The sequence below is a fragment of the Pelecanus crispus genome, chromosome 1, assembly GCF_030463565.1.
Source record: "Pelecanus crispus isolate bPelCri1 chromosome 1, bPelCri1.pri, whole genome shotgun sequence".
NCBI classification, from domain to species: Eukaryota; Metazoa; Chordata; class Aves; order Pelecaniformes; family Pelecanidae; genus Pelecanus; species Pelecanus crispus.
Window position 1 is genome coordinate 50,788,272 of NC_134643.1, and position 72,089 is coordinate 50,860,360.

A 72,089-nucleotide genomic window follows, 5' to 3' on the forward strand; every position below is an offset into this window, starting at 1 on the left:
GAAAGTGGAATAAGGATGGATGCATCCCAGAGCTTCTCTTTAATAGTCTCTCTTAATAGTCCTGTTCCTTTTTCTTTAGCAGTTTTCTCAAGGGATGCCCTTCCTCACACCCAACACAGTCATTCACTTGTCACAGTGGAGTATTCAAGAGATCAGGCCAATAGCAGCAATGAGACTTCCAGTGTCATTGTGACATCAGAGCTGTAGGATAAACTATCTATGAAGGAGACATGGTGCTTAGCTGTATTACCCCTTGTGATGTAGTAGCCTTACTCAAAAGTTAGCTAACTATTGCTCTGAAGCTGTCAATAACCTGTGTGGTCATAGCTATTTCATATCAATACATCTGTTACCAGCACTGTCCTAGAGACAGTGTGTGCTCAATTTCTAATACAGTTACACTGCAAAGATTCAAAGAAGAGATTCTCAAAGTTGCTGATGGTGGAGATGGTAATGTTCCCTCACCATTTAATAGCTCAGTGATTTCAATACTTAGGATTCAGGAGATCCATGTGTCCATTCTTCAGTGTGACCTTAATTTGTTCTCTTGACTCTGGACAGCTTTGTACTACCATAAATTGCACACTGGAGCACAGATAGAAATCCAGATATCTTATCTCTCGAGGTACTATGATAAACTAGTAGCTGCAAGGTTGTTCTCAGCTTATTTTTGGTCACTGTTTGCATGTAATACCTAAAATGAAACATTGATCAGTCTGATCTCTTGTCTCTGGCACACGAGACCATGGAAAGCAAGAGAGGCCAACTTGCTGTGCTGGTTGTACGATACAGTTCTAGGGAGAAGGAGCAGAAGGCCATAACTATTTCTGTCAATGTCACATTCAGTAAATGAAGAATAGGACTTTGTTTTCCAGCACCACTATCAGGAAATAAGAAGTAGTAAAAATAGCCTTGCTGCTTCATTAATGCACAATAAAGACATATTGGCAGGTCTGTGGAGTGCCATTAATGGCATTCATAGCAGTACCCTGATGGCCTCATTTACCAAATTGAGTCTATCTTTAATTATGCACAGTAAAAATACTAGTGATTTAGATTTTGATGTAATGAGCTTTTTAATGTAAATGTCAATGCCAAGCTGGTCTTTATGTACCTTCAGATGTCATTAGAAACACTTATGCAGACACAGTTCACAATAAATTCATGTTTTAGGAAGTGTGTGTTTTTGGGAGGCATTAAGAAATGTTATTTGGGAGGCTTAAGAAATGTTATCCTTATACATAAACAATTCATATTCTCATTGTATTGATGTGACACGTATTTGAAAGTATTTACACATCAGCTTGAAATTATTAGACATTGGTCGTCTGGAGAGCTTATCTTAAATATAAAATGTAGTTTGATAAACAAGATCAATTCAAAAGGTTGCCATAACGTTAGTATTGCTTCAGCCTTTTACCTGCGAGAGCACTTTAGAGCAAACTATTTTGCTGTATTAGCTGACATTAAAAAAAAAAAAAAAGGAAAAAAGAAGTAGCTGATATTTTCTCTCAGCTACTGTTTTTCACTGTGAGTTCCCTATGTCTGGCTCTTGGGACACTATTATAGACAATCCCTTTAGCAGAATTTGCCTAGACTTGTTTCTATTGTAAGAACATCTTCCACTTTCTAACCTTTTTTCCTTTCTCCTGTCCACACAGAGAATTAGAAACCGAAATTTTCCTTGTGCTCTTGAGGTAAAATAGTATTCATGGACAACATTCATATAACAACTGTAATTTCTTTTGTCAGAAGACAAAACTGTTAAAAATGCAATAAACTTTTTTTCCCTAGAAACATTTTAGACAGAAACTCAGTATTTAAACCATGCTCTGCTCTATCATTGAACAGTACCACAGAGTTGTTTTTCCCAATTATGTTGCAAAAGCAGATGAAATAGATGAAACAATCAGATATTCAAAACTTAGGCTTTAAAAAGTTTTATTGCCAGATTACAAGCATGTCTGAAAGACTAATTTTATATATATAAATAATGACAGAAGTAATTCTGAAGAAAGGCATTTCAACTTTATAACGGAGCTCACTGTTCTATGGTAACATTATGAACTCTTTGCTAAACTGTGATCATGTAATACTACTGGTCTGTGTAAGCAGAAAAACAATTAAAAAACCCCCAAACAAACATACAAAAAAACCCAGTATGAAACATGGAAGTCTGAACTTCCTGTTAATTTTCAAAATTAAGTCAGTGAAGTTATAAGAAGTAATAAAATCAACGTTGTGCTACATCACTACTCATTTGAGCAGAAATCTGTGGCTAATATGCTTACTCCAAACTTCATATCAGCTATGAAACCTTCTTATGCATCAAAATCTATCGATTTCTTTTTTTATTGTCAGAATGAACAGTTTTCTTCTGTCATTTTTTATAAACCAAATAATTTTCAGCACATTAGAACTGAAACTTGCATCAAAATAAATGCCCCAAGAATACTGTACAGATTAGGTTAGTAGAATACTCAGTTTGACCAAAATGTCAATTTTTGAGTGATTGCTAACATTGTGTCATTTGTAATTTTGTCAAAGTATTTCTCCAGACGGATTCACTCTTAAATACAACTATAAGGTAATTAAGAGGGTGAAAGAAGAAAAACATATTCCTCTTCTAATTTCAGGCAGTCTTACAAATGATCTTGATAGGAAAAGTCACTTAAAAAAAAAAAAAAATCAGACAAATATCTCCTTATCCATAAAGGAAAAGAAAGATTTTTGTCTTAAACTTATAATTAAAAAACAATTAAGCAGATTTGAATAGAAACATTCTGAATGAGAATGTGAAATATTTGAAAACTAAATTTGAAATGCTTTTGGGGAAACCCTTTTTTCTGCTCTTGTGTCTTGTGACACTCCAGTTCTTGTTAACCTTCCAACCTTGAATAAAATAGAATAGACAATATCATTTGGAAGGGACCTGCAACAATCATCCATCCCAACTGTCTGACCACTTCAGAGCTGACCAAAAGTTAAGCATGTTATTAAGAGCATTGTCCAAATGCCTCTTAAACACTGACAGGATTGGGGCATCCACCACCTCTCTAGCAAGCCTGTTCCAGTGTTTGACCACCCTTTCAGTAAAGAAATGCTTCCTAATATCAAGTCTGAATCTCCGCTGGTACAGCCTTGAGCCATTCTCGTGCGTCCTATCACTGGATACCAAGGAGAAGAGATCAGCACCTCCTCTCCACTTCTTCTTCTCAGGAAGCTGTAAAGAGCAATGAGGTTGCCCCTCAGCCTCCTTGTCTACAAATCAGACAAGCCTAAAGTCCTTAGCCACTCCTCACAGGACATTCCTTCCAGCCCTGCCACCAGCTTTGTTGCCCTCCTCTGGACACATGCAAGGACCTTCACATCCTTCTTAAGTTGTGGGGCCCAGAACTGCAGGCAGTACTCCAGGTGAGGCTGCACCAACGCTGAATACAGCGGGATGATCCCCTCTCTTGACCGGCTGGTTGTGCTGTGCGTGATGCACCCCAGGATGCGGTTTGCCCTCTCAGCTGCCAGGGCACACGGCTGACCCATACAGAACCTGCTGTCAGCCAGCACCCCCAGATCCCTTTCTGCAGCGCTGCTTTCCAGCCATTCCTCTCCTGATTTACACTTGTGCCTGGCGTTACTCTGTCCTAGGTGAAGAATCTGGCATTTGGATTTGTTAGATTTCATCCCATTAATTGCAGCCTAATGCTCCTGTCTGTGTAGATCCCTTTCAATAAGCTTAAAGGGTTTATCAAGCTTTTATTGCCTTTCAAAGGCAGAAATATACCAAAAGGTGATATTATAATGAGGCTATAAACCTTACACTTATTCAAATTGTTTTCTTCATGATTAGCAAAGTTTCAAATAATTCTTACAGGCACTAAAAAGATTGAAAATTACACTGATTTAGGACAAAATTAGCAACATGATTTTCAATTAAGTAAGGGTTTGAGAAGTCTAATATGAAGTAGCAGTTTCTGGTAGTTAGTTGATGACATATCAAACCTTTTCTTCTTGCTATACTTCCTCTCTCTCTGCATGACCCTATCCCATTACAGTCCATGATACCGTCTCATGGGTTATGACAAGATATGGGAGTTAAAAGTGAGGATTTCCACCAAATAAGAGATTTCCATACTGCTAAATGTTCAAGTTCTAACATTTTGAGAGGGTTTCTATTAACTAGCAGTGAAGCAGAATGTAAAGGAGGAAGGGCAAAAAATATGAAAGCAGTATGAGATTTAAAGGTGAACTTCAGTAAGAGCATTTGGGATTTTTAAACAATTAGTTGGAGAAAAGAACCCAAAGGGAAAAAATAGATCCACAGATCTCTATTGCCACTTAATTCTACATAAGAAATTCAAGAAATTTTAAAAAATTATATTTATATATATGTCCTGGTTTCGGCTGGGATAATTTTCTTCCTAGTAGCAGGCATAGTGCTGTGGTTTGGATTTAGTAGGAGAAGAATGTTGATAACATACTGATGTTTTTAGTTGTTGCTAAGTACTGCTTATGCTAGTCAAGGACTTTTCAGCTTCCCATGCTCTGCCAGGTGCACAAGAAGCTGGGAGGGGGCACAGCCAGAATAGTTGATCCAAAGTGACCAAAGGGCTATTCCATACCATATGATGTCATGCTCAATATAGAAACTGGGGTGGTTGGCCGGGGAGCAGCGATTGCTGCTCGGGAGCTGTCTGGGTATCGGTCGGTGGGTGGTGCGCAATTGCATTGGGCATCACTTGCTTTGTATATTATTATTATTATCATCATTATTATATTGTTATTATTATCATTACTATTTTACTTTATTTCAATTATTAAACTGTTCTTATCTCAACCCAGGAGTGTTTCTCACTCTTACTCCTCCAATTCGCTCCCCCATCCCATCGGGGTAGGGGGAGTGAGCGAGCGGCTGCGTGGTGCTTAGTTGCTGGCTGGGGCTAAACCACGACATAAACAAAAAAAAAGGTACAAGTCATTAAAAACGATAACTATGCTGATACTAGTGGACAGTCCACCAAGTCTTTAAGCATCTAACAAGATACTAGGTTGCACTGAGGAATATAGGGAAATAAATTCGGTGAAGTTTTGCATGATACATATTGTGCAGCTAAACCACGACAATATACAACTATATACTTATACATAGTTGTTTTACACAGAAAGAATATTGACATCTATAGAAAAATTATATTTAGTATTGATTTTATTTCTCTTTTTGGCTTTTAGTGGGTTGTTTCACTAGAAATGTGAAAAATTGAATACTTCTATAGCTAGCTGAATTTTAGACCTTGTCTCAACTTAGACCAAAGTTAGAAAAGGCTTGTGTCTCCTTATTCTGTCTTTGTCTGTCCACAAATATAAAGGTCAGAGACACAGCCTTTTCCACTGTCCCCATTTTTGCTTCTCCCCTTTCTAAATCCCTAGCCCACATCGACATCATTCTCTCTTAAGCAGCCTCTAAAGCCAAGTTTTTGACTACTGCTTTTCTCTTATGATGGCTAGTAGACATATATGATTTTTTCACCTTGAGATGGAAATACTAGTAAGTTTGTGATGGTTCCCATGACTATAGCTTCAGTCACCTTAAAAAGTGAAGCTAAGGCATATCACCAAGCCTCTTTCTCTTCTTGACCTTTGGTAAAAAGAAAAAGATATGCACATTTGTGACAGGTCAAGGTGCATGGTCTGTGACTGGGCTGCTGTGCTCCAAATGTGATTTTTTTTTGTTCTTTTTCTCCTATTTTGGAGCTGCATTTATTTTGCCTATATTATAGAATATATACACATATATATGCAAACACACACTTTAGCCATGGATAAGCAGGTTTTAGTGTCTGTTTATATCAAAAAGTATATTAATTTAACAAATACCGGGTTTTTTTTCTAATGTCCAAACAAAGCCTTCATTCTAATGTGTGCTTAAATATATTTTGGGGTGTTTTGGTTTTAATCATCTAGTAAGGCCTTGTGTTTTCAGTAGAACATAGTAATGTACTTAAAACCTCCCTGAATGAGACATATGTACCTCAGGGGAACACAGGGTCTCTAAAAGATAAATCTCTGGGGTAGCAGTTTTGACCACTTTGGCATATACAATGATAACCTTTTTGGTTTTCTGCTTCTTGTTCTGCCAGCCCTATCTCAGTGTATGTGAATCATTAGGCAGTAGGCAGTAGGGTTAGAAGTGCAGATATATATTTAATGAGCTGAATGTCAAGAGCTTGCCTGCTCTTAATAGCTGATGATTTTACAAGTCAGATGTTTTCCTTGTGCTGTCACTCTGCTTTAGGTTTCACAGTAGATATCGTCTTGGCACTTCTAGTCTTAGCAGGCAGCCTGTGTGCTCTCCTCCTCTTCCTCTTGTGGAGATGTGCCTTCATCCTCCTGGGCTCTGGAAGGGAGAAAGGCCATGAGAGGGAGGTCCTCAATTGCAGTGCTATAGTTACTGCTTCCTCCAGACATGGCCGCTGCTGCTTCCTCTTCATTTCTCCACGTGTACTCATGCTGGTCCATGATGTACTGGCTGGTGTTGTGGGGCGCACACATACCTGGCAGGCAGTACCCCGCCATGTTCATGGGGCGGAGGCACATGCTTGCCTCTCGCAGTGTCATCGCTGGCATGTGCAAGGTCATGACCCAGCAGTGGTCCTTCACATTCCAGAACAGCACTTCCTCTTGGTCACTGCCGCTCTGCCCACCTGCCTGGTCTTGGTGGAGGGGCTCAGTGTGTTGCTGTTGCTGTTGATTTCTCCTCTGGTCTTGACCCTGCCAGCATGGCTCCCCAGGCTGCTGATGCTGTGGTCCATACACAGGAGACCTGCGCTGGCCACCCTGCCTCCCACAGCCGTTGGAGGAAGTTGCACAGGGGTCCTGCTCGATGAGGCCTTTCTCTCTCTCCTGCTGCTTTTTGTCTCTGTTAAAATACCGTTTCCCCCTGTGCTGCCGTCGTCGCTGCCGCCGTCTTCTGCCCCTGCCAGTCCTGTTGCGCCGATGGAGCAAGTGGGGCATGTCATCTGCCTGCACCTGCTGCTGCCACCCTGGCCTATTGCCATTGCCCTCAGCTTGCCATGCCTCCTCATGCTGCCCAGGATCGACCACGGCCAGCGGTGTGGCATGGCTGGGTGGGCTGTGCCAGGGGTGGTCTCCTCTCCTACTGGGGTCTGGCTCTGCAGTGAGGGCAGCGTCCCTGTCCCCATGGGGGATGTTTAGCTGGGAGGGCTGGGAGGGAGCCTTGTAACTTGCCCGCCCCATGCTGACACCCTGCCGTCCCGCGGAGGGTCTTTGCCTGGGGTGGCCTGGGGGCAAAGTGACGGACTGCCCTGCCACCCTGCCCGGTGGAACCAGTGGGGCATGATTGTGACATAGGGGTGATGGCTGTGACAAGGGCACCAGCCTTTGTGACCTCAGCCGTGGTCAGCAGTGGGGACAGGGCACATCTGCGCCTCCCTCCCATGTAAGCCCAGGCCCCAGACCAGGTCTAGCTTTAATGTTAGTCAGTCCTAATTTTTGCTTGCCTCAAAGCACCTTGTAAAAGTGAATGTTATTCTGGCTGTGTGGTGGAGAAAGATGCAGAGGGACTAAGTAACTTTCACAAGCTCACACAGGAAGTCAGCACCACCTAAAAGCCTTTCTTGCTCTCCTGACTCAAAATCCTGCATCCAGTCCTTTACATCACGTGTTGAAATTAATTCCTGTCTTTTTATTGTGAAAGGTAGCAAGATGGATAACAGGTCTATCTTAAGATACATTTTCTATACATACTATATTTACATCATACCAGGTGCTATTTGTAGATTCTCTGTTGTTCTTTTCCTGGGGTACAGAATAAATAAATAAGTAAATTAATTAATATGCTATGGTGAGACAAAAAGCTTTATAAAAGACAGCTAGGTTGATGACAGGTGTTATACAATACATGTATTTATTGAAAAACAGCTAGTGTGTCCTCATTCTCACCAGGAAAAGGTAAGGGTGGGGTTTGTTGTGGCTGTGTTTGTCCTTGTGGGATTTCACAAGGCTTGTATAGCTATGAAGAAGTGGGGATTTATTGTTTTAGCCTTGCTCTCCATCCAATGATTTTGTCAGATCAGGCTTATGGTTTTGTACTAAGTGATGCAAAGCCACATATAGGCCAGAATCTTTGTCAATCTTCTGCTGAGACATGTCATCAAGGACTCTGAATTTTTGTACTTAATGATTAGAGCATCTGTGTCATATTTTGCCCTGTGACATAAAGTGTTCTGATGGAATTTCTAGTCTGTTTATTTAAATACAAAATGAGAAAAATAGTAAAATATTTTTAAAAATATAAAATACTTGTTTGCAATATTCCATACAAAAAGGATTTTTTTTTTCCCTAGGCTGATTTAAAAAAAAAAAAAACCCAACAAACAACAAAACAACAAACTAAATCCACACAATGTTCCTTTGTTTTCCTCGTGCAAGAGTTTCCCATTCCTTCAGCTTTCACTAAAGATGAAAGGAAAAAAATGTGCACAGGATTAATTTTACCAAACATAAACAAAGTCACATCTACCATTAATGTTAGGCTTTGGTAGAATATCAAGTGTTACTATTTATCAACACACGATGGCAGTAGTAGTCCATGAAATGATTAACTGATGATGAACATTAGTAAAACGAAATGTCTCTTACACCTTTTTTTCTACAGATAGATACAGGTTTTGCTTCTGAATCTTGATAGTTACAGAGCTCAGCTCCACGGAGGAATGAAGAAAAGAAAAGAAAAAAAAAAAGGAGGAAGGTTCATAGTCTTTGCTTAATCAAGGTGGCCCTAACTGTTATTCCAGATACAGTTTGTGATCTCAAACTCAATGTATAAAGTGGCAGCCTGGCAATGTCATTAACCATAGTGACTTTCTGGAAAGCTTCCTCTGGCTTATCATTCTGATTCTGTAGTGATTCTTTACCTCCTGGTCAGATTGTAGCACTTCAGGGATCATCCCCAATCAAAAGAAAGATTTCTTTAGCAGCACATTCAGCTAATAATGCTCTCATATCTGTGATCAATTTTGAGTGAGGTATCATAGGAGCTTGCTGGAGAGACATATTGACTAAGCAAATACAACTTTTTGCAAACTGCATTGTCACTTCATCTTCAATATGTCGAGAAAAAGTCTTTTAGACATGTAAAAGTAGTTTAATACTCACAATGATCAGTTTGGTTGGATTTGATGTCATTACTTATCTTCTTGTTGAACTCTGACAGCTTCAGTCCTTCTCCAGAATGTATCTGCATGGATTTCCTTTCAGATGAGCTCTTTGATAGAAACTAGACATTTAACATCAGCTCCCTGTAACTTAAAGTAATTGCACAGTGTTGAACAGCTGATATTCTCATGAGTCTCCCAAGCTGAGTCAGATTGGTCCTGTGGCTGAAGGCACATTTGCACTGATTAATGGATTGTGCTACTGAGAGAACCCTGTATCCTCCCAGCTCCAGAAGCCAGCAGCAGAAATAGCTACACCTCTGCAAAAAAGCCTAGGTTAACAGGATTTACTGAGCAGAGCGCAAGGGTAACATAGCTACACTGTTTCAGACACCTGATGTCCTCCCAGCACAGTTCAGTCCCCCAGGCAAAGAAACGATTTACAAGTTATTCATTCCTCCTGCAGCAGTCCCAGCAATTATCAAAAGATGTCAAACGCACGGCTGCTGCACTGAACTGTATAAAATGTAACAGTAATCTTTTTCTTTTAAAACCAGCACTGGTTTTACTTTTGTGATTCACTAACAGACCTTTTCTGAGAGCATGGACTTGCTAGCAGAGAAAGACTTGCAGAAATTACTCCAGAAGAGCCAGGGCTCTATCCACTTCCAGGACTTGCTACATGTCCAGACAGGAGTGGTGGAAAACAGCAGCAGATTGGCCCATACATGACTCAAACACGTAACCTTGGCATTATTTGTGCTAACCTCTGAACTATTTTCTGAAGTGGGAAGAGCATCAACTGAATTATCTCTGATAACACTCTCATGCTATAAGGGTAGTGTAAGGCCTGGTCAATTAAGGAATTCAGAGCAGAACATACGTTTTCAGGCTGTGGATTTAGAATAAGTGGAAATACCATCCTACAACCTGGAAAACAGGATGAGGCGAGTTTGAAGACCTGATGCCACACTCACTGTGTCGTAGTAACTGGCTGCTAGGAGCTGCAGCTGTTTTGGTTATGTTTAATGGCACTAAGGTCCTGCAGAGTGGAAGACATGAGACACCTCACTTAGTGTCCCACTCTGGAGCCATCAAGTCAAACATTGCAGGTGTTTTCTGCAGGCACCCAAATTCTGTGTTATAAGCATAAAATAGTGCACAAAGGATCAAGGGAGAGAGATAAAGAAATGAATTCAGTGAAGCACAGCCAATTTCCTCAAATAGAGCTTGGCTACAGAAAAGCTGGGAATTACCATTTGTTTGGTTTTGGGTTTTAATTTAATTTTTATTCAGTTCTTTATTTTTAATAGACTTCCCAGGTTCTTGCCCCGATACTGAGTATTTGGCAAAGAGAATTATCTGCAAATCTAACACCTTTCATTTGTTACTCAGTACTTAAGAATCTGCATACAAAGGGTATATATGTTTTTCAGTCTGCGGGGCAGACTTTAATTTAAATTAAAGTGGTACACCTGTCTTCTTGTGTTGAAAATATACCCCTCTGTATCCCATGAATTGATTTTGAAGCAATTATTTCATGTTAGGGTGGTCTAGGTCTGGGTTTGCTCCTAAAAATTCTGCCTGTTTCAGTTCCTGAGAGAAGTGTTTTCATTTCCAACTTCAGAGCAATAAGATTCCATCCCTTTATTGTGTCTTTCTGGCTTCCTTACTTTTACAAACCCACCACCTGAGCACACAGCCTTTCACCTACTATGAGTTTTCTATTTTATTGCCTGAAATTTGGGTTAGCCTCCCTTCTTTTTAATAAATGAGAACCCCAGATCTCATATACATTGCTCTTGAAATAATTACAGAAACTCATGCAAACATAATTTTTAAATGCAACCAAGTAAGAGTGAGGATACTGTTCTTGCAGATGTCAATAATATGAATTATGAAAGGTAGTAGGCTCAGTGGCAGAGAAAAGAGATTACTATTTTTGCATTAATATCCACTCACAATAGAAAGGGTATCACAGCAGATATTCTGTATGTATAACGAATAAAATTGAGAATATAGTGAGTGTGCTTGGCTTTGTGAGCTAGCACCAGAATATTGTCCTCATTAATGGTTTTGTTTCATAAAAACATAGAATCATAGAATGCTTTGAGCTGGAAGGGACCTTTAGCGATCATCTAACCCAACCCCCTGCAGTGAGCAGGGACAGCTTTAACTCCATCAGGTTGCTCAGAGCCCCGTCCAACCTCACCTTGAATGTTGCCAGGGATGGGGCCTCCACTGCCTCTCTGGGCAACCTGTTCCAGTGCTTCACCACCCTCATTGTAAAAAATGTCTTCCTTATGTCCAGTCTAAATCTACCCTCCTTTAGTTTAAATCCATTATTCCTTGTCCTGTCACAACAGGCCTTGCTAAAAAGGTTGTCCCCATCCTTCCTATAGGCCCCCTTTCAGTACTGAAAGGCCGCAATAAGGTCTCCCCGCAGCCTCCTCTTCTCCAGGCTGAACAACCCCAACTCTCTCAGCCTGTCCTTGTAGAAGAGGTGCTCCAGCCCTCGGATCATTTTTGTGGCCCTCCTCTGGACCCACTCCAGCAGGTCCATGCCCTTCTTGTGCTGAGGGCCCCAGAGCTGGACGCAGCGCTCCAGGTGAGGTCTCACCAGAGCAGAGCAGAGGGGCAGAATCCCCTCCCTTGACCTGCTGGCCACGCTGCTTTTGATGCAGCCCAGGATTCGGTTGGCTTTCTGGGCTGCAAGCGCACATTGCCGCCTCATGTCCGGCTTTTCACCCACCAGTACCCCCAAGTCCTTCTCCACAGGGCAAGAGAGTTGGTTTGTTTGAGAGAAGGACAAGTTTGTTTGTTTTCCCTAGGAAGCAGAGACTTATACTATGGGCACAGGACTGGGCACAATCTCTAAAGCTTAGTCTTCTCCATTACACAGGTTTTTTTCAAGGTTCTTAGTTCTGGTTTTATCTATCTTTTGCTAAAATCAGTCAGGTTCATACACATTCACTTTGTGAAGTAGTGTGAAGATAACTCAAGTAGAAAATTTCTAAAGGCTTTTCTTACAAAAGTCAGTGGAAAATGACAGCTACACTACTGCTTACAGCATTGATAATATTCCCTAGCAATCTCACAGTCATTGGAAACAGAATTCAGCAAGAATAGAGTTGTCTAGTTTCCGCATCTCCAGCGCTCTTTTTATTTCTGGTGTATGCCAGGCATGGCATTTCTGACCACAGGACACATTGTAGGAGTTTTTGTCTGTTCTCCTTTGGTGCAGTTTTGGTACAACTTCTTCTTTTGGAGAAATTTCACATTGACTTTTTGCCTGTATCATACATTCACAGTTGCAAAAGTCAGAACATTTATTTTCCCTAACACAGGCATACACTTGGCATTTTCTTGAATGGGGAAGTTGCAAGACTGCTTGAAAGACAAGCACAGGCTTAGACCTTGTTTGACAGTGCTGTTGCAGGATACTGAACTGCAGAGGAAGAGCAGCTAAGGCTCAGGCAGAGAAAAGTAGCAGAGCAGGTAGCACATGCACTCTGCATACTGAGCACCTCTCCCAAACCTCTGAAGAATGGAATTTGGTAGCAAGCTTCAGGAGTTCTGTTCACATGAAGCAGGTCTGCACTTGAACATCACAACCGAGTTCCATAAGACTCAGCCTGATCTGTACTGTGGAATGACTGAAGTTCAGAGAAACCACACAAAAAAGAAAAATATATACACAGAAACTGTGAACTCCCTGGCTAGATTTCCACAACTGGATAAGGCCTGCGTTAGATTAGTACAGCTGACCACTATACAAGGGATGGAGCTCTGGTCTGTGGTTTTGGAGGTTTCTTCCAAGGCAGAGTTTAGAGAGATTATATTCCATTCAGTATTTCTTGACTTCTGGAGTACAATAGTGGATTTTTATCTACCATACAAATTCCTGCTTTTTTTTTTGCAACATACCCTTTCCTCGCTGTCCTTGATCTGAGAGTAGCTTGCAAAACAGTCTTCAAATTGCAGGTACACACCACAGAATATGTTTGGGGGCCAGATATCTGAACACCCATATTCCTCTGTGTAATTGGGGTGCACCATACTCATCACGATTAGCAAGAGTTGCCGTCTCTGACTGATATGCATCTTCCTGGAAACAGATGTGGTATAAGGAGCAAATCCATCGCCATGGCATGGTGCTTGACCCCCGCACAAGAGCTCAGGGGCTGATTCAACCTACTGCAGCAACTATGAAAGGGGCTTTAGTGCTGTCCCTCACTTCCCCCTCAACTCTTGAATTTTCATCTTTCCCAGAGCACATGTGCTCCACTGGGAACATGAACAGCTGGTGATAGCATGAGGGATGACGTGTGAATGGAAAGGAAAGGCTAGAATCTCTTGAGCGTAAAAATAATTGCATCTAGGATCTAAGACTTCTGGGATTTTTCTGCTCTCCCTCTGCCTTTCAGCACAACAGGAAAGAACCAGAATAATCTCTCTCTGCTCTCAACCCTACTTTCTTCCTCTCTTGTTTCATCATGTCACTCCATAACCTGTCCCCACCTCACATCACCTCCTTCCTCCCAGCTCCATCCCCTACTCAGTTCCCAGAAGTTCTTTGGCAGTACAGTTCCATCCATTGCATTATATTCTGTGACCCTTTGAAAGCTATTTATCCATTTTCTTGCCCTGGGTAGGTAAGTCACTTATTCAAACCTAGGAATTCTTTTGCTTATACCTCCATTTGCTGGAGGGGAAAGAGCTTCACAATCAGGATGTAAAGTAACCGGTGGAGGTTAACATTCATACATACATTTTATAGGTAATGAAACACATCTGGATATGCAAGTGTCTCTGTTCTGTAAGAATCTAATATTCAAGTTAATTAGATTACCATAAAATACAGCAATAGAGTGGTTTTTGTTTTGGTTTGGTTTTTTTTAATGTTTTGTCAGGATCAGTTGTTTTCTGACCTTTTCCTCAATTTATGTGATACTGTTGGGTTAACTGCACAGTTATAGCCAGTTCTGAGAACTTCTGCTTACCTGCTAGGCACTGAGAAAACACTTCAGTTGAACTGGAGTGTAAGGCAGTGTCCACACCTATGTTAACCATGTGAATTTGACTAGTTAGATCTCTCTGGAAGTCTTTGGAGATAAGTTTACACTGCAATATTAGGACTTTTTTAGGAATAAGCTTGTCTGCATGGTACTGGCCATGTTTGTGAGGGCTCCAAAAGATGTATTAATAGTGCAGGCTAAATAGCTGTAGATTAGGCAATGTTCAACCTGTCTGTATACCAGGGACATGAGTGCATAGACATTTAAACCCAATACAGAATCATGGTTGTTTTTCAAAGTATGCCCCAAAGCCTGCCTAAAGCTTGTGTCTGAACACAGGCATATGCCCAAGCAATGCAGATGCACAGAAAGTGATGGGGGGGTGCAAGCTCTGGCTGATATTTAGAAAGCAATGCATATGTGTCCTAAGAGATCATAACCTTCTAGAGGCAGTATCCACTATCAGCACAACACACTGACAGAGACAGAGATTTCACAGAAAACGACAGCCCAATAGAACAAATAATGTTTTTCCGCCCCAATGTTCCTTTTCATTTGATTGACAAAACAATATGAAGCTGGTTATTTACATATAGATTGACAGAACAGGGAAACTGAGTCCCAAAGGTGAGACAAAATGGCTACAGAATAAAATACTGTAGATTCTGTGTATTTAAGGATGTATTGCATATCACCCTTTTGACCACTAAACACAGTCCCATAGGTTCAGAATTTAGGCCTGAAATGAAGTCTGTAGCTCGGAAGGGTGTTTTTTAAAACCATTGACCTTTCAGTTACTATTAGAAGAGAAGAGAATTGGAGGGTGGAAAAAAAAATTGTCTCAGCTCTAAGAGCATGTATCTAAGAGCAACTCATGTCTGTGGAAAGAAATGTTAAAATGAAGATAACTGTTGTCATACAGTTTGTTCTGTACAAGTGTCTGAAAACAAAGAAAAAATATTTTAAATGGAAGCGAAGGGCCCAGCTCTTATGTTTGGTTTGGGTTTGGTTTTATTTTTTTGCCTATCTAGCTTTCAAGTAAGACTGCCAAATTGGTAAAGGTACGATCATAAAGGCACATCCACTGTAGCCTGTTGTATTTCTTCAACTCTGATTTTAGCCTGTCTGAGGTTGTTGCGTAAAAACCTGCTGTTCCTGTTCCCTGTATGTTCTCTTCTAGAAAGTGGCAGTGAGGGTGAAGAATGTGGTCTCTGTGAACAGAGCTTCCATTGCCCGGCCTGACAAATTTAGCAAGTCAGCTGCACTTATGTTTTAAATGAACATGTATGTTCAGTTAGATGAAAGGGAACTTTGATATTAAACAAATATCAACTTGTGTAAGTGGAAGGATTTGCTATGTTTTATGGGGATTTTTTTGGCTGCAGTCTTTCATCAAACCTTTATCACTGAAGATGTGTAGGTGTTGTTTGCTGCTTGTCACTGTAGAACAGAATGAGCAAATACCTATGTTGTATCTAATGCATCTTTTCTGGGGGCTTTCTCCCTAGAAAAATGTATTAAAGCTCCCTACAAAAGGAGAAGAGTTGTTCAAACTATCCAAATGAAGGGAATTTCCTAATCTTTAGCTGCTAAGGCTCTTAATCTGTAAAGCAGAAAAGCTGAGTGAAGTTGTTTCAAATAATTGGAAACTGAGACATGGCTCCACAAGGATATTTGTGACCTGGGTCTCTGAATTCTGGTCTTTAGTATACTGAACTGCAATGTTTTGTGTGACTGTAAATATGTCAAGGGGAGTTTTTTCCACTTCCTATGCAGAATAAAGTTGAGTATTCCTCAAATAGATCATTTTACATGAGATTTTTATTAGCCAGATAATCTGGCAGGCAAGTTTATCAAAGATACAGAAAACAGCTTTGCATCCCATCAGCATTACACAGACCAATTATTACTACAAAGGTATAAATAAATAGTTTATGTACTTTTGGGGGGTAATCTGATACAAGTTTAAACCCTATATTTCATTATTGATTCAATGAAAGATTCTGTTTGTTAAAGAAAACATGTTTTGTGGAATATTGCTAGTACTTTTCCAAAATGAAGGAAACTTTAAGGAAAGAAGTAGAAAAATTGGGCTGTCTCTGAGAAAAATATTTAATTAAATGAAAAGGGGATATATATTCAATTGTGTACACACATTTTTATTTCTTTATTTACTCTGTTATAGTTAGATTTTAACATATAAAACTATTTAACTTCAAAAATTCATACATTAGATCTGAATAATTCAGCATAAAATTTTGCATTTACATTGATCTTTTATTGCATTCAGTACAGTTTTTGTAGTAAAATATGTTTCTTGATATTGTTATACAACTTACAGTTGGGTGGGTAATGGAGTTGTCTTTTAGCATTGCATATTGTTCTTTGTATCTCAGTAATCGATTTCATTATCAATAGAAATATTTCCCAAATTAATGAGATTTGAAAAAATACATCTTGCTTACTGTAGCAGTGAGTTAATAATTTGTCTTTAAAGATTCTTATAGCGTATGACAGTATTTGCTTCTGTCAAAGTTTAAATGAGGTTACCAACAGGCAAACGGGGCAGACACATGTATGCATAAGGTGTTTTGCTCAGGTTGATGGGATTACCATCCAGTCTGATGTCTTCAAGAGCCCTACGTACATAAGTAAAATCTTTCATTTTGCAGAATGTGTCTTCGTGCATCTCTTGAATGTTGTTGTTCTAAAAAAAACAAAAAAAAGCTATCAGAATAGTCGCCTGAAAGTATTTTTTTATTCCTTGAAGAACAATTTATGGGTGTGTTTTCAATGCCTAGAGAGATACTTGTTTGAACCCAAGAGACCAGATTGTGGCTGCAAGTCATCAACAGAGAAATCTTCCAAGGAGGGGGAAAATTTCTTGGCCAGTGCATAGCTTCAAAACTAAGTAACTCAAACCATGTAGCAGAGATAGGCTTTGCAGGAGGGGCCTGGTAGAAGTATAGAGCATTTTCATTTCCAGGATCATATTGAAGAGCCTTATTAATGCAAATTGGAACCAGCATAGACCAGTCCAAAAATCATAGAACCATAATTATGATCCTTACAGCTTGATACGCCTCACCCTGCAAAGCCACACATCTGCAATTTGTTCTGTGACAAATTTCTTTCCCCCAGGCCCTCTCACACTAGCTTAACCTGCATCTGTATATATACAGGGAAATTTGAATGCTTTAGGTTTTATTCCTTTGATTTAAATTCCTCTTATATATCTTATCTTCATTGGGCTTTTATTCTCGAAGTGAGCCTTTTTCAACAATGAATTGCTAGAGTACAATATTGTCTGGAAATTGAGACTAAAAAGGTCATCTCCTAAAATGAGGGCTGTCTGAATATTTTTCCCTTCTCCATTCCTTTGCTAGTCAGGAATTGGTATGGGAAAAGGCCAGCTCACTAGCTTTGGTCCGTGGCACATAGCACTGTATATTTAATTTACAGGCATGGGCAGGTGAAAAAAAAAAAGTCAGCTAGCAAGCAGAGTATTTCTATAGATTTATTTATTGAAAGATAGAGGTCAAATTATATATGATACATCCGGTTAATTATTCAAAGGTTTTTTGCTCTATTATGCAATAGACAAAAACTTCTGATAATCAAAACTGGGCATTGGTACAAGAGGAGATAAAGGGAAAGAAGCAGAGATGGAAAAGGTTACAAGGAAGAATCCAGAAACAAAGGTTTAAGTAAAAGCAAATACCAAAAAAGGGATTACAGAAAGATGATGGATGGGATGTTCCAACTTAGTCAAATAGAAAAATCTGGCTGAAAAAATGTTAGCAACTGGGAATGGCCTTTATTAAGAGAATGAAATGTACTGGGTATAGATACAACCAATATGTAAAGCAACTTTCTTTGGGTATCTAAAAGAATTCCTATTGGAAGATTTGTATGAGCAGTTTGAGGGATTTCTGTCGTTGAAGTCTCTTAGACTAATGTTGCTCTTAGCAGCTGTGAACATAACTTTAATCTGTACTATAATAAATCTAGAATTTTAAGTTTGAAAAATATTATATTACAATTTCTAATAATTAATGCTTAGCTGAGATAAATTTTACTTTTTGCAAATACTGCACTCACTAGTTAATTGTATGTTTCCAATAGTTTGCTTAGTCAAGTAAGTACACTTTTTGGATAAACAGAAGAAACAAAACAAGGCAATAGTTTCACTTTCCAGTTTTACTTACTATTTGAACATGATATATAGAGCCATTACTTTTGTAGCCTACCTGAAGATGAAGAGCTTGGAGGCTTTCAGGGAGCGGCAATGGAATGCGATCCAAGTTATTGTCAGTGATGTAAAGATGCTGCAGGTCATGCAGATCCTAGAGGATAAAGGAAAAAGGCAGGGAAAAATGATAGACATTTTTGAAAATCTCTAGCAAGTAAGTTTGAAATCTATCACTGCAATGAGCACCACTGGATACTAACACATTTTTTTTCAGCATGATATAGTTGAAACCACAGAAATTCAAAGGCAGTCATGAACTTCCATTTGCATAGGCTGAGAACTGTTGCTGCTAAAGATTAGGTGTTTGGATTAAAATTCTTTTAAATGTCTAGAGACTTTATAATTAGAGATGTAATTTCAATGATGTTCTAATGTGAAAATACTGGCTCTTCTCGTCATTATGCAGAAAGGCTTCCTATTCTGCCTGTTTTCTTGCTTTTGTGACAAGCTTACTTGATTTTCCAGAAGTGTATTGGTGTTGAAGTAAATTGTAACTGTGTAAGAAATGCCTGAGCTAAAAATAAATTTCTCATTCCTTTTGAAAAGTTAAATCATTTTCTCCCTTGACTTAATAGAAGAAGTAGCTTCATTTGGTAATTATAACAATAGTAAGATATAAACTTGGCTAGGTGAATAAGGCTCAGTAGAATACTCTCATATTGCCTCCTTACATGCACAAGTTATCATGGTACTTAACTACTTCTTTGAGTGCAGTGTCGTAGTTTAATTCCTACTGACAGAACTCTGATATATCAGGGTGAAGGTTCTTGGCAAATATGGAAGATACAGGCTGACACTCCTTCATGGCTAAAATCAGGACAGTGCTGAAGAAAAGGGTGCTAGGCCAGAGTCTTGGTGTGCATGACTGATTTTTGTCCATCATTCCTATTCCCAACACCTCCCTTATGTTGGGCTAGGAGAAAGCATCTGATTCCGTAACTGCTGTTGGTTGCTTCATTAAGAACCTGTCTTCAAAGGAGGAAATTCAGAGATGGCTGGTTACAACTACCTTCTTAGGTGCAATTGAATAGTGCATATGAGCCAGGTCTAACATATGAAGCTAGCCTATATTCTATAATGACTTCAGATTTCACATGCAACTAGGAGCAGTACATGGTTCCTTCTCCCCACCAAAATTCTCAAGGAAGGAGGATCACTCAGAGGTTCCAATTTCCCTGCTTTTCCAGGTGGAAAGAAAGTATATACACTTAATGAATAGTCTAGCAAGTTCCCATGTAGATACATGGCAGAGTAAGTTTGAAGCACTGACATCCATAGCTTTGCCCTTCTCTCTTGCCTACTTGTAAAGGAACATCAAGCAGCTTTCTGGAGTCTTGCTAGTCATGTGGGTAGTGGATTCATAGATACAAACATAGTGTGCCATTGCATGTCTTGTGTGGATCTTTGTAAAGAAGAATAAAAAGGGTTATCATGTCCAGCTGATAGTGCTCATACATCTTGCTCCACCTTTATAGATTACCCAGCAGCCAGCAGAGCTACGACGCCTATAATCTTAGCGTGTTTAGTACTGTACGGGGACACTTAGGCTGCTCTTCTGATCACATCCTTTGGAGAGAGGAAGAAAACGTTTTCCCATCAAACCCAGACTTACTTTAAATGCCTCATTACGTATTCCTTTGCGACCAAGCCTGTTCTTACTAACATCGATGAATGTTAAGGTAGATGGTAACTCAGGGAGTTGCCTTATCCTATTGTCACGAAGCACCAGCTCTTCAAGTTGGGGCAATCTCCGGAAGGCATCTTCATGGATCTCTGATATAAAGTTTGCAGTCAAATCAATCCTCTTTAAATTATCTGGCAGAGAAATAAGATACAACAAGCATGTAAGAATGTATTTCCTGAAAGTTTTAAAAAAGGAGAAGAAAAATGGGTTATTTAAATTAAAGGTGAAGTCTCTTGAATCAGATCCATTCCTGACCCACTATGTGGAAGTTCGCTCTCTGTATGTAATGCAATAATCTGTATTTGAACAGTTCTCCTAAGGAAGGGGACCAACATCTCCTTCTCATCCTGTTTAGAATTGCCTTTGTCATCCTTCATACAGCTTTCAGTGAAAGATTTTCAAGTTAATATTTTTAAAATTTCTCTGTGTTCTGGAAATCTTTTAAATGCTTATCTTTTGGAAAAATAACATTTAAAGGGAAATAAACATACTCTCTACAACCTTGTCCCACATCGGTTTTTATTTTCAACATTTTCCTATATGTAAGAAATTGAATATATTGACTTTTTTCTAAAATACACTCAAACACTTTTTCCTATCAGAAAAGGAAAATGAAACTTACCTGTGGCAAAAGAGAACAATATCTAAATATCAGTGCACTGATACACATTAATTTTGAATGCATTATTCTGTAGCTTACTTCTGTTTTCCACCCAGAATGTTTTTCATAATTATTTTATGTTATTTTATTATTTTATTTTTATGCTAGCAGTATATTTTGGCCTAAATAAATTTTCTTTTCTTAGTATTTATTCCCCTTGGGTTTTTTATACAGCAATTGTGTTCCTTCCCAACCTTCATCTTGGTTTGAGGAAGCCAAATCCTTATAGTTTTCTTTCATAAAAGGATCTTTGCATTCCCCTGAATTATTGTAGTAGCCTTTTTTTGGCACCAATTCCACACTTCTCATCATGAAATCAATAAGCATTAGTTACACAAAGTTAGCTCTAAAACAAAAAACAAAGAATGTGTCTTGATATTCAGTCTAGTGAGTGTATAGCAGTCACTAGGCCTAAACAGGATAGACTCAATACTTCCTGAAAAATCAGGTATCTTTAAGAATCTCAAGTAGGAAACGTGAAAATATAAGGTCCCTAAATCACCAAGTCTGGCCAGTTTTAGGCCACAAGGGGTTGTGGATTAGCAGTTTTCATTTACTGAACATTTTCCTAGATAATTCTGGAGTAAACCAATGGACATATACTTTAAAGGTAGAATTTAAAGAGAAAATTTAAAGGTAAAATTCCTTCCATATGGATACTTTGCAAGTATTTGAAAGTATGTCTACCTGAGAACTTGTCTTGTTTAGGAAAACAGTACTTTCTAACAAACTACAAATGCTCCATGAGGTTTGGGTTTTTTTCTACCTTTCTAAAGCTGATTACAAGTAACAGCAAAAAGGCAGATGAATGTTGTTTTTTCTAATAGTTCAAAAAAATTGACAGACAATCTGCATTTGAAGTATTGACCTTTACATTCAAAAGTATCAAACAACTTTTCCATATGTGCATTTCTGTATATAATCCTACCATCATCAAACGTTTCATCAAACATTACATAAAATGAATCACTATGTCTTAGATTAATATGAGCCAGAAATAATAGAAATTAAAGCTAATTGCAACAATACTACTATCCATACTTAAGTTAGCAAAGTCATTTCTGTTGATCTTCCTGATTCTGTTGTAGCGTGAGTAGAAATATGTGGTTTTCTTAGGCAACGGTGGAACAGCATCAAGCTCATGATCATCACAGTAGACTGTAGTCCCTAGGCATGTACACAAAAGGCAAGTGGGAAGACCTATCAAAGAATTTAAAAGAAAACAGTTTGTTACAAAAAAAAAAAAGTGCAAAAATTATATGTAAATTACTATAATGAAATGCTCACCTAAGAACATAATGATAAGATTTTGTCGAAGATAAAGTTCACTCCCATTCTGTTTCGATCACCACATCATATAATAGTACCAAGAAAGTGATTAAATTCACTTAAAACTATTTTTTTTCTGCCTACGCCTATTAGAAAGTCATTTAATTCATTCTGATACAATGTTTCTCAGACTACAACACTAGAATATTAGGTGAGGGCAGCCAACCTAGGATCAATTTCCCCCTAAGCTGACAAGTGTGCACTTCTATCTAGATGGAGAAATAATAGCTGATGACTGAAACTTGTTATGATTTCCCATGTTTCATTCTGTAAGTAGTATTTCTGAATAATTTGTAAGGAAATTAATATTTTCCTACAGAGCTATGGAGAAGAATCTCAATTTCCCTTGCATGTTATTTAATTATGTTTTCTGATTAATAAATTCAGCACCATGAAAAATTTCTCTATCACTCTGAGTTAAGGTAACTTGGAGACCATGTTAACAAAACATTTAGTTACCACCAGAAGTTCACGAAAATTAAAAATGAAGCCATTTCATCTCAGTAATAAAACTGCATGAATACCATGAATTCAGACACTTCTTTTGATGATACTGTTAAAATCTGGTGAGAATTGTGATACTGAGTGGTTTGTCTGAATGTGATTTTTAGTAGGAAAAGTTGTTAGTTGCTACGTGTGTTGAATTTTTTGATACATCTTTTCTTTGATTATGGGTATAAATCAGCATGTCTGTTTCTCAGCTTTTAATCCCATAGAAATACTTTTCTGTTTCATGTTTTTCTCCTCCTTGTGGAAGATGTCTGGTTGTTTGTTACACAATTAATGAGTATGAAAATGTTTTTCTTGCAGATGGGTATTTTCTCCAGATCAGTTGTGGCTACATGGAAGATTTGCCTTCTTAATCTGTGTCAATTACCAACAAGCAGCTGTAACTAACAGAAGGGTAAACTATATATGTGGTGTCGTTTCAGGCAAGATTAAAGAATCAGTGACCAGAGTACTCTTTTATTTGAGAATTTCTACTTGAGCATCCAGGAATAACATTTCCGGAGAGATAAGACTCTTTTTATACTCTCCTTAACTTCCTCCACCGGACATTTTAAATTAGCTACAGGGAACAAGCCTGTCACAATGAAAAAATAAGTTGTCACACATTGAACCATTCCAGCAAATCTAGGCCTAAATGAATGTAGAGTTTAGGATGGCTGACACTTTTTCAAAATATTGCAACATAGTACAGGAAGAGAGTTTTCCATTCTGTCTTATTTTTGATCTAGGAGGCATGGTATTTGTCACCTATGGCTGGTGTAGACTGAAAAAGGACAGAGGTATAGGAAGGATTCAAAAATATATCAACAAGAAAAGATGAAATTGGCTTGATGTTCCTGGGCCTTGTAGTCTTCTATCCAGCACCAAGCCAAGAACAGCAACAACATCTGACAGAAAAATACATTGCTGAAATAAATAAAGAGACAAAAATAGTCTGATTTGGTATGTTACCACCTTGAGCCTCCCATGCCTAGCTTTAGTTGATGCACTAGTTGATTTGCATTCAGTGCTCAGTACGTGAAATGTTTTGTAACATCCTGAAGCTTTCAAACTTGAAGAAAATTGTGTGGTTTTTTGAGAACTCTCCTGGGAAAATCTCATTTCCATTTTTGTTTGTTTTGACAAGAGTGTATTTTTTTTTCCTGGTCAAGGCTCACTAGTAATATGTGTAAAAACAAGACTAGGAATGATTAATTTCTCTTTACTGAACACACAATATTGGAAGCATGAACTTTTTTTTTTTTTCCCATTTGTCTTCTGTGACACTCAGTGATAGTGTTAGGCATGGTAAAAAGCAGGATTTTCCTTTTGTTGTATGTTGATTACCATACAACACAAAGACCTACCACAGCAGTGGATAACTCTAGTGAGCTTCAACTACAGGAGTTTAGAGTAGCTGCTAACAAATGCCAATTATTGACATCACAATGTTTGTGTGGGAGAGGGACAGATTGTGTTTCACAATTTTAATTCCCCTGTGAGATACAGAAAGTTCTTATTTCACTATAGCTAGTCAGAACAGAAAATCGGCTTGACCCAAAATTTCTAAATAGCTCCCTTTCCTTAAGTTTCACAGTTTGTAGTTTTCATCGTCAAAAATTCTTCAACATTTTAATTATATTTTGTATGAACACATTTATAAAAACCAAGTAACAAATCATTATAAAATAAAGATAGTTGGTTATGATATTGAAATCTAAGTCAGTAAAAAAAGCATTAGTAGCATTTGCCAACCATTAGCAAAGTTTTAAGTTATAAATGTTTAAGTGTTAAGTAAAATTTTATTTGAAAAAAATCTTCATTGGCACACAGTTATTTTCATAGTGAAATAGTATGGAAACATTTTGACTAGGCACCTATCTGACTTCAGAGCATTCGAGACAGGCTTGTTGTACCTCTCTTCAGTAAGAGAGGTACAGAAATTATACACCTCTTCTTCATTAAGAGATGCAGACATTCATAAGCAAGCAAAGTGGGCTCACTCAAAAGCAAAGTTACACAAGCAAAACTCATTTCTCTTTCCTACTAACCATCTTGAGTTTGGGGTCCAAGAACCCCAGACCCCTGTGCTGAAGACCCATCAATTAACTTTGGCGTTGATGCTTCCTCTTCAAGTTCTTCTGTCAATGGTGCAGAAGAATAACTCTCTTGAATTATAGAAGGTAGTGCTGTCCCAATCTCTGTCTAGGGAAAATTAAGAGGGAACAGGAAATGTTACTGTTTACTTCCACTGGCAGTTGTTTCTCTTCCAGTTATTCACATTCTCCCACTAGAGGTCATAAATGTTCTGAGGTTTTGTGCTTGAGCTGCATTTTATCTGCCAGCTATAATGAATTCTGATGATGTGTCAACGATTCATGAAACTCCAACATACTTATTCACTTTTTATCTCAGTGTTTTAAATGTTTTATTGTATGCACACATGCATATACTTCATTAGCAAGAACACGTACTAACAAAATGCTTTTCCCACATTTATTTAAAGTTAAATTAGATTTCTGATAAAAATGGATATATTTTGTGTGACAAATGAAGTTTGCTGTGAAGCATCAAAAAGATGAAAGTCATTTGACCATAAAATTGTAAATTGTACAAATTTGTAAGTCCAAATACAACATAGATGTGCAGGGTCTGTTTTAAGAAGGCTAACATGTTTTAAAAATCTTATTATCTAAGAATTCTGGAGTCTAACTTCACATACTACTTGCTAATATGTTGACAGTGGTTTTGTCATTTTTTTTTTTTTTTTTTCTGAGTCTGACTACCAGAAGGCTCTGGTTAGCTTAATTCATCACTGGCTGCATTATGTAGTACAAAAAATTAAGTATATAAATAAAAAATGTTAGATAAAATCTTGGTTTAGAAAAATCCTATAAAATTTGGCAGACCCTTTCATGGAACTAGAAACCTTATTTTTAATTCTCCACTCAACATAACTCAACATTAGTCAAACCAGTAAATTTTATTGTATTAACTTTAATTCTAAAGATGCATTCTGTTGTTTTTTCTATATGACAACTTCAGGATAAAAATGAAGATGTAGCAATTTTCTTGCATCATATCACCTCTCATAAAAAGAGTATTGCAGATTTGCCAGGTTTGTTGCAGAGGGGCTTATGTTTGCAAAGAGATAGAGTGGTTTACTGTAATCACCCAGACACTGAGAATCCACTCTAGTTGTGTGACCTTTGCAAGTTATTTAGCACTGTATCTTCATTTCCCCATGTGTAATAATATTCTTTGACCACGCCAGGACCTCCTTTGAAAATACACTTTCTATTTTTTAAATCCCAGACTATAAATTAATGTCCTTATAGGGCTTTGCACATCTGAGGTACTGTTTAAAAGTCAGGTAATACATCCACCCCTGTGGGTGCTGCACCCCTGCGTTGCAGTTAATACTCCTTAGTCTGTATCTAAGGCATGACCAAAAATAGGAATTTTGTCACAGTATCTTTATCCCAAGTGCAAAGGCACTGAAGCCTAAAATTATGCTTTAATAAAGATTTTCCTCCATTGCAACCTTCTAGCACACCACCACCATAAAACTATTGAATCCTGAGTTTTTCACCTGACCAAACATCTCCTTTTTTGAGACCATCCCCTAGCTACTGCTGGTTTTGCTGTCTCCATGGAGAACCAGTTGTTGAAATCACTTACACTAGTGCTCATAAATTCTAGTTGTAAAAGACAGGTAAAAGTAGATTGCATCCAGACTGGACAAGTGGTTAGGATTTTTTAAATTAGGCTTTCTATGTAGACTATGCAAGTTAAAGGAACTAACACCCCTGAGATCTGGGTCCCAAGCATGAGCAAAGATTTTTCTATATTCTGATCCCTGTTTGAATCTCTTAGCTTAACTATATAATATTCATCAAGTAGAGTTATTTTTGTCTTATTATTCTTGGATAGGATAGATTTTAAGTATGTTTATATTTATTTATGTGAAATACCTATATACATTCCTATGTGTATATATATTTACCACAATTTTAGAAGAAAACACTTTACACTTCATAATAGAGTCTCTGGATCTTGCAGTGTAGCTATATGTCATTACTAGCAGTATTAAACATCATGATCCTGGACTGCCTGAGAACATCTAAATAATCATCTAAAATCTACTTTTTGCACAGAATTATTTTGGTTTATGTTATATAGTGTCCATAGGTTCAAATAATTTACCTCAATTAGTTTTACTGAAGACAGAGAATATGGAAGCAATTAAAAACCAGGAAGCACTCTGCACCTCACAGACTCAGATTTTGACTGAACACACTTCAGGTTCTCTGTATATTCTTTAGTTGTATTCCAATAAGCTATAGGTACTATTACTGAGTAGGGTTTATGGATAAAAATGCCCTGACACAGTTACTAGGGTCATAATTTTGCAAAAAGCAGGGTGACCAAGTGAGCAAAATGAACTTCAGCCGAACTATGACCGAGTAACCTGTTGGTGTAAGTAAGAGTAAAGGTGTACCTTGTTGCTTTGTGCAGATAAATACACAATGTTCCCATCTGCAACACTGAGAGTAAGACAGCTTAACCAGGAATGGACTTGGGGACAAATCAAAAGAAGACTTTGGGAACAAAGGAAATGGGACAGATGTTCTCCGAATGGAGGAAGCCTAGAGGGAGAGATGCATTCCAGACTTTTATTGACCCAGAGTAGTACTGCACTAAAGTGCTTGCACATGCTGTCTACTTCTTCACCAGTTTTGTAGAAATCGGATAAGAGTCCCTGTTCTGAACTTTGGAACAAAATCTGGAGGTTTTGAGACCTATTAATGGCTTTGTATGCATCTTTTGTGGCAGTTCAACTGAAAATAATATTCTGGGGAAGAGCATTTTCCAGATATAGTTTGTAAATTGGTTTCAGACCTAAGATAATGTTCCTTTCACTTGTCATGGGATTTGAGTCATCTACACTGACTGCAACTTCTCTGAATATTTGAGGGTATACTTCATGGAATTTACTAGCTTGGGATTTGTGATTTGCTTTATGCTTTCTCAGGTGTTCTTAGTTGATTAATTACTGTAGCTGTTGGGTACCAAAGCAGAGGTATTAACTTCTAGTATTTCTGTTTCTACACTGTTCTCTCTCTCTTATTACACGATGTTATTTAGTTTTGGAGAAAGTTGAAAGTCTCCTCATGGTTTTCTTGCTAGTGTGCTAAATCTGGGTTCTAGAGAAACTGTTCCAAGCAGTTAGCATTATCTATTCAGTCTCCTGCACCAGTTGTGACTGTCTTAAAAAATACCAATTATTACAGTAAATTTAATGATGTTGCCATTTTTGCTCTGGTAAAGGAGTAGGAGTTCACTGATACGTGTGTATTGCATACCAGACCCAGAGCACAAGCAGTATTTGCTTGCTGTACATAGGTTGGACTTGAACCAGTAACCTAAAGGTAAAAGTCTGTTTCCCATTATCTGTCATCTGATCCATGCAGCTTTCTATCTTTTACATATTTGATAAATCGTGCAAGATTGTAATAAGACAAAGATATTTCTTGAGCTATATACTGTACAGAATGATCCTTCATCTTCCAGATGTTTGTTTATTTTTGGCAACATGCACTTTACTAAAAAAATGAAACAGGAATGATTCTATATCACTTAATGGTATTATTCTCCATAGGGATTTGGGGAAGTTTTGGGGATGGGGGTGGGGTTGTATTTCCTTTGCTGCTCTGAGTAATATTCTTTATGAAAAATCACAAAGCAGGAAAAATATTATAGAGAAATACAATAAAATATGTTTCTCTTTGCCAATATTTGGAAGTCTTCAAATCATAATCAGCCTTCGAAGCCAAATTTAATACATGGCATAAGAAAACACTGAAAGGGAATCACACCACTTACCTTTAGCTGTCTAACTAACTGATTAGTTACCCTACTCTGTCTTCGAAATCAATCAAGAGGTTTAGAGAATACCAGTGCAGAATATTAGCCACAGAGCATGCTGAAGGAGAGTGAGATTGAGTGTAGTATCTATTTCTCCCCCTCCTATATTTATCCAGCGTGCCTACATTTACGAATGAAACTGCTTAATGTGGATGGACAATTTAGAGGCACTTTCAGACCAGGAAGTTACAAATGTCAAGAGCACAGAAATCTGAACATATCAATGAGCAATAAAATACATTTGGTAACAGTCAACTTATAACTTCAGTCATCCATAGGCTAGGCATTTAGTCTATGCTAGCATTCTTTCACAGTCAGCAAAGAACAAGACGAAACTTCAGAAAAGCAGCTGCAGCCACTGGCCACAGATTCTTCTTTTAGGATGGGATCTTTAGATGTCTATCTCTCACCACTGGCTGAAAAGGAGGCGAGACAAATGAAAAGGTTTTTAACACTAGAAACAGCTCAGGAGTCTGAGCTGTGAAAAAAATAAGTAAGACGAAAGAGTATCTGTGAGCTAGGAGACAGTGGGGGTGGAACAGAACAGACATGTAGATAAGAGTAACCTATATGAGGGTTATGGACCCACATAATTTATGCAAAGCAATAAAATACAGAAAATAAACATATTTAAAGAGGTAAACAGCAAGGCTGGAAGACATCAGTTGCCACATTTTTCTTCTGAGGTGGTGTAATTCCAGTGGCAGATGTTTTGTCTATTGTTTTATGTCTACATCTTTTAGGATCAAAGTCGATGTATTACATGTAATAAGTTTAAATCTACAGGAGAATCTGAAGTGTGTCCTGTTTCAGTTATTCCTTTACCGCAAAAAAATATACTTAAAAACACAAACAAAAGTCCAGAACTTAATCAGAGATATTATAAACTTGAAGGGACAGTTGTACCACACACTGACCCATGAAAAGGAGCTGGTTTCCCCCACAGCTGTTCTGAAACTACCAAAGGCTTACAAGAAAATATCTAATTATGGTAGAGGTTTTTGGTTTGTTTTCCTTTCCAAAAGTGGCTCATACTTGTTTCTTCTTGAATTTTGCATTTAAGGTCTTCTTTTTTCCTATTGTTCTATCTTAAAAATGAATAGATTTGTTAGCCATTGCATGTTAATGTAAGAACTACCTAGATTGTAAATTATGCAGGTCAGATAAATTGTCATTTTCTTGTACAGAGATACATAAATAAGTTGTGTGGAGAAGTTAGTGTAATAAAACTCAGTGAGATCTTGGGGAAGGGGAACGTGATATTTATTTACAAAACTTCTAAGTAAACTGATTTTACCTATTCACACTCATTCTCTCAGATTTCAATCACTTGCACATTTACACCCACATACTCCCACATACCTAAATGTGTATGCCCGAGTGGTCTGGCCAGGATCACCTGTGTTCAACACAGAAGACCAGGGACAGAAGATACTGAATCCTTTTAGTGCCTCTGGGGTTCTTCTTGACAAACACCGAAAACTAACCTTTCAAAATTTTTATATCTCCTTTAAGATTCACCAGCTCTTACAGGGCAGTCTTTTTCCTCAGAGTCTTGGATGCTCCAGCATCCATGAATGTTACACCAGGTTGCTGCCCATTGCCTCCTTTTCCTTATTGGGAATGTGATTTCATGATGGCTAATATGGAAAGGAATGATATATATGATATTCTACAACATTATTTCCTGTCTGCTGATGGTAGGATGAAGGGCCTTCACCAAGAAGTCATCTGTGCTGCAACATTATCAGGGTGCAGGACCTTTGATTTTGGCATAAACAACACATTCTTCCATTTTGCTGCTGGGAATAGTGTTCTGGAAGTGGTGCAGTTGGGTACAGTGTCCTTCATTATCAATGCAGGCCATGCTTTTAACCCTTTAAGCCCTTTAATTTTTTTAAGTTTATTTGTTGTTTCTTCTGGGTCTTACACACACATGCACACATAAATTTCCATTCATACTTCAGTCAGACCAACCTTAATATTTAAGTTGCAGAGCTCTAGAGTTATAACTCAGTTCTCTAGAAATTAATGTCTGTGGCTTTTGCCTTGGAAAATATAGGTGGATTTTCAGGATCTTATAATTAGTCTTAGAAAGGGAAGTAGTCTTTTTAGCACCTTGACCACAGAATATCCTAAAGATTCTTGTCTCAAAAACAAGGGTATCTATGTCATGTCTGATTTTAGCTGAGTAAAAACATTTATGCTGCACAGCATTGATACAGAGATTATGCTTACTAATTCTGTTGTCTGAGAATACAGAAAGTCTGTATAAATGGAGATAATCTGGATTTCCATGAGTACAAATGAAGTCAAAGTCTCATTCTACCACTGTATTTGAAATTACAGATTTTATTTCTAACATTCTGCTTTGAGGGCTATGTAATATCTAAGTTAGCCTACAGCAGATGCTTTTCTTTGGAACAGTGCTGAAGTTTTGCAAGAGATAAAATTTCAAAGAGAAATATGCCAGTTTTAGAAATCATAACAGGGCTCTTTGCACTATTATAAAGCATAAAAGGACTGAAGACTAGTCCCAGCTATTTAATGATTTCCACAGAAGCTTCTGCTGATCCAAGCCACAAAGTAGACATACACAGCCAGAAAAACAAAGTTGGAGATCACTCAGATGACCGGAGTATCTACCAGAAACTTTGTCAACCCTCAGACCTGTGGTAAGGAGCTGCCTTAGTTGGACTTCCAGAGCTCGCTGTAAAGGAGGGTTCAGGGTCTCAAGCATATTTCCTCATGCAGTCCAGACAGACCAGGCATTGCTGGAGCTGATGTGCTTGGCCCCAGTTCACCAGCCTGGCTTTTCCTAAATGCACTGTGATTGCTTTGAACCTGTACTATAACCAAACAGTGTTAGAAACATGAACAAAAAGGACCAGATTCACTCCACTTAACGTCAGACACTGAATTCAAGTGCCCTATTTAGTAGCTTAGTCTCCTTACGCTCCTGGTGCAGGCAGTGGAGGAAGAATTACTTCCTGAGGGTGGTTCAGCACACATATGTTGTGAATCGACTTCCTGAGGTGCCTGTCCATCTTCCTTTGGCTGTAAAGGAAACCATATAGAAGCAACGATACTTTTTACCAGACATCAAGGCCAAAGTCTGGTGTCATCTCTGCTCTTCCTCTCATTCCTACAGCTTATAGTGAAAAGTTATTTCATCTGATTTGATCCAATCCAGTACATGCATGTAGCTTGCAGTGATACAGATGTAGTGCTCAAAAGATGCTATAACTCTAGAACTAGAGAAATTTCTAGGAGTTTAGGTTTGTCTTCACAGTGTGGACTGTTATGCTATACAGAAATGTCCTGTCAGTGTAAGATCAGTTCACATTTACTGACAGGTCCAGGACATGAATATGGTACAAGGAAGAAAGTGCTGAGGACAGGGGCATGGGTGTGATGAATTTCCTGCCACTGGGACAGACATTCTGCATCATAACAGCAGGCATTGCTACTCAACTCTAAATATAAAGAATACCAATGTAAGAAAAATAAATAGTAATGAGAGAACATTTTTTTTATGCACAATGATTTTTTGTATTTCCTAGTTTTTCTTGAATGTCTGGTCTGAACTGTATGTCCAGGATCGATATCTGCAGCTATTTTATCCACAGCTGCTATTTCCCTTTCTATTAGTAAAAGCTAAGTCAGGAGTGGAAGTTGAAAAGCAGAAATTGGAAGCTGATTCAAGCTTAGTTCTCCTGTAAAGAAAGCCAGAGCCAAAACCACTCTTGAGGAATAACATTCAAAGTAAATTTTCAATCCCCAGAATTCTGTCATGTCACAATAGGGATGGTGCTGCTATGAAATATATACAATTACTGTCGTACCATTTCTATACTATTTTTTTCTTTAAATAAACTGTCCTGGTTTCAGCTGGGATAGAGTTAATTTTCTTCCTAGTAGCTGGCATAGTGCTGTGGTTTGGATTTAGTAGGAGAAGAATGTTGATAACATACTGATGTTTTAGTTGTTGCTGAGTATGGCTTATGCTAGTCAAGGACTTTTCAGCTTCCCGTGCTCTACCAGGTGCACAAGAAACTGGGAGGGGGCACAGCCAGAAGAGTTGATCCAAACTGACCAAAGGGCTATTCCATACCATATGATGTCATGCTCAGTATAGAAACTGGGGGGTGTTGGCCAGGGAGCAGCGATTGCTGCTCGGGAGCTGTCTGGGTATTGTTCGGTGGGTGGTGAGCAATTGCATTGTGCATCACTTGCTTTGTATATTATTATTATTATTATCATTATTATATTGTTATTATTATCATTACTATTTTACTTTATTTCAATTATTAAACTGTTCTTATCTCAACCCAGGAGTGTTTCTCACTCTTACTCCTCCGATTTGCTCCCCCATCCCATCGGGGTAGGGGGAGTGAGCGAGCGGCTGCGTGGTGCTTAGTTGCTGGCTGGGGCTAAACCACGACATAAACAAAAAAAAAGGTACAAGTCATTAAAAACGATAACTATGCTGATACTAGTGGACAGTCCACCAAGCCTTTAAGCATCTAACAAGATACTAGGTTGCACTGAGGAATATAGGGAAATAAATTCGGTGAAGTTTTGCATGATACATATTGTGCAGCTAAGGATTCAGGCAGAAGTTTCATTAGGGCTTTACAGTTGTGAATGTTCTGAAGAATTTATTGAGCTATCTGTCTCACACTTAAGGCTAGTTGTGTAGGGAATGAGGCATTCCTGCATCTAAGTAATTAAAAAAAAAATCTGCTAAACTTGCACACCTGTTTTACTCCATTTCAGTTAAGATGAAAACAAAGGTGCTGATTCTCCATTCATCTAAGAAGCAAGTGAGTTAAAATATAAGTTGCTAGCCTGAGGATGCTGGCACCCCAGAAATCTCTGTTCCAGAAGACATTCTATCCTCCAAATGAGGGCTAGAGGCAAGCTCTCTACAACTACCTGAAAGGAGGTTGTAGTGAGGTGGGTGTTGGGCTCTTCACCCAAGTAGTTAGCGATAGGACAAGAGGAAATGGGCTTAAGCTGCGCCAGGGGAGGTTTAGGTTGGAAATTAGGAAAAATTTCTTTACGGAAAGGGTGGTCAAGAATTGGAACAGGCTGCCCAGAGAGGTGGTGAAGTCACCATCCCTGGAAGTGTTCAAAAAACGGGTAGATGTGGCACTTCGGGACATGGTTTAGTCTAGTCTACCCTTGATTGGTTTAGAGTAGACTTGGTAGTGTAGGTTAATGGTTGGACTGGATGATCTTAAAGGTCTTTTCCAACCTAAACGATTCTATGATTCTATGATTCTAAGTTTGGATAAGATGTTGAAACAAAGCCAGAATACATCCAAAGAGGCAAAACTCATGGCAGGAGAAGGAGAACAAGCCAAAGGAAACTTGATTATGTAGCCTAATATGAAAGGAACTGAGACCTGGGACCTTTTCAAAGGATTATTAATGTCCCATGCATTAGACAATCACTAAACAAGAACAAAGATAGAAATTACTCAGAGGAGAACCACAGCACTCCCCTCTCAGAGCTGTGTACCAATCCACACTCTGGATTCTGTTTTGAATGGTTCTAAAATGATACTTATCTTAAATTATTTTTAAATGGGATAGAAATGCACATGTTATTTAGCTTAACAGTGCTCAGAAAAAACATATAGACATGGGTAGAATTTAGGAATTTGGAGTAATTTTCTAAAATATCTGTATCCTTGTTTCCTACCCCATGTTAATAGGGATGATGCACATTCCTTCTTTCTGGAAGAAGCCACAAAACTGGAAGTCTGGGGAAAAAAAAGTTTAAGTGGCCAGGAAAATAGAGGTAGCGAGCATCTACTGTAAAAGGTCTACGTAATCTCACTGTGGGGTTTCAGCTCTCACCTCTCTCACAGGAACTTCAAACATTGTGATAGTTATTCTTAAGCAATGAGCCCTAGCTGGACCAATTTAGGTGTTTTTAGACCAGGACAACTACTTCAAGAATCTTACCCAGTCTGAGGCAAGGCGAAGGAAGTAGTTACTCTATTCAGCTAAGGCAGTAGTAACTAATGGCATGCCCAGTATCAGTTTTATGTGCTTAAGAATGTCTTAGCCAGTACACTTAGTCTTTATAACATTTCAGGTACTTAAGTGGGTGAGACGAGCTCTTCTTGGATTGTTGTACTAGAACTTAGGGACTAACATGCTATTTCAAATCCTTCCTTTTCATCTTGTGACATTTCTGTTATTTGCTTTTCCTATATGACAAAATAGTTGAAACATCACTCAGGTATTTCATGACTACTATTTATTCCACAGAAATGTTCACCTGTTGTGAACACATCTGTACAGAAGCATATGGAATCACTTATGAACAGCCAAGTGAATGTAACAGCTGTAGTCAAAGCCTTTCTGAAAAAAGTAGAAAATTCCCTATTTGGTGATAAAGCTTCAAAAGGTAGATTTAATTCTCTTATCAACTATGTAGTTATGTGACTTCTGCATTACTTGTACTAATTCATAAGTTTTTTAAAAGTGTATACGACATGTTCTGAAAAGTTGTTGCATATCTACCTTGAACACTTCTTTTATCAGATACCTGCCACAAAGGTAGAAACAACAGTCTAAACCTCTCTCAACTCTGCAGGGTGGCAAGAGGGAGTTCTTGCACAAGTAAGATCCATCTTCATGTGTGTTATGGTAACATTGGAGATGCTTTGTGTATATGCACATATATATATAAGTGAATGTGTGTGTGTGACTCAAGTTCTGATCTTTGTGCAGGCACCTGAATATTCTATTATCAGTTTGATTCAAGTCAACAAGCTAATGCAGCATCAAATATTAGGCCTTGACAGTGCTTGTTTCTGATTATTTTGTGGATCATACTTTCCAGCTCACCTCTTCTGTGTACACAGACCCAGACCAAAATCTATTCAACTCCCTTGTTTTGCTGCTTATTCAGTGCTAGTGTAGCTCCCTTGCTTCTCAGCCTTACTGATAGCCTATTTTATTGATGAAAATATTTTTCTGATACCCCTATATTTTCACTTCTTATTTTTCTATCTTAGCTTTTCCTACCTGAAGGAAAATGGACTGGTTATGTTTAACAGGCAGTGTAATCAAAAGTTTGCAATATTATTTTATTAGACATTAGTAGCTGATGTACATAGGCATCTCTCTCCACAGTTTGTTTTTCTCATGCACTATCCAAACAAAGTTTTAGTTTCGAAGAGGGAAAAACTCAGTCTTCTGTTTTAGCAGCAAGAAGCTTACACAAGAATATCTTTGACAGTCTGGCTTGATTGTATTCATTTTAAAGAAGGAAATCTGTCTTTGTTTATGTTTGCAGAGCAGTTGGGACAATGAAGACCCAGTCTTGAGTGGGGCCTCTGGACCCTATCATGATACAAATATTCATTGAAAATAATAGTGAAACTTACTGTGAAGAAAAGGGGCAATACTGTTGTAACAGTCAGTTTCAGAAGATAAATCCAACACAAAGCTTGTACACTACTTTGCAGTGACATTCCTTTGCACTCTCTTTCTCCTTTAGGACCTTGGAATTTCTTCCTCAGTAATAGGGTTTTCTTTTACATTGCCTTTTTTTACCATTATCTGTGAAAGGGTTGATACTGTTCTCTCTGAAGTCTCTATACACATTTTATTTCTGAGTGATATAATACTTAAGGTTTTTCAGTAACAGTTTCCCTTTGTATGCAAAGCTTTAGCTATGTCTTCCATGTCTCACTATCCTGGGAACTTGGAAACCACAGATTCTGTAGCCCAGATTTGACCCATCTAATACATGACAATGCATAGCTTTGATCAAAGATTCAATACAATTCTCCTAAGTAATTCACAGCTACAGGTATATTCCCCATTTAAAAACTTTGCATTAAAAAATATGTTCCACATACACATATTGAATACAATGTAAAGAATGCAAGAAATGAAACAGATCTGCTGATGGTAGCAGACAATGCTAGATAACCTCTGATTTCCATTGTTAAGTAACTTTTCCAAACCTTAAAGGTACTCTGAAATCTATGAGAAAAATAGACAGATTTCAAATGGAAAAATATCAACAGCTGTTATCTAGATAAAATGTTCTCAGAAAAAATTTTGCAAGCCATTGAATTGTGTGTGTATATACATGCATACACTTCATTTTTGGCATACGTACTTCACCAGGAAAAATACTTCCAGAGTATGAGAAGTAGAAAAGAAGTCATGAACTTGGACTCAGTCACTCTTGATTAATTTTATTAAGCTGAAATTTTGGTACTAAGCCTGAGACAGGTGCCTAGGGTCTATCTAAAGTTATTTGAGGAAGATAGGTGTACTGGTTCTAGCTGGAATGGAGTTAATTTTTCCCATAGCAGCCCTCATAGTGCTGTACTTTGTATTTATAGCTAGAACAGTGTTGATAACACACTGATGTTTTGACTACTGCTGAGCAGTGCTTGCACAGCATCAAGGTTGTCTCTCCAACACCCGTCTCCACCCCAAGGCTGGTAGGCTGGGTGTGGGCAAGATGTTGGGAGGGGACATAGACAGGACAACTAACTCAAACTGACCAAAGGGATATTCCATACTATATGGCATCATGCTCAGCAATAAAAGCTAAGAGAAAGGAGGTGGGGTGTGTGTGTGTGTGTGTGTGTGCAGGCTTCATTATTAAGGTGTTTGTCTTCCAAAGCAACCACTAAATGTACTGGGGCCCTACTTCCCAGGAAGTGTTTGGACATTATCTGCTGGTGGGAAGTGGAGAATAAATCTTTTTGCTTTGCTTTTCTTTTGTGTGCAACCTTTGCTTTCCTTCATTAAACTGCCTTTACCTTGACTCACAGTTTTTTAATCTTAAATTCTCCCCCTGTCCGTCTGAGGAGGGGGAGTGAGAAGGCGGCTTGATGGGCACCTGGAAGCCAGCCAAGGTCAACCCACCACAACAGATATCCCAAGTGAATGATTCATACTTGTCTTGGAGGGTGGTGTTGGGGTGCAACACCTAATTTTAGCCAGATAGAATAAGTGGGAAGGATCCCTCCCTAACTACCTCTAGGTCTTTCCTCATTTTGGTGGTTACACATTGAATAAGTAATTACAGTGCCCAATGAGTAACATTCTGGAAAGGACATACTGACATAGGTGCTGTAATTTAATTTCTTAAGATGCACAGGTGCCTAATTCCCATTTGAGTCAACAGGAGCAATATACTGAATGCATCTGAAGTCCTAGTCAGTCTCATGGACCTGCTGAAAATCAGTTGGACACACAACCTTGGAAAAGTTTGCATTTTTCCAATGAGTCTAAAAACATGTTAAACAGAATGATTTATATTTACACATAAATGAATATTAAAATCTTAAATTGAAGACAGCAACAACAGAAAATGCTCTTTTGTTCTTTCTCCACTACTTCAGAAGGCTAAAGACGTGATTCATGGTTCTCTAAAAGGAAATGCAGGCCTTAAATCAGGCCCTAAAGAGTTACTGTACACAGGCTAGATCTAATGAAGGCTTGCTATTTGTCTGGGTCTCTGTGGTATTGCTCATCATTTAAGCTATGCATAATAAAAACTAACCTGTGACCTTGGAAAAATACTGGGTTTTACACATAAAGCCACTTGTGTAATTCACTTCTTTATGATAACAGGATTGTAGGGACGAAAGTCATAACCACAATCAAGAAATCAAATGTATTCTGTTTAAAACATCAGTGATGTCAATAATATTCAGTGTCTGAAAGATAACTTGCAAGACTGAAATGCATGTCTATAAAAGCTGCTTGATTTCTACAGCACTGACCACTCAGCTCTCTTGGGTTTAAGGACACTGTGAACACTTAGGTTTCTTTTGGGTGGTACATGGTAAGAGGAATGTAAACAAAAAAGATTTTGGTTAAACATCTAGGGAAAAAAGGCTCTCACAGGGAGGTTCATCCATATGCAAAGTAACATTCCTTCCAACGTCTATGATGGATAACCTTCACTTGATGAATTTTAAGAGGGCTGTCTGAAAAGCTCAGTAATGGGAGTCAATCCTGCTCTGGAAAAGAAGTTTACAAGACAAAATGAAAAGACTTTTTGGACTCTGCCTATTCTGTGTTTCCCTAAAGAAAGAAATGTGTGATAGGGCCTGTTGTATCTTTTCTTGTTGGGTGTGATATTGATCATCCTGAATTTTCTTTCAGCTGGAAGAGCACCACATGAGCCTTGCCTTGTCTCTATCCTTCACTCAGAAACTTGGAAAGGGGCCACCCCATGCTTCAGTGTCATAGGACCTCACAGAGAGAGCACAGCACAGGAAAGTCCCAACTACCATTCAATACATTACTAAGTAATCTATTCTTTGAATGAGAAAATCTCTGTGGTGAGGCACATACAAAATAGCCTCTCCCATTCCTGGGAAGGAAGCCATTTCTGTAGGACTGATAACTTATTTTTAACAGCAAAGACAGACAGGAACTGTGACTTATTAGTCAATGTGAAATAGAGAGAGCACAAGTATCCAGTGACAAGTATTCCAGTATCAGGGAAGAAGAAAGCTCAAGCACATGGGTAGGTAAAGAGCTTTGATTCTGCATGGCACAATGAAGCAGGCCAATGGGAAAATAATTTCTTTAGAGCACAGGTTTTTTTTCCTCCAAACTATAAGGTTCTGATCTTAATGCAAACTTTGAGATTATTTTTATCTCTTCAGTTCTCAGGTTTTGCGATATAGTTATTCTTAAATTGCCTCTGTCCTTTGATTTCGAGGCTGCTACCCAATTTTGATCTCACCTAGATGAAAGACTAGTTCCTGTCCCTCCTGCTGCAATCATGATTCACTCAAAGGAACATATCTCCATCAATTATGTACCTTTATGTGAAAAAGTACTAAAATATTATGTGTAATAGAAAAAAAATATTTAAACATTATATTTTTCACTACCTTTTATTACATTCAGTCCTGCATCATGCAGTCCATACACCACCTTCAGGGAAGTTGTGCCCATGTTTAAGCAGCAGAGTGAGATTAAAGTTAATGTTGCCTTTTAGTAATGTAGAGAAATCCAGGAAAGTAGGATGGCAAGGCAGCATTTAAGTCAACAAATGGAGTCCCTTGCTTGTACAGGCAACACATCTTAATATCTCACACTATAACAGCATTTTAACAGTTTTTCTTCAGTAATCTTTCTTACTTTCCTGTTTTTCAATTCAAGCGTGTTCCCTTTTCTTTTTTCTTCGTTCTGCCCACTTTCCTAACAGTAATAGAAACCACTAGCATTTATAGCCTGAAATACTTGTATTAAACATATCTCTTACTGTAAGAAATAAACTCAGCAAACAGCATTTTACAATGGCATTTAATTGGGAATGCTGGATGTCCTATCTCAGCTGCCTCTGTGCCTCATCCAGACAGCTAAATCACAAAGACAATTTCCAACAGAATTTGTAGCAATGCAAGGAGACCTGAGGGAAGCATGATAGCTTTCACCTGCTCTCAAAGATTACTACCAGAAAAAAAAAATCAAGACATTTATTGGCCCCATTTGTAGATTAGGGAAAATGGGAATGAACTACGATGTTTTACTAGCACAGAAAACAGCTGATCAGTGAAAAACAATAGCAATCACATGAGTAGATTTGTCTCAGAAATGTTTTCACGGCCAACAAAAACTCATTGGTATCCACTGCATTTGTGCACTTTGGAAAGATAAAATAAATGAAGTTCTGATTACCTCTAATTGATCAGACTGCTTGTTTTCATCATAGGCAAATGGGTGAGGCAGCTCTCCAAGGAATATGTCATAGAACTCAGAATCATAAGTTACAGTAGCAGTGATAGGTGCAGCTCCAACAGACTCGAAGATAAAAAATCCCAGAAAAATATTTACAAAGGTCTGCATTATTCTTTCTTTCCTGAAAGAGAAGAAAATTGAGAAAATGTGGGTAATCTGGTATTTTCAAGGAATCTATGAAAATTTAATCTCAAAAATACATTACTTATATGGATGCAACAATATTTCTGATGGATAATTCCTATTTATTCATGATGACTCAATGATTTATTCCATTTTGCTTCATGAGGTTGAGAGTTCTTGGATCTGAGAATTTCTGCAGACTGCTTTGGCCATACTAACATTTATATAATTTAGGAAAGACCTATTGAGTGTTATTGGTATAAAAATAAACTGGCCTCAATGAGAAAGTACCTGAAAAGGTGAAAAGAAGATATATATTAAGCTTTTCCCCCTTTCATCTAATTTCACCTATTTCCACTGCACCATTAGAAAAGAACTTTTGAGAAACTAGCCAAAAGCTAACTTCTTATATTATTTGTGTCTATCACAATAAATAATCTTTTGAAGAGTACAACCAGGTAATTTTGTCTTTCTCCTCCACAATTTAAAAAAAAAAAAAAAAGTAAAAAAAAAATTAGAAAATATTAAGACCTCTTTCTTTGGGTCTGGATGAGCATATTCAAAACTCTTTTCACCCAGTAGTTGTTTTGCCAGAATATAATTTTAATTGGTTGAATGGTGTGGCGTATTTGCACCATCACTTCTGCAAAGGTCTGGGCAGAAAAATAAAAAATACTCTGTGTCCTTCATAGCCCTGTAAGTGACAGTACTCTGCATTTCTTCATTATTCAATCAACATAATTTTTAAAGTAGTGAGAAATAGCAGCATAGTACAGTCACCTGTTCTCCTTGGAGAACAGAATTCTAAAGTCAAATTATCACCCATTTAAAAGTTCCATATTTTAGTAAAATAGTAGAAAATTCATGCTAGGCTTGAATATTAGTGTTTATGCATTCCCTATTCCTTGTAAACGATGTATTCACTATTATCATACAAGATGCCTCACACAAGGCTCTATTCAGCATTCTTTACTTACAGCTTGATTTACCTACAGCTCCCATTAATTTCAGCAAAAGCACAGTGATAATGAGCAGTGCATAAGTCTAATAAATTGTACTCCTGATGTGATGCCATAATACACACTTAAACATTTCATTTTTAAACTGTAGCTACTTAAGATAGATTAAGTATAAGAAATGCATGAGATGTTTTTTTGAATGTGTGTGCTGAGCAACAAGCTGAATTTTAGCTTCATGAAAAGAGGACTTTATGAAGCTGGTTTAGGCATGAGGATATGAAATTCCTCTGGGGATGGTCAGCAACACAAGGCATTCATTTTTCCCTCATTTGCTTTATTCAAAAAGACTTTTCAGCTGCTGCTGGGAGAAGCTGGAATCACTTGGGCTTGTCTTTGAGAAGACTTAGTTGAATTGCACCTTTCAGTGTTAGCTTCCAGTATTACTAAAGGTATTCTGCCTCCTTACAAAAAAAAATGAAATGAAATGAAGTAAAATAAAAAAGCAACCGATCTCTGAAATAAACTGAAATATACTGGAGCTTGATTTTTTCCTGTCTTTATATTTTTTGCTGCCTATTTTTGATAGAACTGGTTTTGGTCTTGCTTTTCCTTTGCATGTCATTTATCCCAAATGATTCAGCTATAAAAGATGCTACCTATTAACCCAAAATGTAATACTAACATAGCTGGTGTAAGTTTTCCTCTGAATAAACAATTCCTAAATAAAAAAATTACTCATTATTCAAAACTGTTTTCATTTCACATTGCCTAGAAATAGAAGGTTTTTAAAGGTTATAGAGCTTGATAAGTATTTCATTTTGTATATATATAGACAAAACCAGCAAATATAATGATAATCTCTGTGGAAAAAAAAAAAAAAATGTCTACCTATGACTATAGTATCTGCACTAACTTGCAGAGTTTGCATGTCTCTGTACTTCCCTTATGTGTAATATATTGGAACACACTGTAATGATATTGGCATCTGCAGTAGCTGTAAGATCAAATATTTTGATGAAGATTATGCACTCCTCTCACAGGAAGGAACTAAGACATCCAGGGAAAAATAAATAGTGTTCTCAATCTGCAGCCTTTGAATGAGTATTATGCATGATAAAATAAAACAAATACTATAAAAATATTTCCAGGATTAAAAATCCAATTAACTGTTCTAAGAGAGAAGTACCAAAACTTACCTTTAGCTTCCAGCCTCTCAAATGGGATGGAGTTACTCAGAATGCAGAACCAGTGGTATTAGACCCCGACCAATGGCAGTGGCATTCTGGGGCTGTGGGAGGTGGTACAGCTCCTACCTTCAGCTGGAGACCTCAGCCCAGGGAGTTTCTCGGACTTCAAACACCTTTATATTTGATTTTGCTGAATCAAATTTTAGCAAGGTCAAACAAAGGTTTATTGTAAGCAAATAGCGTTTATTTCACGTCACAGCTTTTTACCCTTTCCCATCAAATTTTTTACTGCCTCTACCAATATACCAATAACACTCTCAGTTTCATTCTGGAAACAACCTTTTAGGTGTCCTAATAATCTAGAAATGCACATTTTCCAACATCCAAAATCAAGGCTTGAGCAAATTGGATTACAGATTAATATTTTTTCCTATATGTAACATTTCTATTTTGGAACTCATTGTATGTGATAATGCTTAATGAATTTCCACCTGCTGTGGGTATTATCTGGTATGTATTTAGAGGTACTTTTTTTACCTTTACCTTTCTGTAAGTACTAATGAGGCAATATTCATAGGATCCACTCTTTCCAGTATGTTTTCCTTCTGAAGGGAAAAATACCACTTCCTTAATAGGTATGAACTGCTATAATATGCTGCAACCGATAGACATACCCTGTAGTATCATGCTTTATTAAACCAGAAATAGGTTTTACAATGTTACCAAAAGTCAAGCTATGTCTTTTCCTTATTGATGGTATTTTTTTTTATTATCACTTCCTACTTAATTCTGTGCTTACTTTTATATTACTGGTATTTTGTACAACATAGAACCATTCCTCTGAACTTTTTCATCATTCCTCCAATTCTTCAATGAAATATATCTTCTGATACTGTCATTGTCCTATATTAACAATTAGGAAAAGGCAGAACCCGTTCCTTATCTATGGAGGAATATAAGATTCATGTAGAAAATTCCAATGTGCTAGAGCAAACCGGATTCCCTTTGCTTTATATAATTTCCACATCAAAAATTTTCCAATAAGAAGGCCATCCTAGAAGGCCAATTTTGTATGAGGCACTGAAAACATGTTAAGAATTTTAAGCCAGCTCTCAATAATTTGAATGTCCAACATCAAAATTCTAGTGCTAGCCCAAAGAATCCAAGACATTTGAAAGGGTTTGGCGGACAGATAGGTCAAAGGATAGAAGGGCAACAGCTCTGTTAGCAGATAGGTAGAGGGTAGGATATTGTAGGACGTATCAAATGGCATTAGGTAGCATGTGCTGTTTTGGCAATTGAGTCAAGTCTGCAGTGCCTTACAGTACTACAGCTGCTCCTGAATAGCAGACTTCTTTCTAAGGAGGGTTCAGAATTATTTGCTTCTATGAAAACAAGGGCCTTGAATCATTAAATTTTTAATTTCCTTATTCAGTCCATTCCCATTGTAAAAGCAGCTTCTTCCATGAAGAATCAGGGCAATAAGTATAGTGTGAGCACCACACTACTGTGTCCTGTTGCTATTCTTTTTTTTTCAGGTCAGTAGCTTTGGCCTTAGTCTACTCCTTAAATTAGTGATCTAGTTGTTTTCAATGCCTATGTATGCTCTTTCATGGCAACAAAGCAAATAGCTGTATCTTCTGCATCATTTCACCTTCTTACTGCTACTGGTAATTCTTATGCTGCTCCATGTGCTGAAGTAATCAACATTATTTCACTTTTAAGTATTTTATTTGCTGTTGTGCTTGGTCATTTAAGATTTACTTTTCTAAATACTCACTCCCAATATGTCGTCTTCATTTACAAAACATATTCTCTCTAGACAGGCCCAGTGTTCATTTATTTCGCTTCTACAAACGACCCCGATTTTGTATTCTTTATTGAAGGAAAATTCATATCTACAGCAAATTCTTCATATCCAGATTAATGTTTTTTCTTCATTCTTGCACCACTATGTTGATTTACACATACTGTGACCTAGGGTCTGAAACTTTTGTATTTTTTGGTCTGTAGGTTTGCTTTTTTTGTTTTATTAAGACCAATGAACTTCAAACCACTTTGGCTCTGGATTTTAACTTAATCTTGATTTTAGTGGCTTGCTGTATCCCTGTCAGACTAGAATATGTTTTGCTGGTCTTGTTTTCCAGAAACACTAAGCAAGTAAAAGTAACTGAAGGCAAATGTTAACTTACAAACATTGATATTTCTTCTATTTTTTGTTAGAGCAATGGAAACTTATCTGAAAAAGGATATATTTTATACAAAGCATTTTACAAGCTTATGAGCATGATGTTTCATATGGCACACAAATTTTGCCAATAATTGTCAAACAAAGAAAAAAATTTTGTTTGTCTCAATTTATGCTTTAGAGAACCAGAACTTGGAGATTGAGTGGTATATCTGTAGAGGACACGCCTTAGTTGATGCTGGAATTAATGTTTGGCATTTTGTTCAAGCTTGGATGATAGAAGTCCTGATGCTAGCAACCCTGGATTAACTAGAAACCCAAGAGACCCAATATTTAAGCAGTTCAAGAATATTATGCCATTAAAAGCAAAGGAAAAGAAAGACTACTTATAGCCCTTATGGTGCTGCTGAGCAGAAAGACAAAAATTTAAAAAAGCTCACAGAAAACCTGTGCTTGAGCTAGGAACTCATTCGGATCACTGCCTTGTGCTTTTTGAATCCTGTTATCACAGAAGATAATGAAATTCCTGAGTCTGACTAAAGGACATTTGGGAGTGAGCTTTTCATGTCCTCTAATTAGTTCCTCCACTGACACTTGGTTTTTTTCCAGATCCTCTGGCCTTGTGCAGTCTAAGTTACCGTCTTGCAAACTTCCCCAGTTGTCTCTAAATCTTACTGTCTGACTTACTAACTTGGGCTTGATTAAAAGCTCACTAAAGTTAATGGAGAGTTCCATCGCATTCAGTGGTTTTTGGAGCATGACTTCAGCTGGAAGCATACCCAGCTGTTGTCATTGCCTAACACATTCCTAGCTAAAATGCATTCCCATTGTATAATTGCTGGCAATGCTAAATGAATTAATTTATTCCCTTGTTTTTTGAAAGGGCTTTGTTTCCATTTCAGTTCTCCCAGTTCTTGGAGGTGCAATGACTCCTAACTGTGCTCTTGAACTCAGTGCCAAAGCCTCAGGGTTGTCCTATTCTTGTTTTTCCAAAACCTTGATTATAAAGCACTAAGCCTTTGCCTCAGACTGTCAGCATCCACTTGATATAAATATAATTTTTTCTTTGCTTTGTTTTCTTTTGGGCCTCACAGATTCATCCCCAGGAACTTGTGATAAGAAAGAATGTGTGGGAAAAATACTAGCTCTGCCATAAAATGAAAAATCCTGTCTCCTCAGATTTTGTATATAGTACCAAGTTTCCCTCTCAGCACCTTCTCGGTCTGCCAGCTTGAACAGAAGTACAGGTCTTTTGTCTGCTGTGTCAGCTCTGGAAAGTTCTAGTGCTGATTTTTAACAAGGAGAGCAAGATAATATCCAGCTTTGGAAGGAGTAACAGGGGAGTCCCAAACCGAGTCATTCATTTGGTTGTTTCTACTTGGCACCTGGCTGAAAGATGCTCCTGGTGTGAAACTATAGAGTAAGAACAATAAATGAAGATGTTGGCGTATTTTCATATAAAACAATAGCAACAAAATGAAAAATCACCTTCTCCTGGGCCAGGGACCAATCTACATAATTGAGAGGAATACATGAGTATTCCAGTACTGGTGACAGTAAGTTCAGCTGCTTGGACTAGACAGTCTTTTAAAAAGATGCATTGGGTTTCCTCCAACTCTTTTCCACATTCTGTGACCAGAAGTGCATCCGCCATATGAACAAAATGGGGTCACCTGCATTATGTGATGGGGACAGTTGTGTTTTGGTCATATGTGAGAGGTCCGTAAGTATTCATTTCTCAAGATATGCTATGTCTCATGACCAAAATGCAGGTAACTTTAGAGTGTTAATGTTAGCATTAGCTTATTAACATTAATGTTAGTACGAGGAAGCAAATGTGGGGCACTTACAAAAGAAGGCAGCAAAAATTAGTCAGGTTGAATGGTATAAAGCACTGGGTGTGAGCCAAAGACTATAGGATAGGCTCACCAAGCAGGGTCAAGAGCCATCTGTTCTGAATAAAGTTGTTATAAGCATGTCACCTCAGTGGGAATAGAAAACATTGGTATTAAACTTTAAATTTTATATTTTTTGGCAGACTCCTTATATATTTAAACCTATGCAAGGATTATTTCTAGCAAAAGCAAGTTTGTTTGTTTCCTTAAAAGCACTGTATAATACATAGTTTATTTTTCATATAGTAGGAGAGAATTCATAGTTGAAGTAATAAAATGTCATACATTGAGTCACTCTGGTTACTGATTTATAGACACTATATAATTTTTTAAATTTTTGCTCCTTTTTTAAATGACTATAAACTGTTACCTACTTAGGCTAGGTTTCAGATTATTTTGTGGCACACATGTACCCTTTATTAATAAAATGCCCACAATGAGTGCTTGGGTTTTTTGACTTTACTGTAGAGAGCGCAAAGTAATTCTAACTCCTACAGACATTCTAAACTATTTAGAAAGATACCTATTACTGTGAACTTGCAAAAAAAAAATTTAGAATTTAAAATACATTTTTTCAACCAATACCCTCTAACCTGCATATATGTAACTCAACATAATCCAAATGGTTAGTTTTTATTTTTCTAAATAAAAGCAGTATTTAGCAGTCCAAATTATGTCCACTGAATGATCATGAGGAACTTTACTGTGACGCATAGCAAAGAGCTTTCCCTTTTTGCACCTGGATCCATCTTGTTTGACTTCCTACTTCCCTCAGGTCTTTAATGCTTGAAGCCTCCAACATTTTCATGAATGTTATATACTCTACTAGACAGTCTACTTCATGTCCAAACAAACGTTTTTCTCGGCTTCTTCTTGGTGTGTGACATTATTATTTATTGAATAAGTATTTACTATTTCTTTTCCAATTTTAAATATGTGGTCAGAATTATACTAAACAAAGAGAAACCATGATGTGAAATCCTGGAATCATTGAAGTTAGCTACAATCAATTTCAGGGCTAAAATTCGGACAAGTATTTTACCGTGTTTCCTTCCTTCCCATCTCTTCTTTCTCTTTTTGTTTGTTTGTTCTAAAGGCATAACAAGAGGACAGAGAGGTAGGAAGCTGCTTTGATGCATCCCTTGCCTGTCCCAGTATCACTTGCATTTCATGAATTGCTGGATTGTGGAACCTTGTTCACCCTAGGACCCTGGGAAAAGGAGTGCATCATATGAACCTCTCTGGGACTAGGGAACAAAGGCCAGAGAACAGAAAAACAAATGTCTTTGAAAGAAGGAGAAAGGAAGGAAATCATGGGTCTGCAGAAGGGATTAGCATTTCCATTTTGCTCATCAAAGTTAAACAAAGTACAAAAGAAGGATTTAGAGTGCTCCAACTGTTCCATCCCTTGTGCAAATCACCATAAACAGGAGGAAAAACAGAGTTAAACAGAAAATGTGAGATAGCTACAATTGTTTTTACCAGTAAAGTCCGGTTTAGGTTTAATTATTTCTGCATAAACAATGAATGCAAGGAAGAAATAAAGTTTTTTAATGAGTCACAGAAATAACTAAAAACCCATTACATATGGATCAAATCAAGTGCCTTACTTCTCACCTCATTTTGCCTGATTTTTGGTTCTTGATGGTGAATTTCCTTTCAATTCACATACCCTGAGAAGCTGTTATTCTTTTCCTTTAAAGTTATTTTTATTGTCACCTCTTACTTCCATGATTGATATAGACTAATAGATTAAAGTGTTAGATCTTGTAGTAGACTTTTTTCCTGCCATTCAGACATTCGTTATTACTCTTGTGTACTGCCTGTCCAGTTGCCTTTTTTTTTTTAAACCTTTCCAGAAAAAAAAAAAAAAAACCAACATGACTATTTAAAATTTGTCAGATGTATGCTGGATCTGGTTAATATTGATTACTAATAGTGACATCTCAGAAGATTTTCATGCACTTTGGTCTACCAAACCATGATGCTTTTCTAAATGAGCACCCAGAATACTGTTTTCTTGCATATGTAAAGCCTATATCTATTTAGACTCGGATTCATCATTGCATGCAGTATACCTGGAAGTTCTTAGCTAAGAATAAAGCACTAGCTTTAACAGAGACCATGCACATTTACGGTAAAATCAAACAAATCCATAGTTACAATGACAGGAATGGATGGCTCCCACTTTTCTTTTGGAGAGGATGATTTAGAACCTGCAATATCTGCTTCTGAAATTACTTAACTTTGTTGCAAACTATAAGCATGATGCAAAAGCTATTACTTTTAATCATCTTTAGCCAGGCTTGCTGTCATGACTGTCCTGTAAAATTCAAAGATCCTCCTTAAATACATTTCCAATTTTACCTCTCTAACATTTGTTTGTATAATCAGCCCATAAGTTAAATCCACCACAGGGTCTTGTTCACTCTCGCTGAATGTTATAAATTTTCAAGCAGATGAAAAGCTTGTCAGATTATTACTATATATTATATATGAATAAACCATATGGTTAGCTTAGAAAAGCACTTAGAAAATCAGAGAACTCTGATTATACAAACTCTGCTAGAATAGGTCTGAAGTAGCCTTTATAATAAATTAAATTAAATAAATTAATATAATAAATTAAATTAAAAATAAATAAATTCCTTGTACTACTTCTTTTTATTTGATCAAAAGTCTCAAGAGAATATATTTTTCTCAGGATATTCAGTAATTTTGGTTTGGACAGAACTGGCAGGTAATACTGCAATATAATCTAAATTGAGGTCAGTGCTTAAGATAACATTTTTGCTTGTTCCATGTAAATGTGCAGAGGAGAGATGGAGAGCTGTACTTTCTGAAGATTTGCTGGAGAAATCATAATGGGTCAGTTTTTTTCTACCTTGTTACTAATCCTTTCATACTTTTGAAATTAATTGGGTGAAAACAAATGTGCATTTTGTGTTTCATTGGTCTACCAGTTATGTGCACTCACACAGATATATGCAGGTTATACTGTAGCTCATTAATGAGGGCAGTCTCAGGAATTCCCACTGAGGCTGAAGACAGGAGTCAGAGCTTTCAGACTCACATACTTGGGTTATATTCCACTCACATTAGACAGACTGCCATTCTTCTAAAACCAAATTTACAGTTTGCTGTTTAAAAGGTATAATTTGCATCAGTTTTGAGAAGGAGTTGGGAAAGGAATCTCTGTTCTTTCTTTAATCATAGCTGAACATAAGATAGCACTGCTGAGTATGCAAGCATGTGGTGTGGCAGAATGTTTTTTATTAACATCCACAGCTATTGTCTGCTGTTCCAGCCCAGCCTGTGGACTGGTTGGTGTTAGACCCTTTCAGGAAAATGCAGTTCCTGGCCCCAGAAATGGAAAACTTCAGAGTGTTTTTGCTTAGCTAAACAAGTACAGTTCAGAGCTGGGTTATCATATTTATCGCTAAAAGATGTATGATGTTTTGCTTGGGATGGAAAAATAAACCAGAAACAAGGTTCAATAAGACAAGGATTTGGAATTCACTAGAGCACAGGCTTTGTACTCTATATTGCATGTTGACATACCCATTTATTCAAAAGAAATGGTGAAGACTATTATACTATACTTATTTCATGGATAGAGACTGTAAAAGATTTTACGTAGCATAATAAGGGTCACAATGTCCTCTATATCCTGAGTAAATTTGAAATTGAGGATACAAATTAAAGTTGGTTTTCTCATTAGGGTAAATTTTACCCAGTTTCCTATGGTGTTCAAATATGAAATTGCACATATATTCTTAGGTATGCATTTTGTACTGCATATATTGCAGTGTTTTATACCCTCTACATATGCTTCTAAAATGTTCAAAAAAATGCTTGTAAAGATGATAGCATGACTGCTTGCATTAGAATGTCTTCATGTAATCCTATAGTTGTAACTGAAAAATGATCTCTGCTTTCACTGAATTTGTTACAAAATGCATGAATATTAATTACTTGTAGCATCTTAAATTTTCCAACGTTAATACAACTCACTAGCAAGTAATTCTCACCTATAGTGATCCAAAGAATTCATAATTACTCCAACCTGCAGAAGATAATCTGGAAATTATTAGTGCAGTGTATAAACCAGTATTATTGTACTCTACTCAGGCACCAGTGTGTCAGACATGCAGTTGGCATTCATGTTATCATAATATCAGTTGCATCCTTCAATGGCATCTCCGCATTGTCTCTTTTTGATTGTTTCTTCTAGCAGTAGCCAAGTTAGTGGCTCTGAGGGCATTGATCTCAAGGGAAGCTGTACTGACATTAACCTACATTGCTCTGGTCTGATATTTGGGAAAATATATTCATTCTCTTAATCTCTTATGGAATCAAGGATTGAATATAAGAATGTCTAACCCTGGAAGAAGAAAACTGGAAAAATGCTTATTATGAAGCTGGGATACAGTAAAGCAGCTCCCTTTTTCTCTCCCAACTATCTTTACAGACATGTTTTCGAACAAAAAAAAAAATTGATTTTCATCTTAAAATTTATTTCAACTTTTTTTAAAAATTACTGTTATCGCATTCCAAAAGCCAGGAATAAATTGTATGTAGTATAGGAATATATTTCATAGGATTTTATAAAATATTAAAATTGTAACCCTACTTGTAGTGTTTTTAAAATATGCTGGCATGGAAGGCAGATTTTTTTCCTAATTAATTTAATTGAAGTATACACATTGTAAAATAGACCTGGAGTTGAAAGGGATTGTAGCAAAATAGATCCGTCACTATATCCAGATCTGAGCTGAACTTCATCAGGGTTGCTATTGCCAGTCCAAATGGCTGTCTAAGATTTGTTTTCTTCCCATTAATAACATGGAAAAGATTTTCTGAAATTACATATGTTTTCCAAGATTAAGTTTTTGGTGGTTTTTAGCAAAAGTCCTTTTTTTTTTTTTTTTTCAAAACAGTCTCCATTCTGTGTGAAGTTTTCTTTTCTGTTAACTAGCAGTTTCTGACTTTGAAATATTTGATTTAAAAAATAAAAGGCCATGGTTCAGACTTGCTCTGCAGTAGAAGGAATAACACCAAGAGTTTTTGAGAAGCTGTGGACGGGTGGAGCAGCTTCACCACCATGGCCCACAGGATGACTTGTGGTGCCAGGGAGTGGGAAGAGGGGGGAGAGAGAAGGTAGACCAGCTTTAGTAGCCCTCCTTACTGATCCTCCTAGCAAAAGACAGCATTAACAGGTTAGTTCATGTGACAGAAGAAAGACTATCCTGCCTCACAGATGCATGCAGGTGGCTTGAGTGGTGCAATGGCTATACCTGCACCAGCACTAGGTCATCTGGTGGGGGACCAGCCAGGCTAAAACCAAAGCTGTATTTCCCAGTAGAGCTTCTGAGAGAGTATGGGTCCTGTTAGACGATCCAAGCCCAACTACAACCAGCATTTCAGGCTCTCTCCAGCTTTTGGACACCTGGTTCCACTTGACAGCAGCCAGCCAGCTTTGACTGACACCGTTGAGAGGTACAGGAGGAACTGTGGCCCTTGGCGGAGAGAGTGGGAGGTGGATGCTGTGGTCAGGGAATGCGGGGCAGAAGTGCCTGAGCCAGTCGCACAGAGTGAGACAGACGTAGCTGGCCTGTGCCACAGCTAACCACAGCCTGACTCCAGGACCTCTGGAACAGTAAATAAGAGACACACCATCCTTCAGCCAATATTTCTGTTTATTTGTTTCCAATTTCTGCTTTAAACTGTTTCATTTCTGAGTAGATTTGGAAACATGTCCTTTGAGACACTAATGCACAAAGACTGTGTGAATCTAGATTTTTCTCATAGGCTTTAAGGAAAAATATTAATTTTCTTTATCTGTTAGAATTACCATGGTGATTTATCAATTCTCTATAAAATAATTGGCTGTAAACAAGAATGAAAGACAATGTTAGCCAGAACTCCATTTCTATTAATTAAAGATTTGGAAAACATCTTTAAAAAAATCTTAGCTTGCAGAAAATATCAGCCTGGACAGCAGCTCAGCAAAAGGGCAGATTGCTATTAGCATGACAATAAAGGAAACTATTATTGGTTGAAAAGCAACATATAAATTTCTCTACCATTTTAAAGGTCAGTCATTACTCGTATTTTTAAAGGCAAACATCCTAGAAAAATACCTAAATTAATACTTTGTGATTAGCTTCGGTTGAACTGAAGTATTAAAACTTTGCTTTTCAGTTTCTATTTGAAATGTATGAGGCGTTTTCCAAAAGTATTTTTCTAATTTATGCACACACACACACACTCACACAGACAGATCCTGGTAGCTTCACAAAACCTCAAAACAGTGTAATCAAATGGCCTTAAAACTTCTGATTTGCAGGATTGTCTTTTAGGAGGTTTTGTTTGTTTGTTTTGCTTCACTGCCTGCACAACGTGTCATTGACTCTCGCTGCTTAAAATTAAACTGCAATCAGCATTCGCTCAGTTGACCATCTGCAACAAGTTACCATGTGGTCTCTATTCCGTGAGCTCTGTCATCTCTGTGTTGTCATTAACAGAAACAGGATCAGAGTTAGCTGATGAAAGACCTTTTATTTGCACAGCCAATATAGCTAAAATACAGGTAAAATTCTTTGTTGAGTGGAATTTCTCTACTGTATATCATCCAGAAGAGACAAACCAAAACTTAAGCACCAGATCTAAGCAAGTGTTGGGAAAATACCCAAGCACCGGATGAGACATGGAAGGGAAAAAGAAAGTTTTAGGGTTCAAAGTAACTGCAGATGTGGTGTGTCTCAGTGCTATTTCAAGATTGCTAATGTCCTGTTTTCACACAAAGCTCTGCTGATAAACGTGTGAAGGAATCATTCATGGGGAGGCTTCAGCTTGTGCAAGTTTCCTGAAGTCAGGAAACCCAGATTAATCCAGATTCATCCAGCTTTAGACTGAGGGAATTACTTCAACTTCAGTGCAGAGGAAAATTCTCCATCCAAGCACAAGGGAAACAGTGTTAAATTTAATTGTATAAATGGTGCTTTCTTTCTGTTTCTGTCCTTTGATGAGCAATGTGGTGATTATAGTGCTGTTTGCCCAGATGCCCACAGTTATTTTGCTGATTCTTGTTGGTAGTCAGTTGGTTCACTGTAAGTAACTGGGGAAAAAAAAATCTGCTGGCACCACAGCAAAAGGGCCTACATCAGCCATGTATAATTCAGGTGGGAACTTAAAAGTTTTCTAACTGTAAGAGCAGTAGATTCTGGTGCAACTGTCCAGTGACAGTGAAAAACCTTTAGTAGTTTTAGTGTAAAATCACAGAAATGTATGAATTGGATTATGTGATAGAAAGTAACTGAGATTTTTTCATCAAATTAACAAGTCCTACATGAAGATCAGAAGCTTGAATTTCATCAACTGGGAAAAGAGAGTAAGTGGAAATGTTCAGATATAGCCTGAGGTGGTAAAAATGATAGACAAGGAAGATGATTTGAAACTGTACATTTTTAATTTATGAAGTGTGTCTGAATGATCGTGTGTGAGTAGAGAGAAGGGAAAAAACACGAATTGCTGTACCGGAGACCAGAAGTAAGAGATTCTAATTACTGAGCTTTATAAAAATACGGATAAAAGCCACACATAGGAATAATAGTTCAGGCATGGGAAACAGTATAGCATGTAATGACAAAATTCAGACCACAGCAGGAAGAAGGAGCAATCCAAAAGAAGAGTGGGGGAGGAATTAATAGCAGTAAGGAAGACACATAGCATTGTGGAGAATAACAGAAAAAAAAGAGAAAGCTGCATGTTTTCCCATTCCAAATTCTAGTTTCTTTAATATAGCCTTCAACAGAAGATTGGGGAATCCTCACCACAGAGGTTAAAGATCAAGTAGTGTGAATAAATTGACTTGTCTAAGGAAAATGAGCAACAGGAGATCATCAGAGCATGGAAGAGAGTGAAAGAAGGACTAAGACCTACGAAGAATGACCTGAGATGTAAGAGGACATCCAGGAATGGATGTTGCTTCTAAACCCATAAATAAGATGTTGAACCACCAGTTGCTCACACAATCATTTTCTGGAAGGAAAACAGAATTTTCAGTTTATCTCTGTTATACAGAGATGTAAGTGTACATTTAATTTGTAATCTCTAGTATTCATAGATTATGTCTTCTCCTTAGTAAGGTCTGAGGGACACAGCCTCAGCTGGTGAAAATCATCATATTTTCATGTCAGAGCACAGAATAAATGAAAGTTAAGCCCTGAACATTTATGGTGGTTTAATGATAGCTAATACACAAGCATGATATGCCAAAACTAAATATAAATTAGAGCGCAGCCTGACTTGTAAAACTCCATTACTGAACTAAAGCCGCCTCCGAGGTAAATCATCTGGAGCCCGTGGCGAGCTTGGTCTGCTGGAGAAAGTCCTTGCTTTCATTTACACCTCTGAAACACCATTAACAAAGCCAGATTTTGGCCCACATGCTACTTTAAACAGAACTCAAGGGCAGTAAAAAAGCCAGACATTTATATCATTAAAAAGAATCCTGCTGAGGGGACCAGTCTGTTTTGGTTGCTACTGTATAGTGCCAATGGCTGTCACTGTATCAGCTGCTAGAGAGAAAAGTTTGTTCCTGTAGGACTTTCTGCGATAGAGTTTGACATGGTTTCATTTAAATAACTCTGGGTACTATGTCTGCAACTTTAGATCATTGAGTAAAGATAATAAAAGGGAGCAGCGGAGAACTCCATACTATATTGTCTAAGAAGAAGTATAACCAAAGGCAACAAAAACTTTCCCTTTGGCAGTTATTTTTTCCCCTTTTACTCCATGAAACATGAGAACTTTTATTACATAAAACTGTGCTTTCTTGTGAATTTTTCCTTTAGGCTTGCCAATGAGAGATGATGATTTAATTCTTTCCAGATATTCAGCTGATTTAATATAATTTCTTTCATGTGGAACAGAACGGGATAAATGGGCACAGGTCCTAGAATATCTATTCTTTTTCACAAATCCTTAAGGGTACATTTCATGGAATCACAACATATTTCTGGCATTCAATTCTTGCACTAATTACATAGTGTTTGGTTATAAGGCTGTTTATTGAAGATCATATGGTGTTTGTCCTGTGTGCTTAGCCCTGGATTTTTGCTTTGTTTTAATGGACAAAGATGTATGCTTGAATTGAAAATGCTGTTTAAAACAGACATATTTGAATAACAAAACCCCTTGACCAGGTTCTCTAGACACAGCTGTTACTATTGCAAACGCAGAAGCTTTCATGTACCTCATCCCATTTCATTTCTCCTGGATTATTTCCAGAATAGCTTGAAGCATTGATTATGGTTAAAAGCTTCTTTTTTCTCTAACTAAAACCAGTTTTGTGAAAGTCTTCATTTCGTAATCTCTTTTATTCACTATTGTGCCTCTTCCTCTGCCCTGTGTCTTATGTGTATGCAGTACGTTTCTTTTGTGTGCTACACATATATTTAATTGGAAAATAACATACTGAAATGAGCATAAGTATCACTCAATCATGTGCTATTGACACAAAGAACAACCCTACCACTGTGAGATTCTGGCGAGAAGATGTGTAGATGTGGAAAGGGAATGCATGATCCAGACAACTTTTTTTTTCCTTAACTAGATTATGTATTGAAATAAAAATGCCGTTGTGTTAAGGTTGAGCCAAAAAGCAATACTGTGGGTAGAGGGGTTTGATACGAGAGCTATTGAGTCCTTTCTTCTCAACTTTCCCTCCTGTTTGTCACTGAAATCCAGCCCTCAAAATCTCTTTTTTGCACTGTTTTAGATATTGTTATAGTAGAAAAGGACTTAAGAAATTCACACAATTTTCCTTTCATGCCTTTCTTTCCCCTTCATTTTTTAATAGGAACCCATAAGGTTACTCTCACTGTCTGGGAATGACTCCTTCACTGACTTCATAGTGCAGGCTGAGGGAACAGCTGAATTTTGTCGCTATTGCTGTCAAGGCCATTTCAAAACAGTGCTGCTGTTTTCACTGTCGATTTGTTGACCGGAATCCTTTTGGGACCAAAGTAACCCAATCTATCCATGTAATAAGCAATTCACTCTTAGATTTCTGGAACCCCAAAGGATGTAAGATCAGATGTTTATCTGCCATAAAAAAAAAAAAACAAACCCTGAAAAAAGTTTATCTGGAAAGGTAACCTGTTCTCCAGTAAAAAAATTCCTGCAAGTTGGATTTCTGATATTCTGCGATCTGAACTTAAATTTTAATTTGGTCCATATTAATCAAGATTAAATATCCAGCAGTCTACCTGTCGTGAATTTACAAAGCCATCCCATTTACAAGACTAAAGATGTCAAAGATTTTATGATTAACCAGTGTTGGGACAGTACTTAAAACTTCTTTAAACATGGTTTCTATAACCATCCAATGTTGACTTTTCTCCTTCAGTGCGGGCACTCCTTTTTCTGGTGTTCCTAGAAAAAATGAGGACTTTTTCATTGCATGATGTTAAATGAAGGTTAGCAAGAAGCAAAACTTTGCTTTTGAGCTTGTAGTACATCTGAGCCACTATTCAACACCTGAAAGTATTTAAGAGGCTATAGCACTTCCGAAAAACCCAACAAGTTAAAGGGCCACTGGAAATTAGTAGACCACAGATCTTATATCAGCCATTGTCTGAAACATTAGCTGATAAAACTAAGCACATGGAGAAGCATCTGGTTTACAAGATAAAGGTTAAGCCTGAGAACATGTGCCTCTTCATGTGGTTTCCAACAAATCTTTACAGAAATTCATGGTTGTGGCATATTACCATATTCCTTCTGGAATTCATTCTAAAATGCAACTCCACATCAGCATGAAGCAGCGTACAAAATATAGTAATGCATCATCTGAAGGAAGCTCGTGGGTGTTATTTTCACATTGGCACAGTTTCTTTGTGTTTGGACAGGGCTTAAATGTTGGATTATGTATTAATCACAGCACTTTAGACAGCATTACAATTATTAAGCACTTACTATTAGCTGTTGCTGTCCTGTCAGTTCCCAAAAGAAGCAATGCTAGACTATGCTGAGGTGTTATCTCAGGTTTTAGGAAAGACCACAGCACTGCTACAAGAAGCATTGTGGACCAGTAGTTTCCAAGCTTCCAGGCTTTCAGTTTTCCTCCCAAAAAGCATCTAAGCTCTTTGTGTCTCCTTCCCCCTTCTTTTACTCTCATGCAAAGGGGTGGCCAGAAAGGCATCTCTCAAGCTTCCTTCTTTTCCAAATTAATCTTATTTTTCCTTCTTCCTCTTTTACACCCCCATCCCAAATTCCTTCTCTTCCCTCCCTAGTCTTCTTTTTCACATCTCTCATCCTCTCTCTTCTAGTATTTAACTTCTTTTGTCTCCTTCCTTATCAAATTTTTGTTATATTGGTGACATGACAAATGACAAATACAGTCGTTTTGTTACTTGGCCAACTATTGGCCGCAACAAACACCTCTTCATATATCTGAGAGCACTGCATAAAGCTGATAACTACGGCTGAAGTTCCTGCACAGATTTTTGAGATCTCTAAGAATTCTCCCTAAACAGACAGCTTTTCCACAATTACAATTTTTACTGTAAAAGGGCTTTTTTAAAGTGGAAAAGAGCATCAATGCAGCAAAGGCTAATATACCTTTCTAAGGAAAGGATACAACCCACAGCCACTTTGGCTGTAATCTGTTAACCTGTGTCCCATTTGTTTCTATCATCATATCGCATATAAATGAGCTAGATCACATATAAACAGGCTTTATCACATCACTTCCCTTTCCACACTGTTTGTATCTGCTCACAGTTCAGCAGCAACTGACAACATAACTCCATGATGTGGATGTCATCTACCTCGACTTTAGCAAAGCTTTTGACACCGTCTCGCATAATATCCTCCTCGGGAAGCTGGCAGCTCACGGCTTAGACAGGCATACTCTTCGCTGGGTAAAGAACTGGTTGGGTGGTCGAGCCCAGAGAGTAGTGATAAATGGTGTTAAGTCCAGTTGGCGGCCGGTCACGAGCGGTGTTCCCCAGGGCTCTGTTTTAGGGCCAGTCTTGTTCAATATCTTTATCAATGATCTGGATGAGGGGATCGAGTGCACCCTCAGTAAGTTTGCAGACGACACCAAATTGGGTGGGAGTGTCGATCTGCTCGAGGGTAGGATGGCCCTGCAGAGGGACCTGGACAGACTGGATCAATGGGCCGTGGCCAACTGTATGAGGTTCAACAAGGCCAAGTGCCGGGTCCTGCACTTCGGTCACAACAACCCCATGCAACGCTACAGGCTTGGGGAGGAGTGGCTGGAAAGCTGCCTGGCCGAAAAGGACCTGGGGGTGTTAGTAGATAGCCGGCTGAACATGAGCCAGCAGTGTGCCCAGGTGGCCAAGAAGGCCAACAGCATCCTGGCTTGTATCAGGAATGCTGTGGCCAGCAGGAGCAGGGAGGTGATTGTCCCCCTGTACTCGGCGCTGGTGAGGCCGCACCTGGAATACTGTGTCCAGTTTTGGGCCCCTCAGTACAAGAAAGACATTGAGGTGCTGGAGCGTGTTCAGAGGCGGGCAACGAAGCTGGTGAAGGGTCTGGAGAACAAGTCTTATGAGGAGCGGCTGAGGGAACTGGGGTTGTTTAGCCTGGAAAAGAGGAGGCTGAGGGGAGACCTTATCGCTCTCTACAACTACCTGAAAGGAGGTTGTAGTGAGGTGGGTGTTGGTCTCTTCTCCTAAGTAGTTAGCGATAGGACAAGAGGAAATGGGCTTAAGCTGCGCCAGGGGAGGTTTAGACTGGAAATTAGGAAAAATTTCTTTACGGAAAGGGTGGTCAGGCATTGGAACAGGCTGCCCAGAGAGGTGGTGGAGTCCCCATCCCTGGAGGCGTTTAAAAAACGGGTAGATGTGGCACTTCGGGATATGGTTTAGTCTGGTCTACCCTTGATTAGTCTAGAGTGGGCTTGGTAGTGTAGGTTAATGGTTGGACTGGATGATCTTAAAGGTCTTTTCCAACCTAGATGATTCTATGATTCTATGATTCTATGATTCTATGATCTTGTGATGCAGAGGGGGAAGCACCATCTGGTCAAGGGCTGTATGAACCAGCTAATCTGCAGTGCTTTCAGATTTTTTTATCTGTAGAAAGCACAGGGCTTCATCATGTCCCACTCATGTTTAGATGATTTAAGAAGTTTTGGTCTGAGGGTTTACTCTCTTGAAAGAATAGGAATTTCCATTCCCAGCAAACAAGTAGACTGCTGTCACCAGCTCGGGCAATTCCCAGTTCTTCAGGCATTTTGTTGAATTCTAAAACTGTCTTAAAATTAAAATATGTGTCTCTACACACACACAGAGCAGGGACAATTTAGAAATTATAAGTGTTTTCATTTTAATGGGGTAGAAATATTCAATATGAAATGTGTCTCCTAGCAGATCAATGTGAAAAGATTTATCTAAAAGGTCTTGAATTGTCTGCTAACGATAAGATAAGCTTGTTTATTTTCTATTAAATAAAGCACATGAATTCATCATAACTGTTATGGAAATGGTTTCTGAAATGATGAAAAAGTTAATGAAAACTGTAGGAGTATTTGACGTATTTTCCCTGAAAACAGTAACAGCTTTCAAAGTAGAAGCGCTTTTTTTTTTCTTTAAACAACAGGTGTGTTTACATGAGCTTTCAGCAGCACTTACAACTGCTGGGCTGTACCTGAACTGCTATGTTTAAACAGTTTCTGGAGACTTGGAATAGTTGACTGATGACTGTTTAGACCTGATCACAATGGTCAATATGAAAAAAAACCCAAGGCCACAAACCCATTTGTGTCACCAACCTACTGTTTACCTCTGAGAAGGTAAACAAGAAGGGACAAATCATTACACATTATCAGAAAACCCTGCAAAAGTTAAGTCTGTCAGTGTAATCCAAAAAGCAAGTTTTTGGGAAAAAACCCTTTCAATTTCTGCATTCACAGCTTTCAACTGTTTCTTCTCTCTGAAGTCCCCCTGGTTTTATGCCTTGGCACTAAACTGCCCGAGCTTCATGCATAGGTTTCCAAAGACCTTTCTCTTATCTGCACCAATGAGTTGATCTGGCATGACTCAACATGAAGCTGCAGGAGATCATTAAGTGAACTCAGTGACAAATGGAACTGAACCAGGTGAGGCTGAGGTAGTGATGATAAAATTTCTGTTCCTCAAGCCACTGATTATACAGAATTTCAGCTTAGGTTAAAAAAAACAGTGAAATTTTTAGTCCTGTTACACAGGGAAAAAGTATGATTTTTATAAACCATATGAACGCTTAAAATCCAAAAGGTAATTAAGAAGAATTAACTATTTTGGGGTTGCATTTTGGTTTTTAGCCTTTTGTTTAGACATCCCAATCTAAGAGGCCTGGCTCATGTCTCCATTCTTCAGGGGCTGCCAAGAATATTTCCCCAGCCAAACCAGGTTCCTTCCTTCCCTTGCCCCTCATTCAGCCTCCAGACTCTCTTGTGGGAATGGAAGTGCAAGAACTGGGGTGTCTTTTCTCCAGGCAGTTCATGGACATTCAGATAGTTCAATCTGTGTGGATGGCTGCTTGAAGGAAACATGACAAGTAGTGAGGCAATTACTTTAGATGTATATTTGCCCTCAGAGTGCATGCAGCTCCCACCTAAAGGGGACTGTTTGCTGACATTGGTATAGATGAGGCTGTGGGCTTGATTCCTAATTTCTTCTTCTTGACACATTTAAGGTTAAGGTCTGCTGTAAAAGAAAATGCATTTCAGGGAGCAGTTCTGTATAACTGCTGATAGAAAGCATGGCTGATATACCAAAGATTTAGGGTTTGGGGTTTTTTTCTAAATTTATTAGAAGAGTTATAGGGGTCCAATGTGCCAAGCAGAATGCATCAGGTGGGCTTTTGGACTTCAGTCAGTATTAGGATCCTCCAAGCTGGTAGAGCTTGAAACAAATTAAAAAAACTACTGGGTTTTTTTTCATCATTTTTATCCTCAGCCAGAGAGAGCTAATTGTTGCTTCTTTCTGTGTTTCTCACCTATACAAGTAATCACACATACTTGTAAGTCTGAAAGTTTGCCCCAGTTACAACTTTGCCTCTGTCTGTCTTACACTGGATGATTTTCTGCTCAGCCTGTTTGTGCTAAAACATACTTCATTTAGCTGTTGAACCTTTCTTGCCTTGATTCCTACCACTGATTTCAACCTCTTCATAACCCTGAGCTGCTAGTCACCTGCTTCAGCTCCTCAGACATAAGGCCCACAGGCTGTCATTCCTCCATCAGCCCAGATGGCCCATGTTAGAAGCAGCCCAGCAGCAACAGGACTTATCCTGCTCCATCCTTCACAGTACCAACATTGGGAAAAATACCAGTACCAAAGTATTATTAAACAACCAGGAATAAGCCCCGCAAGAGCTTCAGGAGGTAGGCAGTGGATGACTAAATATGCAGAAAACAGGCACCATACAAAACCTTGAATCCCTGGGAGCGCTGTATTTCCTGCCTAGGCATCTTGCACAAACATTGACAACTGCAGTTGAACCAGCACAAAAAAGGGGTCCTGCGTGCAGAGCTCCCAAAAGTAGGAAAATACAGGCACAAATCTTATTAATACTTTGAGGACAGTAAGAGGCACAGATAATGTTGCAGCTGAAATAATTCTCAGTGTTCTTCAATAACTGATAAGTCTGTTATATGATTGCAGACAGAATGCAAATCTAAAAAAAGAACAATGGAGGAAAAAAAGAAGCACAGAAATCTTGGCTCAAGAATAGAAAATTGGCTTTTCTGTTTGTTTGTTTGATGTTCAGACCAATATAAAAATATTTATGTTTATGTGACTAAGAATTAAATATTTTCATCTTCTTTCCTTATTGAAATGGAAAATAAACCTCACACCATGTTTTTAAGTTGTATTTTAAATTGAATGTTAAAGAACTTACATCAAACCAAAACAAACACATAAATGACTAGCTTTTTAAAAGATCCAAAACACCATGGCCTTCAGAGAAAATCTGCACCAACAGCTTTCACTTCTCCATTTGGCCAGTAATTCAGAGGCAGGGAATCTGTGATTTGTGGGCCCTGTGCCTGGCTGCGTTCTCAGAGAAGACATTTTAGGTGTCACTTCAGCAGAGTAGCTCTTGCCTATTCTGCCGCTAAACAGTGTTGGGAAGAGTTGCTATCATTCTTTTTTGTTTGAAGCGGTTCCAGTCATTAAAAGAAACAAATCTTAGGATACACAAAACAGAGTGAACCTCTAGTCTGGTGCTTAAAACAGCCTCCTCAGAGAAAAAAATTTACACTCCAATTCACTCTGCCTCTGATCCAGACAAGGATTTGAGCCTAGATCCTATAATATCCTATCCTCACTGCAGGGTAGAGATTTGGTGGATTATTTCAAGTCTTGAAACAAAGCAGAGCATCGCAAGGAGATTACCCTCCTTGAAATAGGCTTCCTAGTAGTAGCAGTATGATTTCAGACAAATTCCAGGGGTTCATTGCCTGGAGAAGGGCATATCATGCTACATGGATGTCTTAGCAACAGGATTATTAAATAAGAAGCGTGAGCACTGTGTTAATTTTTTTTCATTCCTGTGGCTGAAACTTTTTGTGTATTTTTTCTGAATTTAATAGTAATTCAGAAAAACTGTGATAGATCATTTTAATGAATAAATGATTTATTGAAAAAGCCTAGCTTCACTGAGAGCGAGCTGCTGATTCTACATGTAACTTTGCCCCAGACACTAATTAGGAAATCTTTTGTTTGTGGAAGATGTGATTCTAGTTTGTTCACTAATTTTCCTACAAAAAAGACTGTGGGTGGAGAGGGGAAGCCTTGAAAAAGAGATTTCCAGATATAGCCTATCTACGTGACAGCATCAGCCTGGGTCCGCGCATGTGTGTAGGAGGAGGTGTGAATGCTGTGAGCAGCAAGGCGTGCTGTTCTGCTGCGGTACGTGTGCGGCAGTCAGGACGGCGAAACCCAGATGCAGTGGAACTGCCAGGAAACATGAAATCAGAACAGCTATTAACGCAGCATGCATAAACATGCTTAAGCTAAAAACCACTGAAGAAACACAACTAAATCAAGCTGATAGGCAGATAGGTGGGTCAAATGCATATGCTACAGAAACCAAGACAAAAACGGTATGAATACCCAGGCTGTTGGCAACAGTGCAGGGGGTGTAAGAAACAAATGTATTGGGAAAGGTTTCAAATTCATTACAGTATAGATTTGTTTGAACTAGGACTGACAGAGTAAGCACAGGACTCAGAAGCAATATTACCTCTACTAACGGGGAAGTAGGTAAATTAACTAAGGCAGAACATGATGCAAATGATGCATATTGCTTCAGACACTTGACCTGAAATGGTTAGGACTACTCCTGAGTATCGTTACACAGACAGTGCGGTGCCTTGTAGAGCTACCCTTTATGTTTAAATGCACAAGTAATTCCGGGGGAAAAAATGCAATTATGGAGGAGACTTTCAGTCAAGAGGAGGATGTTTACTTGCTGACTTCAACAATGCCAAAGATTCTCTGCCACACATGGCAGAAGTGAGATATTAGCTGTTCAACAACCAACACAGCAGTTTAGGTGTCACAGTAACCCAATTCCAGATAGATAGCAAAACTAGCTGCAATATAACATCAGCAAATAGTTTTTCTAGGCTGGAAAAATGACAGCCAGTATTTGTGACAAACATTGTAAACCATTTGGGTACAGCAAGGGTGAATGAAAATCCCTTCAGTGACACAGAATATGTGTTGGAATTAGTAATTACAAACATGCAAATTGGCTTTCTAGTTGTCTTCCAAATTTTTACCTCGTAGTGTTTGTGTTTCTTCCTTCAAGTTGCTGTGGTCGCTGCCATCTCTGCAGATGATTGTTGTGGTGGTGTTTTTCATTGAAAATGTTGAAGAAGAAAGTGTTAGCAAACTGTTTGGAATATTGAGAAAGAAACAGAAAATGCCAGAGAAGGGTATGGAGCAGGGATATTCATGCATATGGCTGAATTTTTAACTATGCTGGCAGCATCTATAAAGGACTTTTCTTCCTGCAGAGCCAGCTGCATTATAAAACCACAGTCTTTTGATAGATCCAGCATCCAGCCTCCAATCAAGCTGGCCGATGTGTCAGAAACATCTGGGTATTTCTCAGTTCTTAAGCCTCTCATTTTGCTTTAATGTTTTTCTTTACAGATCAACTGTCTGTACCCTGGGCTGAGGTGATAGCACATCTGTGTTAATGACCATAATTTCAAAATTAACTCATACTTAATATGGATTTCTGGCAAAGTGCTAGGTCTTTGTGGTTTGGTTAGTGACTGGCCACAACTTCAATGTGCTTAAGGTGACCTGCTTTGTTCTCAGTTTCTCATACTTGTAAATGTCTTTGTTTCTGTACATGATATTCCATTCAAAACTGTTTGTGATGTGCTGTGACAGTTAAGTGAAACAAATGTCAGCTTTATGAAGGCAGCTGAGAGGTCTGTTGCTCCCTCCTTGCAGTGGAAGAGACTGCAGTTTCTTTCTGAACCAGGAAATAGGAGTGGGGAGTTTTAGACCAGTCTTGGATTAGGAAGGATTAATGTCAGACTTTCAAGCACAGTAGTGTTTTTTACATTGTTTTAGGGACCCTCTTCATAAGGAAAAGGACACTGAGTTTTACATTTTCCTTTATAGTCTTCTGGCATAACGAATGGATTGAATGAGGTGTGGCTGAAAGCCTACATTGTTTAGTTCCACACAATAAAACAATTTAGTCCTGCTATTGTAATCTGAGGAGAAATTTCACCAACTTTCCCAGAATGTTTAAGAACAATAACACTGTTGCAAATAGAGACATGCATGCAGTAAAGCAGCTCAAACCCGAACCAGGGTTGATTTATCTGGTGAAGGTCACTGCAGTAACATAACTATTTTTCATTCTACTTCATACTGCTGGTTCTGGAAGGGGGAATCAAGATGGGACAAATTAGCCTAAATGAGGATACTTAGGATTTTCTCTTTACTAAACAGTTCCCAGATGTGGAGTCAGCAGGTTGCATCAAAGGTGTAAAACAAAGAGCACTTGGCAGCAGCAGCTCTTCAGCCCAATAAAAGTTTGTCCAAGGATGTATCATGAATTTTTGTCTTCACTCAGATTAACTGGGATTTGACAGGGACAAGTCTTGAGCATCAATCTGCATGTGTCCAAAGATCGTTCCATAAGATAGTACTGAACTTTGAAGAACTAATTTATAAGGCTTTCCACCTTACTATCCATTAATATCAGGCCAGCTGGTGGAAAATAGCTGCTAAAAGTGATTTAATCAGATTATGTGCCCCTGATTTCATCACATAATGCCCCTATCAAGAAAACTGAGTACCTTTATGCTCCAGTGTCCCTATATGATTTTACATATCATCCTTTCTCTTATATAAGCTTGACATCTCTTTGGGGAAGGGTTAGTCTTTTCTGGTTTAATATGTATATAGTGCCTAAAAGGGTCATAATTTTTGGCTGGAACTTCAAGACACTTTGCCATATGATCAGTTAGAACTGTAAATAATGTTAATGATATGCATATATGCCTGTGAATATTCACTTTGGAGTATGTGTATTTGTTCCTTGTTCAATGTAGAAATTAATTTCCAAGTGCAAGCACATAATTATTGTTATAATTTAATTATTAGTATTGTCACTTTTTTTTCAAAAAATAAATTACTATGCTACTATTGAGTAAAGAACATCGGTAAACATGCATACATATTGTAGAGACTTTTAAAATCTGTGTTTTTTCATATAGGGTGAACACAGAGGTACAGAGAATATTTTGCTAGAAGGGCAGGAGTTTCTCAGTAATCACATAAGAAGAACTGCTAAAATAAGTGGTTTTGTGATAGGATTTCTGAATGGGTTATTTCTATGCTGGGTTTCTATACTGGGTTATTTCCACAAGTGCACTGGAGCAGAATAAAGCCTGATTTTCAGATGAAAAGCGATTGAATGTCAGAAATTGCAGTTCTCAACCCTTTTAAAAATCTACTTTTAAGGAAATGTTTCATCTTAAAAAAAAAAGTTATACCACATGCATAGTCTTTAAATGCTTATTACTGAGGCCAGTCTTAAAATGTTAGAAATAGATGCAAACTATCAAAGAGCACCTAACTGCTTCTATCTACAAGTACAGGAAGACTAAAATAATATGACTGATGGATAGTCTGTTGTGCTGGCTATCAGAAATAAAAATGTCATACTCTCCCAGTGAATACTTGACTAATATTCAAGTTGTGTATTGAAATCCCAATATTATCTTATAAAAATAGAAAAAAAGCAATCAGATTTAATAAAAAGATGCCCGCTGATATCTCCCTTGTTAGTGAATTGTGAAAGTGCTGTATTCTAAATACCTGGACTTCTCTAAAATCCTGTGTTATTATGTGCATGTATATGAGTCAACAGATAGCTAAATACTGCTTTGAGTTGATTGTATTTGCTTAAACTGATACAATTCCTATGCAAATATTTGGCTAGTTCAGTAAATAACTGGGAGGGCATGTATCTCTCAATTTCTTAATTTTTCTTTATCACCATTATATTAACTAGCCATTCCAGTTTTTGTGGAGTACCTGGTCTGTGAAATATGTAATCATTACCGTTCTTGGTTTTATCTCTATGGAAACTAAAATAAACCAAATATTCAATGACTACCAAAGCTACAGAAAGAAATGGTGTCAAAACCAGAAATGGAATACTGAAGAATTGGCACTTTGGTAGACCAAGATTTCATTTCGTGCTCTCTTGTCCCTGGATTTGAGTTGGATCAGTGTGTTCCAATTCTGAAATCATACACTGAATGAAACCATACAGCAATATATATTCAGTATATTGCTTTTTACTCTGAGCCTCTTATACTTCATGCCTTAAAAGTATCAGTCTTCAAAGGAGGACAGCGATTTATGAGTTATTTACATATTAAGTGGTTGTTCACCATTAGTCACTAACTTAAAAAAGACAGTGGCAGTTCTGATAACTAGTAGTCATGCAACTCATGATTTTTCTAACATATCTATTTAGCCAAGTGCACCCAAATTCGTTGTGTTAGTTACTATGTAACAAAATAAGGAATATAATTTGTCTGTAGCAATGGTGTTAACAGGATAGACATTGTAGTATTTGACAAGAAAAATGGAGTAGACAAGAGTTTGCTTTGGAATATCTGGGGTCTTACACAGGTGATTTTCAATATATTTGCGTTAGGAATTCTTAGGTAAAGTGTTAAGCACATGTTTCATGTCCATCCAAAATCTCTTCTGAAAGAAGAACAATCTTTTCAGCCGTAGAAAAGATGCAAGCAAAGAAAAATTAAGGTAAAAATAAAGATGTTACTTCTTGATTTATGAGTTAGAACAAGTTTCATTCCAGCAAAACTTGTATCTTAGCACTCTCACAGCACAAGAGTGACACTGCTATATCTTTATATGACAACAGCTTGAAGTAGTCGGAAACATATCATGATGTCCAATGGGATTGGAGGTTGAATTTCATTTCCATCCAGGCGAAGGTATCGGAGGCGAGGGATGTTGCCATAAAAACCATAGTCTTCTGCTACGGCAATTGAGACTGGGCATATTTGAGTACCATTGACACCTGAAAATGTAGATCAACATGTTAAGTAATTTCCATGGGACAGGTTCATGAAGATAATATTATTTTAGAAAACAAATACAGCAGGCTTCCACTGATATTTCTATGGGAGACACTTGCTCCTAGAAGAGTTGGAAAATGCTGAATTAACAATTAACTTCTTTTTTGATCAAGCAAAAAACCATTTTAACATAATGTAATCTAGATCTGTGAATCACATATTTAATGTGCTACAATTATGAATAGAGGCCACTAGATGTGCAATTTTACTTTGGACAGAGAGGAAATAAATTTAGACAACTACTGGGTAACTATTAATTGAGAAATAGCTCTCTGCCCTCAGACAGAATAGAACAGGGTTAATGCTGAGGGATTTTGAACGTCTTACTGCAATGACAGTATATTAATTTTAGCTGATAGTATTCCCCAATGAAGAACTTGTATTCAAAATGATGAGTATTGAATCAGAGGAGCTTTTCTATAGTGTCTGTAACTTTTAACATCTGTACTTTCCTGTTCTCTCAAATCAGTACAGTTGGGTTTAATTGCAAAAGTATAACTTGCGCAATGGGATATTTTTCTTCCTAAACTGAAAGCCAACAAGTCCTTAAAATTCCTTATAAATCACACATAGCTTGTTTCTGTTCAGACAAAATTTGAAACTATGGCTTAAATCATTACCCATTTTCATAAGAGTTGAATAGATTGGGTTCCTACATTGTCTCCCCTAAGTTACCTTTGCACTGTCACTTGGCTAAAATGCTTTTCATATTTTGTCTTTAGCTGTTGAATAGTGAGGCTGATGCTGCCCTATTTCAGCCTCAAAATAGCCTTATTCTAGAAAACACTGAAGTTGTGTTTGTTTATCAAAGATGTCAAATTCCTTTGACCAAATTATGCTGTTTAGTGATTGGTCTGACTGCTTGAGGATCTTGTTGGCCCCAGACCACCTGCAAAAAGTGGTTCAATGGAAAATGTGTGCGTAACAGATTTTTTTTAAGCACAGTTTTTTTAGCAGCCCAGAAATAGGAAAAGAAGAGCTTTCTACCAAAATTTTTCTCCCCTTATATTTAGCGATGATAATATGCATTCATCTTTTGATTACAATTCCCCAAATTGATGAAATTCCCCAATGTTATGATGAAAAAAAAATCTTTTTTTTTTTTTCCAAAAAGAAAAAAAAACACCTAATTTTGAAAAACTGCCCAGATGTTTGCAACATTTTCCAAATGGACTTTATCTTTGTGGTGGAAACTAGTTAAATACATCCAGCTGGCCAAGGCCTAAAACTTTTATCATATCCATGATACCAAAATGTCTTTGCCTATGTTGTGAAATTTGATTAATGTTTGTAAAGTGTTTGATATTCTTGGAAGAAACAAGCTACAACTTATTTTTATGTGTGAAGCTATGAAGCAGGAAGCTTGAGAGTGAGGTTTCATTATGAAAGCAGTTATTAAAAGTTTTACAAGTAAATCAACACTATGTAGCAGAAAATATCTGCCTTTTCAGGTCAGCACTACTGTCCTTAGGAGACAAGATGGCTTCAAGCGTGTTCTAAATCTCTGTGTTCTCTGACCTAGAAACTATCCCACTGCACTAGTTTTCACTGGGTTTATCACTCCAACCTTAAAGTGAGGCCGCAGTTATCTAACCACAGGCCACCTATGAAGAAGTTATTTCCTGATGACGTGTGGTATGAAGTGGTTTGGTTTTTTATTGTTCTCCTCCCATGAACTGTAAATCCCACCCAAACTACCAGGAAGTAAAAGCCTCTCTCTCCTCTTCTCTTGCAATCCTGTTCATGGGTATATTGCTGAATTTTGCTTAAGCAGGAGGGACAGACCAATCCACCTACATGGGTACAATTGACCCTTCCTAAACTGATCCATGTAGAGGGTAAGTGTCAGTCTAAGTAAACTATCTAGATTCTGTTTATAAACTCTGCAAAGAGATAAACATTTCCAAAAGGTGATTCACATCTCCTTAAGATGGGGTGATTTTGCCTCTGCAGTTGTGTATCTCTTTCCATTAATTAAGTGCTCTATAAGACTAACCCAAACTAGACACAAAAATCTAGGATGGTTAATTCAAATAAGATGAATTCCACTTATTGTCAACAGTACTGTTAAATGGTGTAATATTTAAAAACGAGACTCTGGAGCTGCTGTAAGGGAAAACTGCAGAAGAGGTTCTTATTAATGGCTAATGCTGTGTGTCTGCTGAAGAACCGCAGAAGATCCTATTTCTTTTCCAGTAAAACTCATAATTTAGAAAAATTCAGAAAGTAAGTTGATCTAGAAGATAGATGTGTTCTGACATGTATGACTGTGAGGGTATTTCTGTTCTATTCCTGTAACCTCTAGCTGCATTCACTGTAGACAATCTTGAATAGTTGGACTCCCTTTCTTCTTTTCACATAATATTTACCTGCAGCAGCCATGGATCAGCTTGGACATCTGTTCCTTTCTGGGCTCTTCCAGCAAAGAAGCCAGTACCAGCTATAGCACAGGGGTCTGACCATAAGTCAGGAACTGTAACTTCAACCATTTCTTTCCAAATATCCTATAATGGATTCTGATAGACTGGCATTGCTACTTGGCCCAAGGATTTCTCCCTTTCTCTACACATGGAATAATATTAACTCAGAGGAGCTATCCCAGTCTCCTGGTGTTCCTCTGGGGAACTTACTGTTCACTCCCTTTTATTGCTCCTTTGATAGCTCTGTAATACCTCCTGCTTACCCTTGCTCACTTGCTACATCATCATTTCATGCCTTCTCTTCTTTTTGCTTCCTCTAACACTACCTTTTCCATCATTTGAGCCTTGCATGTGTATCTCAAAAATAAATACGTAAACACGTGTGTTTTAAAATGCCATGGAACAAGTGTGGTGCAATCTGTTGTAGCCATAATTAGTTTTGGGTTTATGTTGATTTTGCTTCCAACTTTCAAGTACTTTTTTTCCTCTGCATATTGAGATCCTTGGGGAAGGGACTACAGGTGAAATCCTAGTTCCACTGAGACTGGTGATATCATTGACTTCACTGGGCTTCAGGGCATTGCCTTATATCTTCATAAATGGTCTCTGGCAAAATAAGGCCTTGGACTTATATGAGGAACGGGTGATACACAATAACATACAATAAAAAAGCAGACAAATTGTATTTACATAGAAATGTTTATGTCTGAGCTCTTGCAATGCCAGCAGTGTAACTATGAACCACAGGTGTACAGGTGTAACTATGAACCACAGGTGTACAGGTGTATCTGAAAATTAATATTATAAAAAGGGCTTGTACTGCACACATAAAAGTAAACTCTCAGGAGGACTCTTTTGTGGAGAAACCAAATCAACGCTTTTACAGTTATTTTTCTTTCAAATCTTTGACAATGGTTATCTTAAAGTAATGGCTGACCATCAGCTTCCTGGGTTTAAGATAAAAGCAATCTGCAGAATTAATGCCACATCTTAGTACTCCTGCCTGATAGGATTACATTCCTTGTTTGTAATCCCAATGGCCCTTTGAGATATTGTCTATTAGAGCAGTGTCTCATGAGGACTATGTCATTAACCCATACCTCTTGAACAATTACGCTATGTGATAGAATGTGCCTTACATAATACCTGCATTTCATTTAAGGTGTCAGGTTGCCTTTTTTAATATTTTTTGCCTACTTTATATGTAGTTACTAAGAATAAAAACTTTTTTAAAAAAATTAAGAGCAGTGTTGTGCTTAAGTTAATAATGAATTTTGAAAAGTGGTAAAGGCATTATGGAATATAAGGCTTGTGGAAAACTTGTGATTTAGGCTCATGGGTACCCATGTGTCATTGGAA

The 72,089-nt window shown here is 37.9% G+C and overlaps 2 protein-coding genes across 2 annotated transcripts in view; both read right to left on the minus strand.

The window, feature by feature from the left end:
- Positions 1–16,724: 16,724 nt before the first annotated feature.
- EPYC (epiphycan) lies at positions 16,725–40,390 on the minus strand. Its single transcript, XM_075724683.1, has 6 exons — positions 40,223–40,390; positions 24,655–24,808; positions 21,827–21,985; positions 20,053–20,255; positions 18,439–18,534; positions 16,725–16,895 (listed from the first exon to the last, which is right to left on the minus strand). The coding sequence occupies exons 1-6, from the start codon at positions 40,388–40,390 to the stop codon at positions 16,725–16,727; spliced, it is 951 nt and encodes a 316-aa protein (XP_075580798.1).
- A 27,689-nt stretch (positions 40,391–68,079) lies between these two features.
- Positions 68,080–72,089, minus strand: part of KERA (keratocan) — a 6,461-nt gene continuing 2,451 nt past the window's right edge. The window contains exon 2 of the mRNA XM_009486553.2: positions 68,080–68,252. Coding sequence (XP_009484828.1) covers positions 68,080–68,252 — 173 coding nt within the window. The remainder of the gene's footprint in view (positions 68,253–72,089) is intronic.

What these genes read in the sequence shown, in the direction of transcription:
- EPYC (XM_075724683.1), bottom strand. Translation starts at nt 40,390, where the DNA reads ATGCAGACCTTTGTAAATATTTTTCTGGGATTTTTTATCTTCGAGTCT. An exon ending in TGGACCCCAAACTCAAGATG is followed by an intron (nt 21,986 to 24,654) that starts GTTAGTAGGAAA and finishes ATTCTTTGATAG; the next exon opens with GTCTTCCCACTTGCCTTTTG. An exon ending in AAATGACTTTGCTAACTTAA is followed by an intron (nt 20,256 to 21,826) that starts GTATGGATAGTA and finishes TTTCTCTGCCAG; the next exon opens with ATAATTTAAAGAGGATTGAT.